Source organism: Malus sylvestris, chromosome 2 (genome assembly GCF_916048215.2).
Source record: "Malus sylvestris chromosome 2, drMalSylv7.2, whole genome shotgun sequence".
NCBI lineage: Eukaryota > Viridiplantae > Streptophyta > Magnoliopsida > Rosales > Rosaceae > Malus > Malus sylvestris.
Window position 1 is genome coordinate 28,675,331 of NC_062261.1, and position 70,667 is coordinate 28,745,997.

General features: G+C 40.8%; 6 protein-coding genes across 11 annotated transcripts; 2 read left to right on the forward strand and 4 right to left on the reverse strand.

Annotated features, from left to right (window-relative positions):
- Positions 1–3,313: 3,313 nt before the first annotated feature.
- LOC126602743 (uncharacterized) lies at positions 3,314–5,074 on the forward strand. The gene is made up of 2 exons (XM_050269628.1): positions 3,314–4,084; positions 4,277–5,074. Exons 1-2 carry the CDS (start codon positions 3,314–3,316, stop codon positions 5,072–5,074), a joined length of 1,569 nt encoding a protein of 522 aa, XP_050125585.1.
- Positions 5,075–24,532: 19,458 nt separating this feature from the next.
- Positions 24,533–31,202, forward strand: LOC126589879 (putative pentatricopeptide repeat-containing protein At5g37570). Of its 4 annotated transcripts, XM_050255334.1 has the most exons (8): positions 24,533–26,762; positions 27,314–27,419; positions 27,514–27,645; positions 27,730–27,802; positions 27,888–28,727; positions 28,894–29,010; positions 30,021–30,170; positions 30,804–31,202. In XM_050255334.1, the coding sequence occupies exon 1, from the start codon at positions 24,830–24,832 to the stop codon at positions 26,507–26,509; it is 1,680 nt and encodes a 559-aa protein (XP_050111291.1). In that variant the 5' UTR covers positions 24,533–24,829; the 3' UTR covers positions 26,510–26,762; positions 27,314–27,419; positions 27,514–27,645; positions 27,730–27,802; positions 27,888–28,727; positions 28,894–29,010; positions 30,021–30,170; positions 30,804–31,202. The 4 variants fall into 4 exon arrangements, with proteins under 4 accessions (XP_050111291.1, XP_050111279.1, XP_050111286.1 ...); XM_050255322.1 differs by having other exon boundaries at positions 27,730–28,727; XM_050255329.1 differs by lacking the exon at positions 27,888–28,727.
- Positions 31,203–31,809: 607 nt separating this feature from the next.
- LOC126589919 (probable pectinesterase/pectinesterase inhibitor 51) lies at positions 31,810–33,733 on the reverse strand. The gene is made up of 2 exons (XM_050255370.1): positions 32,573–33,733; positions 31,810–32,493 (listed from the first exon to the last, which is right to left on the reverse strand). The coding sequence occupies exons 1-2, from the start codon at positions 33,528–33,530 to the stop codon at positions 31,814–31,816; spliced, it is 1,638 nt and encodes a 545-aa protein (XP_050111327.1). The 5' UTR covers positions 33,531–33,733; the 3' UTR covers positions 31,810–31,813.
- A 731-nt stretch (positions 33,734–34,464) lies between these two features.
- LOC126589871 (probable pectinesterase/pectinesterase inhibitor 51) lies at positions 34,465–37,549 on the reverse strand. The gene is made up of 2 exons (XM_050255313.1): positions 36,242–37,549; positions 34,465–35,203 (listed from the first exon to the last, which is right to left on the reverse strand). Exons 1-2 carry the CDS (start codon positions 37,266–37,268, stop codon positions 34,524–34,526), a joined length of 1,707 nt encoding a protein of 568 aa, XP_050111270.1. The 5' UTR covers positions 37,269–37,549; the 3' UTR covers positions 34,465–34,523.
- A 2,633-nt stretch (positions 37,550–40,182) lies between these two features.
- LOC126590026 (HVA22-like protein a) lies at positions 40,183–40,862 on the reverse strand. Its single transcript, XM_050255503.1, has one exon. The coding sequence runs from the start codon at positions 40,853–40,855 to the stop codon at positions 40,376–40,378; it is 480 nt and encodes a 159-aa protein (XP_050111460.1). The 5' UTR covers positions 40,856–40,862; the 3' UTR covers positions 40,183–40,375.
- Positions 40,863–42,481: 1,619 nt separating this feature from the next.
- Positions 42,482–57,786, reverse strand: LOC126589856 (uncharacterized). 3 transcript variants are annotated; one of them, XM_050255301.1, is made up of 10 exons: positions 57,566–57,786; positions 57,087–57,480; positions 56,212–56,418; positions 55,450–55,671; positions 54,502–54,568; positions 54,235–54,378; positions 45,713–45,804; positions 44,982–45,161; positions 44,762–44,898; positions 42,482–42,928 (listed from the first exon to the last, which is right to left on the reverse strand). In XM_050255301.1, exons 1-10 carry the CDS (start codon positions 57,679–57,681, stop codon positions 42,691–42,693), a joined length of 1,797 nt encoding a protein of 598 aa, XP_050111258.1. In that variant the 5' UTR covers positions 57,682–57,786; the 3' UTR covers positions 42,482–42,690. The 3 variants fall into 3 exon arrangements, with proteins under 3 accessions (XP_050111258.1, XP_050111250.1, XP_050111248.1); XM_050255293.1 differs by having other exon boundaries at positions 54,235–54,381; XM_050255291.1 differs by having other exon boundaries at positions 54,235–54,402.
- Positions 57,787–70,667: the final 12,881 nt, after the last annotated feature.

Sequence of the window (70,667 nt, forward strand, 5' to 3'; positions counted from 1 at the left end):
GTGGGAAGTTGGGTCACCCAACTAGGATTTGCAAGGAAATTTTGGATGAAAGACCAAACCCAAGAGATTGTACCAAAAAGTGGAATGAGGCATTTGCGTTTCGTGGGTTAGCTTCGGTGTCGGACCTGAGAGGTAATCCTCTGGGAGCTGGACCCAGGAGCAGAACATCATCTGGGTCAAATGGTAGACGAAGTGGATCGGAGCGGTGGAACGAGGATCTGGGTGGTGAAAGACGCTCCGGGCGGTCATCGACGGCGTCAAGAATGGGATGTCAACCCCAAAATTTGGCTAGTAGATCTCTGAGTGGTAGTGAGTGCACTGCGCCTTTGGAGGAGGAGGTTATCGACACTGCAACATCACCAAGCAAGCCTAGGTGGTCGTCTACCAAAATGGGTCACAGTGATAATGTGCTTGCGGGGAAAATCCGACATCAACGGCTAGCTGAAGAAAAGGCGAGATCAGCGAGAGAACTGGCTTTCGATGCAGGTTTAATTGGGCCGGGGGGTACAGTGGCAGCGGGAGCGGAACACGTGGTACTCAATGATCATAACGAGCAGGAGGGACAGGTGGATTCGGTAAGCAGGACTCTGAATGGAGCTTCTACGTTTGATCTTAACCTTGTGCCTGGCATCGGTGAGGATGGGGACAGTGAGACTGCTAGACGGAGGGAAGCTAGCGATGATCGGGGGGGGGGGGGGGGGGCGGGAGTGGGTGTGACTCGGCTAAGGATGATGATCCCTTTGAGCTAGAAGCTATCATTGAAGCGGTGATGAACGAGAATAAAGGCAAAAAGAGAAGTGCCCGAGAGGTGGAGTTGGATGAGGGTAACCCCTGTGTGGAACCTAAAAAAACTAAGCTAAGCAGGAAGACATATGTTGAGGCGGAGGAGACCAGCCGTGAGGGGTCTCCCACGCCCAAATGAGACTACTTACCTGGAACTGTCAGGGTATCGGGGGTGACCTGACAGTTGACAACCTGCTGGAGCAGAACCGGCTCCACACCCCTGACATTGTGATTTTGCTAGAAACCAAGAATAAAAGCAGTAGATATGGGTATCTTAAGAAACGTTTGGATTTGGAGTACATGCACGCAGTAGAACCTAGGAGCATTGGGGGAGACCTCTGTGTTTTCTGGCGGGATGCTTCCCTGGTTACTCTGGTGAAGTCTGAGGACTTTGTTATTGAAGTTAAAATTTGGGATGAGCACAAGATGTGTCACTGGTATTTGTTTGCAATCTACGCAAGTACTGATGAGAAGAAACAGCGGGATTAATGGCGGTATCTGAGTAGGCGGTTTGGAAACAACAGAGGAAAACTCTTCTCATCGGGGACTTTAATGACATTCTGTGTAATGATGAGAAAGAGGGGGCAGTTACAGACCGACGTCTAGTATGCGTGACTTTAGAGAGTTTGTGGCTTAAAATGAGCTCATGGACCTGGTTTTGTCGGCTATCCGTTTACGTGGCGGAACAACCAGGAGGCGAAGCCTATTCAGCAACGCCTGGACAGGGGATTGGCTACTATGGATTGGCAGGACCTTTACCCAGAGAATACAATCAGGCACGTGGTACTGGAAGGGTCTGACCATGCTCTGTTATTTTTGTCCACGGAGAAAGTGAAAGCGTGGAAGGGGAGGAAATTCTCTTATGATGCACGATAGAGCACAACGGAGAAGTGTAGGCAACTGGTGGTAGAGGAATGGAGAGATAAACATGGGGGGTCACATGCCTTTCGATTTTGTGAAAAGTTGAAGGCCCTAAGGCACAGGCTTAAGGATTGGTATCGGGGGAGAGGAAGGAACTCAAAGAAAGTCATCGAGCAGCTGAAAGAGGAGATTAGAACGGCTTATATGTCTACTGATTTTGCATCGGAGGTGGTTAAGATGAAGGAGCGAGAGCTCAGGGCCGCCCATCGAAACGAAGAAGCTTACTAGAGGGTGAAGTCGCGTGCCCAATGGTTAAAGGAAGGTGATAAAAATTCTAAGTTCTTCCATGCTCAAACCCTCAAAAGAAGAAGGCTCAACCAAATCAAGGGGTTGGAGGATGTAAATTGAGTGTGGCAAGAGAACGAAGTAGCGATATCTTCAATTGCTACCTCCTATTTTGAGGCTTTATTTAAGTCGAGCAGCCCTGGGCAAATCGATGAGATTGGGGACTGCCTGGCACCACGTGTGTCTGCTGAGGACAACCTTGCCTTGACAGCAGCGGTGACTGAGGAGGAAATCAAAATGGCTGTCTTCCAAATTCTTCCGATTAGAGCCCCGGGCCCGGACGGGTACTCTGGATGCTTCTACCAAGATCATTGGGATACTGTGGGCAAGGATGTAATCAAGATAGTCAAAGCCTTCTGGCATTCTGGAACTATTATGAGGAAACTTAATCATACTAACCTTGTGCTTATCCCTAAGGTGAAGTGCCCAAAGAACATGACGCAATACCGGCCTATTGCACTATGTAATGTAATCTACAAAGTCATTGCCAAGGTCCTCACTAACCGACTAAAGACGGTGATGCCAAAGGTGATTAGTGATAACCAATCTGCCTTTGTGGCGGGGAAACAAATTCAGGACAACATTTTGGTGGTCCACGAGATCCTATACTCTCTGCTTCATCAAAAAAAAGGTGACCAGACTGGCATGGCTATTAAGCTCGACATGGCTAAGGCGTACGACCGCGTGGAGTGGGTTCCTCTTATCCATGATGGCGAAATTGGGGTTCACTCCCCTTTTTTGCAACTGGATCAAAGAATGCATTTCCACGGCCTCCTTCAGCATCCTAGTTAACGGGAACCCGATTGGGCTTGTTCTGCCGGAGCGAGGGTTGAGACAAGGAGATCCCCTATCTCCCTATCTTTTCCTGCTCTGTACGGAGGGTCTGTCCATGCTTATCAGGCGTGGGATTGAGCGGGGTGCCCTCCACGGGTTTAGTGTGTCGGCAAATGGAACCCCGATCTCGCACCTGTTTTTTGCGGATGACTTGGTGTTATTTGGGCATGCGAATGTGGAGGAGGCGAGAGGCATGGTAGAGGTGCTGCGAACATATGCCCATGGCTCTAGCCAAGCTGTTAATCTGTCCAAAAGCTCGATTTTCTTCGGCTCGAAGACCTCGAACAGGGTGAGGATGAAGATTGGCCGGACCATGGGAATCCAATGTAAGTCTGGTTTTGGTAGGTATCTTGGGCTGCAATCTGATTTTGGTCACTCTAAACGAGTGGTTTTTTAAGAGGTGCGGGACAGACTTGAATCTAGGCTGGCGGGTTGGGCTGAGCAATTTCTATTGCAAGCAGGAAAGGAAGTCCTAGTCAAGGCAGTGGCCATGGCTATGCCAAACTATGCCATGAGCTGTTTTAAACTACCCATTGGGGTATGTAGAGACCTGGAGAAAGCTATCCGGAATTTCTGGTGGAGGGGGAGCGAGCAGAGAAAGGGGGTCCATTGGATTTCATGGGAGCGGTTAATGAAGCAAAAACGAGTCGGTGGGCTGGGCTTTAGGGATATCCAGTGTTTTAACCTGGCGTTCCTTGCCAAGATTGGGTGGCGGCTCATACAGAACCCGGGGACTTTGCTCGCTACTGTTCTGCAAGAAAAATATTATCCTGGGAAGTGCTTTACTGAGGCGGGAAAGGGTAGGAATACGTCGTGGGGTTGGAAGGGTATTTTTTATGCCCGAAAGGTGCTCCTACACGGACTGCGGTGGCGGGTCGGGGACGGGGCAGGCATCAACATTAGGGAGGACCCGTGGTTTCCTAGGCCCTCTACGTTTAAAGTTAAGCCTTTAGTAAGCCTGCATGCTACTATGGTAAGCGAGTTAATTGACTTGGAGACCAGCTCTTGGAAACGAGATCTGATCCTGGAATGCTTTCACCAGGATGATGTGGGACCTATTTTAAGCATTCCCTTAAGCAAAACTGGGTGCCGGGATCGGATGGTGTGGCACCATAATGCGAATGGGGTATATTCGGTTCGATCGGGGTACGGAGTGGCTATGAACCTTATGGAAAATGGTGATATGGGAAAGAAAGGCCGTGGGTCTGCCAGCGACAAGCCAAAGAACTGCTATGCTTGGAATCTGATCTGGAAGTTAAAGGTACCTAACAAAATTAAAATATTTATCTGGTGCTGTTGTAACAATGCTCTGGCTGTTCGTCGTAACCTGAAGCGGAGACATATAAAGGTAGACAACGTCTGTGGAGTTTGTGGTGCCATGGATGAATCGGAAACTCATATTTTCTTCTAATGTCACCTTAGCCACCTATTCTGGTTCTCCTCTCCGCTTCAGTTGAATTCCTTTGCGCTGGCAGGGGCAGACTTCCTATCTAGCTGGGAGTTGTTCTGGACTCGGGTTAAGGGGAGGGACAACGCGGAAGAGATCATGCAGGAGTATGCCTTTGGGTTATGGAGACTGTGGAAAAACAGGAACGAGGTGGTTTTTAATGGGGTGCACCGGCAGCCCTCGGAGCTTTTGGAGGCTTGGAGCAGGAACATCTCTGAATTCATAGATGCTACACTCTGCGAGCCTGTGGGAAAGCAGCCTGGGAGCCAGTCGAAGATTGCTCCCCTGGACCGTGGGGCCTGTAGATGGAAGAAGCCGGCGTTTGGGATCCTCAAGGTCAATACGGATGCCTCGTGGTGCAAGACCACCCTCCGCACGGGGGTGGGCTGGGTTTGCCGCGACTTCGCTGGTTTGCTTCAAGGTGCAGGAGGCTCAGGGGCTGCACTGTGTCACTCTGCGGCTGTCGGGGAAGCTACTACGATCAGGACTGCCCTCTTGGCCTGCATTGACTACGGGTATGATAATGTTGTTATTGAATCTGATGCCAAAGTGATCATTCAGATGATCAAGCATGAAATTGATCTGGATTTCAGTATTGAATGTATTCTTGGTGATATTGAGGTGCTAGCGCGTAGGTTGAGGTCAGTTTCGTTCTCTTACGTGCCTAGGGAGGGCAATGCTGCTGCTCACTCGGTTGCTAAGTTTGTTTTCAATGAGGGTCGTGAATATGGGTGGGACTGTATTGGGCCTGAATTTTTGTTTAATATCCTAGCCCAGGATGTAAACCTTTCTATTCGTATCTAATATATTTCTATCTTCGGGAAAAAAAAAGGAAGAGAGATATTAAACGAAAAAGGCAGGGCAAAATCGAAAATTCAGTGTTTGGGCTATTTTAATTGGACTGATTTACTATTGAGTTTTATCCTAACTATTAAATAAAATTATTATCTGGTTTTTATTTAATATTTAAAATTTTTAAATCATTTTTATTAGTTTTCCTTATTCTTTAGGGGATGCATTGAAGTGAATTAGAACATGTTTAGTATTCTACTTAAATTCAACATTTAAACTTAAAAATAATTTTTCAGGTTTTACGTTTTGCATACTTGTTTGGTATGATTTTTTTTGTCAAAAATTAAACTCAAAACTAAAAAATTAGCCAACTTCTAAAAACATCATAAGCGAGTTTTTTTAAAGTTTTTAAATGCCAAACCTACTCCTTTCTCTCACCTCTCCGGATCTAACCTCTCTCCTCCCCTCCAAATCTCTCTCCTATTTCTCCCTCCTCTCTCTGCTCTCTCTCCATTTTCTGCCTCATGTCCCTCTCTTTGGATCACTATTTATGTCCAATTTAATTTAGTAGTAATTCATGAATCCACCTGGAGTTGTTGCAGGTTTGTTTTTTTCTTTTCTTTTTTAATTAATAAAATTTAAAAATAATTTTGAATCTCATACCACACAAGTTTTTGAATTTAAAAAAAAATATATATTCTTAAAAGATATCATGTTTTGAAAAATAATGAATAAAAAATAGTTATGCTACCAAACATGTCTGTATTGTTCTCGTTGTTTTAGGAGTACTTAAGTTATGGAGTCTGTTAATTAGTGGCTATTTAGTCATGGTGTAGTCGTTTCTATTGTTTTGCTCAGTTGGTTTTGATATTTTCTATTTAAATTGCAAGCAACACTTTGAATTTCAAGTTGAATGGAAGTTGAATTTTAGTTCCAAGTTTTCTATGTGCTTTCGGATTTGTTTCTGCTTAATTTCCATCATCTGGCATCTGGCATCAGAGGCCCCACTGGAGCTTGAGAAAAATTCTCCAAGTAGTAGCAGCTAACTTACTTATAGCAACAAGAACCAATGGTGTCTAATAGGACAGAATCTTTCGTCCATCCAGCCATTCCTCGCATTGATGGTCACTACGACCATTGGAGCATGTTGATGAGGAATTTTTTACGTTCCAAGGAATATTGGCACCTTGCCAAAACAGGTGTTAAATGCCCTTGACGTTCAAAATTCGTAAAAACTTCGTTTTAGCTTCGAATTCAAATCCGCTCGTGCCTACGTGTTCGTATCGATGAGTGCAACGTGAATATGTTAAAAGGAAAATTCCTACATGTCATTACACGAGAGTCAACGAAAGTCAACGTTTTCACAGGTATTTTCGTAAATTTATCGAATTAAAACATAATATTCGAGACAGATTGTTACACATGACCTCTAATAGTGGGTTTGCATGTTTGAAAGGAATTAGCGATCTTGCATAAAAGATGGTTGAAACAAAGAAAGATCATGCTTACCCATTATTGTACTTGCTTTTGACACTAGCACTCATCTTATCAGTTGCAACCGTAAGTGTAGAGCAAGTCTTTTCTGCTATAAACATTGTGAAGAACACCTTACACATTTGAATGGGTGATTTGTGGATGAATGATTGTTTGGTTGCTTATGTTGAGAATGATATTTTTAATAGTATAGAGGACGAGGCTATCATGCAACAGTTCAAAATATGAAAACTCATCGAGAATAATTATTATGATTATTAGGCATATGTAATATTATCGATGCTATGTTATTTTGAATTTTGGTTACTTTTCATATATATATTATGATGTTTTGGTTAGTAGTGTTGTAAATACTATCCATTTAATATATTTTTTTTAACATTTGTGATAGACTCCTAACCCAAAATCCTGACAGCGCCATTCAGAAACAACCAATTAAAATTGGGTAAAATTATGATTTTGGGTTGGGTGGAGGGTCGTCAGAATTTAGGCTCTATGGGCTGATGTTTCACAATATTTTTTGATTTAATTTGAAGATTGTATTTTACTTTCATAATTTATTATAATTTTAACTGGTTGTTTGTCCACATGGCACAAATTTGACATTATATCAGTAAAATGTACAGTTGACAGCCAAATTAACAGATTGACTAATGGAGTAACGAATGTATGACATTGAAACGAATTCGTAAATTGATATGTATAACATTGCAATATTCAAAAAACGATGCTTTGACGAAAAAAAAATGTATAAGTTTTGTTATGTCATCCAAACTTGAAAGTGATAATATAATTTAACCTTTTTGTTTTTACTGACCCTGACGGTATATACTTTGTGTTACTAATTCTTTCTGACACACCCCGATCCTAGAATCAAGGTGTGCTGGCCGTCACGTGAGCGTGACGTAACCAAAAGTGCGATGCGGAAGAAAAAGATAAAGGAAATCTGAAGGAATAAAAACCAACTACTAGCAATAATATCCAACTAACATGCTAGAGTGAGTTTAAGTGTGAAACACACATATTCAGAGCATAAGTACCAGGTGCAGTCAAGTAGGACTATAACTAAATTACAACACCCGCAGGTGAGTCCTACATTTATGTAGTCTGTCAGAACGTCGTGGGAATCCTCGTGGGCCACCAACGCTGCTAACTAGAACCTGAAGGGCTGCAAAACAAAATTGAGTGGGTCAGTAAAACAAAGCTTTTCGAAAACATTTCAATTAATAACATTTCTAACCCCTCGCTGTAAAACCTGTATACTTTCCCAAAAAATAACATAATATGCATATAAATCTTCATATATCTCAAATCACAAATCTTTATCAAAAACCAGAAAGTATGCCACGCTATAAACCTCAATAACAAAATAAGGATGCATCAATATAACAGGTGAAACAATGAATCAACCGGAGACCCTGCAGCTGGTCCTGTACGGTTAATTTTATAGCTCAATATCCAACCAACCGGAGTCACCACAATGACCTGTACGGCACTACTCTGCACATATATCGGAACTACCTAAAGTAGTCTGTACGACAAGAATTGTGTAATAATACGCTCTAGTGCTTCTCTCATCAACAGCTGTATAATAATCTAAAATCACCTACAAGTCGGAACCACCTCTAATGGTCTGTACGACATGTCAGAACCCTCTAATGGTCTGTACGACATGCACCTACTTTGGATCCAAGGTGAGCGTGTGGTGCAGGGTGAATAATATAAGTACTAACACCAGGGTGCAGGTTTGAGCTTTCAATACAATTCACATCACAATAAATCACATGATTAACATAAAACTCACCTGATACTCACATGTGCGTTCACAGCACCATTTAACATATTTATGCAACAATTATCAATTCATATAATGTATGCATGGCATTTTAAAACATACTTTCATTTAAATTCAATTTCTGGGAAAAATCAATAGTATATAGGTAAATACATAAAATACTGCCCACTCACTGGTAAGTTGAAGGGTCGTAACCCCCGTGACGTCCCCGTTTGGTACGCAGACGGGACGGAACGGAACGGGACGGGACGGGACGGAACGGAACGGGACGGGACGGGACGAAACGGGACGGGACGGGACGGAACGGAACGGGACGGAACGGATGATGTAAATATTGAAAAAGATAAGGAGAAATTTTGTCATAAAATGTTATAAATTTGTGTTCCACGGATGTGGAACGGGTCGTTCCAGGGGGAAGAGGTGGAACGAAAAATCAGCCAAATTTCGTCCCATGGGACAACCCGTTCCACAGTTTTTAGGCGCACCAAACGTGGGACGGAACGGCTCGTTCCGTTCCGTCCCGTCCTGTCCCACGTACCAAACGGTGAATGCGCTCGTCCTCGAGTAGGTATCACCTATATGCGAAACAACTATAAAAACGTTATTTTAAAGCACATAACCAACAATACGTAACAACTTCTCATACGATGCTCAATTTGGGTATATGAATATACCACAGTGACCTACTCGACGTCACGGACGTCGAGGTATTTTTAGAATAATTTTTGGACTTGCCATGCACCCCCACGCGTCGGGATAGGCATGGGTCCACGCGCCCCCACGCACGTCATCCCCTACCTCCAGTCGTCGGACTGGTTTCGCCGGCGCCGGAAAACTGGAGATTTTTCAATCTCCTTGTTCTCTGTCAATTCTCAACCATTTTCTACGCATTTTATACCAAAATGAAGCCCTAAACATGTAGAATCACGATGCACTACTTTAAGGCTAAAAAACACGAAATCTCACTGGAGAAAATCCAAGAAAACCGGCCAACTTCGAACACTACGATCCCGATGTCCAAAACCTTCAAACTAAGTACTTCGAGCTTCCTTGGGACCTCACTAAGCTCCATGTAAGCTTAGAATTCCCTGAAAATCCACATTTCACGTGTGCATGAACAATGATTTCAAAATGGGTTACGGGTTCGACGTGATTTCGAAGGTTTCCAGTTCTAAAATTGGTACCATTCAACTCAGGAGGTTGCAAGGATGAAGAAACTCACCTTTTTGGCGTCGATCCGTGAAGATTTGAGGGTTTGGTGCCTTGTCCGTACAATTCGAAGGGAGGAAGAGAGAGAGTGAACTACAAGGGAGGAGAGAGAGGGCACGTGATATGAGAGAGAGAGAGGTTTGTTTTGAGTGTGTCTGTCCTTCCCCTAACCACAAAAAATGCAAAACAATTTTTTTAATCCAACTCAATTTTTCCAACAACTTAGGAATGTATGAATTATTCGAATAAACAAGTCACACTTATCTTAGTAGCCTTTAAGGGCAAGTCCATCATTTCACATCCCCGACAAATAAATTTCAGGATGGGCTGTGACACTTTCTCCCTCCATAGAATCAAACATTGTGATCGCATCGCACCTAGGGATGGGCAACAGTTATGGCGGGCGGGTAATCGCGGTTATTTATCCATAATCGTTTATGTTTATACCCGCATAACTATTTACTCGTTGGGTAATTGCCTAAACCGTAATACCCACCATCATAATCGTTTATAAACAGTTAACCATACCCATAACTGCATACCTATTTAACAGTAACTGTTTAGTACCTGTTTACCCTTTTTTAGTTCCGTTTATCCTTTCTTTTTTACCGTTTACCTTTTTTTATCTGTCTACATGTTTTTTTAACAACTTAAAAATTAAAAAAGAAAAAGTTGTCATAATTTTCTTGTTATGACAATTAAACACCATTATAGGTATAGTCATCATACATTTCCGTATTTTAATTTTTTTAAAGTCCTTGTACCATAGCATAAATTCAGCATTAATGCTATCTTATAACGGTCTAGACTTTAGAGTAGGGATGGGTAATGGTTCTGGCAGGCGGGTAACCGCGGTTATTTACCCATAACCGTTTATACTCATACCCGTATAACCGTTTACTCGTTGGGTAATTGCCTAAACGGTTATACCCATACCCATAACCGTTTATAAACGGTTAACCATACCCATAACCGTATACCCATTTAACCATAACCGTTTAATACCCGTTTACTCATTTATCATTTTTAACTCGTTTATCTTTTTTTCTTTTTTTTTTACCATTACCCCTTTTTCACCCGTCTACATATTTGTTAACAACTTGAAAATTAAAAAAAAAATTGTCATAATTTTTTTTTGGACAATTAAACACCATTATAGGTACATTCATCATACATTTTCATATTTTAATTTTTTAAGTCCTTATACTATTCCAATAATTGAAATAATAGTTTACAGACGATATTTTTAACTGTTACCAATAAAGGTAAATATAATATTTGCTAGGTATTATTGGGTTGCAAAAATTGTTTAGAAGACATTTCTGTCAATTTCATGGTTACCCGCAAGGAATTTAAATTAATTTGGCCAATTCCTTGATGATGAGAATCATCATTCCTGTAGCAGTGTTTTTGAGAGAAAGACCGATGAATTCCTTGCTAATTTATTGGGTGCCAAGTATTATTGGATCAAGAATATGGTTTGTGTTAGTTTTACATATATAAAATAAATAGGTAAACGGTTACCCGTTTATAATGGCGGTTAATACTTGTTGATGCACATCAGTGAGGACTTTGGTACAACATAAAGTGTTAAGTTTGTGACCTTCGCTAGATTGCTCCGGTCACTAGTATGGATAAGTATGTAAATTGATAAAGATAGGGAAGCAGATACAAGATGTACGTGGTTCACCCAGATTGGCTACGTCCACGGAGTAGAGGAGTTCTCATTAATTGTGAAGGGTTTACACAAATACATAGGTTCAAGCTCTCATTTAGAGAGTACAAGTGAATGATTTAGTACAAATGACATTAGGAAATATTGTGAGATAATCATCTTTATTTATAGAAGAGAGTTTCTGGTTTCATTCTGACATTGACACGTGTCGTGTTGTGATTGGCTTCTGATGTTGACACGTGTCGCGCTATGATTGGCTTCTGATGTCGACACGTGTCGCGCTATGATTGGCCTCCTGGTTGGAGGGAAACTCTTCTGGGTTCTTGACGGTATAACGTTGATCGATGCTCAGTAGTTTCGGGATTGGTCAAGTATGGTACAAACAGTGCTCCCCTAAGTTCCCGAGTGAGGGAAGCTCCTCGGTTGGGGACTTGCAAGATCCAAGTCATTGAGTAATCACGAAACTTCTAAGTACCAAAGTGTGGTATCATTTTCACTTGCCTTATGTGTCTCATATGTAGATGTGGCATCTTCTCTGGAAGTACTTTTCCTCCATCCAGGGGTGGTATCTTTAACCGATAAAGATGCACAAGGTAATGTATCAATTTCACTTGAAGCTTACTTGTAGTTTCGGGCTTGGTCAAGTGCGATACAAAACCCTATAGTAGGAGTTTCCCAAGTCGCCGAGCTAGGAGATTTACCGAAAGATGTAACAAACAAGGTAAGCAATCAGACTTCCAAGCAAGCAACTTGGATCGGAGGTTCAACTTCGGCTTCCGGTTGATTGTTCTTTATCTCTTTATGTCATAAACAGCAATAAGGATAAGGAGAAGTAAATGGAGAAGAGATGATATGAGATACTTTTGCTTTTGAAGAAGTAACTTTTCATAGGCTTATTTTTGAACTGGGCTGCAGAGTTTTCTGGTTTCCTCCAGAGTATAAGGCCGACTCAAGAATTTGAGGGTAAAAAAAAGTCCATCAAATCAAGAGTGCGTTCGACCTTGATGATATGAGATATTTTTGCTGTTGACAAAGTAATAGATGAATCAGCATGTGTTCTGTTGCGCTTGTCTCCACATGCTTCCTTATATCCTTCTCACTTGCCCTATCTGTTCCTCAAGCAGATGTGGTATCTTTTCTGGAAGCATAAGATGTTGAAGATGAGTACTCGAGAGCAATGCCAGGTAAGTAATCAGGCAAGGGGTTCCAGGCAGTCAGTTCCTGACTGGAAGCTTAATTCTAAGTGCTGACTGATTGCTCTCTTTCTCCTTGTCTTGCAGGTAAGAACAAGGGCAAAGGAAAAGATAGGGAAAAAGCATGATATGGGATACTCTTGTTTTTGATCCTGATAATATGAGATACTTTTGCTCTGGTGTGGCTGGTTTGCATATGTATTATTGGGGGGGAAGAAAGCTGAGTATTTCGAGAGGCTTCGATGGGAGTGCCCTTTCAGATATGAGGAAGAGTTGAGCATTTTTGCAGGTCTGCCTGTCCGTGGAGGATGGAGGTCGACATATATAAAAGTCTCCCTAACAATAAGTAGTAATGATATTCCTTTACCCTTCTTGGTCGTAACAATGTAATGGGAGCTGCAAGCTTCACGTGTTTTAACTTTGTTAGAGCACTTTGGAAAAATGGTATGTGGTATCTAGAAAGCTGATGTTGCGTGTGAAGATTGCAGACAAGCTTTATCCAAGGAAATCTGGCTTTCGAAGTTCGGAGAGCAATGCCTCTTTGGTTTTCGAACAAGTAATCCTGTCGGGGATTTGGCTCTCGAGATTCGAAGAGCGGTGCCTCTTTGATTTTTGAGAAAACAATCCTGTTGGGAGTCTGGTTCTTGAGATTCGGAGAGCGGTGCCTTTTCAATTTTTGAGAAAGTAATCCTGTTAGAAGTCTGGCTTGCGAGATTTGGAGGGCGGTGCCTCTTCGATTTTTGAGCAAGTAATAATGCTATTCCTTTACCCTTCTTGGTCATAGTAATTTAGTGGGAGCTACAAGCTTCACATGTTTTAACTTTGTCAGAGCGCTTTGAAAAAGTGGTATGTGGTATCTGGAAAGCTGATGTTGTATGTGAAAATTGCAGACAAGCTTTATCCAAGGAAATCTGGCTCTCTAAGTTTGGAGAGCGGTGCCTCTTCGATTTTCGAACAAGCAATCCTGTCGGGGATCTAGCTCTCGAGATTTAGAGAACGGTGCCTCTTCAATTTTTGAGAAAGCAATCCTGTTAGGAGTCTGACTCTTGAGATTCGGAGAGCAATGTCTCTTCGATTTTTGATAAAGTAATCATGTTGGAAGTTTGGCTCTCAAGATTCGGAGAGTGGTTCCTCTTCGATTTTTGAGCAAGCAATCTTGTTGGGAGTGTTTTCTCGAATATGAGTAAAGGTTGGGCATTTTGGCCAGTCTGTCTTGACACGGAGCACGGAGGTTGACACACATTGGGACTTTCTAGTTATCAAGCAGTGGTGTTGTTCCTTTACCCTTGTGGGTAATAGTAGGGTACCTGGACCTTCAAAATTTATGTGTCTAAACTTTGTTAGAGATCTTTGACAAAGTTATCTGTGGTACCTGAGGAGTTGATGTTGCGTGTGGAAAGTGGTGTCTCTTCGAAATCCGGAGAATGGTGCCTTTTCAATTTTTGAACCAACGACCATGTTGCCCTTTCTTTTATAAGGGCACCAATTATGTGCAAGGAGTACATTCAGAGAGTTATTGCTTGTAGGAATTTCCCCCTTACTTCAGAGATTTATTGCACCTCATTTCTCCTTCATAATTTCTGAGAATGTCTGGCCCATCCGACCGTCGTTTTGACTTGAACTTTGGTGAAAAGGCAGCCATGCCTTCTCAAGACAACATATGGCGCCCATCCTTCTTATCCCCTACTGGTCCTCTTACCGTTGGGGACTCTGTGATGAAGAATGATATGACCGCTGCGGTGGTGGCCATGAACCTTCTCATTCCCAAAGATAACATACTACTTTCCAAACAGTCTGATGAGTTGGCTGTTAAGGATTCTCTGGCTCTCAGTGTTCAGTGTGCAGGTTCTGTGTCTAATGTGGCCCAACGCCTATTTGCTCGAACCTGCCAAGTTGAATCATTGGCGGCTGAAGTGATAAGTCTCAAACAGGAGATCAGAAGGCTCAAGCATGAGAATAAACAGTTGCACAGGCTCGCACATGACTATGCTACAAACATGAAGAGGAAGCTCGACCAGCTGCAGGAATCTGATGGTCAGATTTTGCTTGATTATCAGAGGTTTGTGGGTTTGTTCCAAAAGCATTTATTATGTTCGTCTTCTGGGGCTGTACCGCGTAATAAAGCTCTGAATGATCAACCTTCGGTGCCTCCTCCTTCTGGGGTTCTGCCCAGTACTGAGGCTCCGAATTATCACCTTCCGGTGCCTACTCTTTATGGGGCTCTGCCGACTGCTGAAACTTCTCATGAGCAACCTTTGTGAAGGCTCCCTCTTGTTTGTTTATTTTGATTCATGTATATGTACATATTTGTAACTTATCGGAGATATCAATAAACACGCTTTGCTTCATTTCAACGTATTGTGTTAAATACACCAAGGCCTTCTTCACTAAGTTATTTGAATTTTTTCTTTTGTTGAAGCTTGTATGTTGAAGTTTTGAGAGTGAAGCATGTATGTTGAGGTAGTGCTCCCTTAATTTCCCGAGTGAGGAAAACTTCTCGATTGGAGACTTGAAAAATCCAAGTCACTGAGTGGTCGTGAGACTTTTGAGTATCAAGGTACAGTAGCATATGGTAGGTGTCCCCTAAGTCTCCGGTCGAGGGAGTTGATGAATGAGGCATTTCCTTTCTAAGTGGTTGCCCAAAACTCCTCCTTTGTAGGTGAAGCTTTGGAGTTAAAGCTTTTGTTGGGTACCATGAATTGATTTTGCTTCACACTATTTTGATCAAGATAGTGTGAAGCTTTTGAGAATTTGTAGTTGTTCTCCAGTGATGAAGCTTTTGTGGGTGAAACTTTTGTGTTGAAGCTTTTGTAGGTGAAGCTTTGGAGTTGAAGCTTTGTACGTGAAGCTTTGGAGTTGAAGCTTTGGAGTTGAAGCTTTTGTTGGGTACCATCAATTGATTTTGCTGCACACTATATTGATCAAGATATTGTGAAGCTTTTGAGAATTTGTAGTTGTCCTCCATTGATGAAGCTTTTGTTGGTGAAGCTTTGGAGTTGAAGCTTTTGTTGAATTTCCTTTTTTTTATTTTTTTTGGGAAACTAGAAATTTGAAAATGTGGAAGAGACAACATATACAAATTTTGCTTCCACATTATTGAGCAAGAGATTGTGATGCAAGCCACACCATGTAGTAGTCGAAGGTTTGGATGAACCATATAAATTGAATTTGCTTCGAAGGTTTGAGAATTGTAGTTGCCCTCCATTGATGAAGTTTTTGTTGGCACCATAAATTGGTTTTGCTTCACACTGTCTTGATCAAGAATGTGTGAAGCTTTTGAGAATTGTGGTTGAACTTCTTTGATAAAGCTCTTGTTGGCACCATAAATTGGTTTTGCTTCACATTGTCTTGATCAAGAGTGTGAAAGTTTTGAGAATTGTGGTTGCCCTCCTTTGATGAAGCTCTTGTTGGCACCATAAATTGGTTTTGCTTCATATTGTCTTGATCAAGAGTGTGTGAAGCTTTTGAGAATTGTGGTTGCCCTCATTTGATGAAGCTCTTGTTGGCACCACACCGTCTTGATCAAGAGTGTGTGAAGTTTTTGAGAATTGTGGTTGCCCTCCATTAATGAAGCTCTTATTGACACCATAAATTGATTTTGCTTCACACTGTCTTGATCAAGAGTGTGTGAAGCTTTTGAGAATTATGGTTGCCCTCCTTTGATGAAGCTCTTGTTGGCACCATAAATTGGTTTTGCTTCACACTGTCTTGATCAAGAGTGTGTGAAGCTTTTGAGAATTGTGGTTGCCCTCCATTGATGAAGCTCTTGTTGGCACCATAAATTGATTTTGCTTCACACTGTCTTGATCAATATTGTGTGAAGCTTTCTACAAGTTGTAGTGTTTGCATTGTTACAGTGAGGAAATGTTTGAAGCAGATGCAAGAGGGCTGAATAGCTTAATCTTCGTATGCCATGCACTGAAGTTGTTATTGGCTTGCAATAAGGCTTTGTTGGTGACTATAACTCTTGTTGGGCATAAGTGCTTCCCTAGTTGAGTTGTCAAGCTTTAGGTTTTTTATTATTTGTAAATGCAAGGAGTTTATATGTACAAGTTGTACGACTCGTCTTCTGGTAGGTGGAATGAATGGTGAGTTGTTTTCATCACTTGGTTAGTGGTACGAAGGTGAGTTCCTTCATCACCTTTCATCACCTTTTATCACCTGGTCGGTGGCACGAAGATGAGTTCCTTCTTCCCTTGGTTGGTGGCATGAATGGAAAATTGCCAAATGATATTAGAGTACGGGTTGTACATTTCATCACCTGGTTGGTGGTATGAAGGAGAGTACGGGTTGTACATTTCATCACCTGGTTAGTGGCATAAGTGGCAAGTTGCCAAATGATATTAGAGTACGGGTTGTACATTTCATCACCTGGTTGGTGGCATGAATGGCAGGTTGCCAAATGATATTAGAGTACGGGTTGTACATTTCATCACTTGGTTGGTGGCATGAAGGAAAGTACGGGTTGTACATTTCATCACCTGGTTGGTGGCATGAGTGGCAAGTTGCCAAATGATATTAGAGTACGGGTTGTACATTTCATCACCTAGTTGGTGGTATGAAGAAGAGTACAGGTTATACATTTCATCACCTGGTTGGTGGCATGAAAATGAGTTCCTTCTTCGCATTTCATCACCTGATTGGTGAGAATAAGGGCAAGGTGTCTAGGTACATTGTAGCAAGTGTCGAATGACACAAAGTATGTTGAACCCTTTCAAAGCACAATTGGCTTATGTATGAATGTGTTGGAATGTATGATTGAACGAATATACTGTGAAGCTATTCGTTTGTTTGTATAGTCTTGTTGACATATACTTAGACCTTGTTTCATGTTGGAAGAATTCATATTGAAGCTTTGAACCCGAGTGTTTCATTGCTAGGAATGTAAGAGGATTAGGACCGAGTTGTCTAAATCACCTCTTTATTGAATTCATGCCAAATAGTCTTCGTTACATAGGATGCCGAACGGCTGAAGCTTAACACTTGTACAATGTAAGTTTACTTGTAATAGTACTTCAAGTGATCAGCGTTCCATGGATGGCCAAGAGTCTTGCCATCGGAGCTTCTAAGCTTGTAGGAGCTAAGGCGATTGATGCCAACAACTTCAAACGGTCAATCCCAGTTTGGACTAAGTGTTCCTTTACTCGGGACTCTGTCGTAGAGTAATCTTTTCTTCAATACCTAGTCCTCTACCTTGAAAGAACGAGGTTTGACCCTTGAGTCATAGTAGTTGGAGATGCGCTGCTTGTAGGCGACATTCCTCAAATGAGCTTGGTTTCTATGTTCGTCGACTAGATCTAAGTTGAAGGTAAGTTGTTTGTCATTTTAGCTTTGCACGTAGTTCTGGACTCGGAACGTTGCTTGCTCAAGCTCAACTGGGACAATTGCCTCTGTACCAAAGGCAAGTGAGAATGGGGTTTCTCCTGTTGATGTCCGATACGAAGTGCGGTATGACCAAAGAACTTGGGGTACAAATTCTGGCCAACAACCTTTAGCCTTGTCCAAACTGGTTTTCAAAGTTCGCTTGATTATTTTGTTGATAGCTTCAACTTGTCCATTAGACTGGGGATGAGCTGGGGAGGCAAAACATAAGTTGATGTTGAACTTAGAGCTGAACATCCTGAACTTATTGTTGTCGAATTGTCGCCCGTTGTTAGTGACTATCGCATTAGGAATGCCGAATCTGCAAAGGATGTTCTTCCATACGAAGTCTTCTATTTTTGCCTTAGTAATGGTTACCAATGGTTCTACTTTGGTCCATTTTGTGAAGTAGTCAACTGCAATGATTGAATAACGAACCTTGCCCTTCCCTGCAGGCATTGGGTCGATCAAATCAAGTCCCTATTGAGCGAAGGGCCAAGGGCTTATCATAGGAGTGAGCGGCTCGGGAGGGGAGTGAGGAATAGTTGCGTAGCGTTGACACTTATCACATGAGCGAGATATTCTGATGGCATGTTGGTGGAGTGTTGGCCAGTAATATCCTTAGTGAAAAGCCTTGTGTGCTAAGGATCGAGATCCAGCATGATCTCCGCAAACTCCTTCATGTATTTCCCGAATGACAGTTTCCGCCTCTGCGGACGTAAGGCGTCTTAGGTATGGTAGGTTAAAACCCCGCTTGTAGAGTTGGTCATTAATGATCAAGTAACGGGTAACCTTGTATCGAATCTGCTTAGCTTGGACTTTATCATTTGGAAGGGTGCCATGAGCAAGGAATCTATAAATCAGGGTAATCCAACTATCCCCCTGTTGTAAGTTGCACACTTCCGCAGCCATGGTGCTTGGTGCTGCCAACAATTCGACCTGAATTTTTCTCCCAATCTTGTCTTCCACCGCTGAGGCTAGGCGAGCCAAAGCATCTGCATGACTGTTTGCGGCTCGAGGAATTTGGGTGATCTAGTAGTGGAAGTGCTTGAGCAACAATTGTGTTTGTGCCAGATATGCTGCCATGGAGCTATCCTTAGCATCAAAGTTGTTGGTGACCTAGTTAACCACAAATTGGGAGTCACTGAAGATATCAATTCGTTTAACCCCAATGTGTTTAGCCAAACGTAAGCCTACTAGGAGGGCTTCATATTCGGCCTCATTGTTCGAAGAGCATACTCCATCACCACTTTGTTAGGGGTCGTAATGACTAGTCCTGCTCCACAACCCTATTGGTTGGACGAGCCATCAACATATAGACTCCATGTTGGGGTTGTTGGTTATATTTTCTAAGCTTCCGAAGGTAATGAAACCACTTCCTTAGGCGTAGAAACAATGTCAACATGATATGTGAAGTCGGCGATGAAGTCTGCCACTGCTTGGCCCTTCTCAGCTGGCTTTGGTTGGTAGGAGATTTCAAACTCACCCAATGCTATCGCCTATTTGATCATTCACCGGGAAGTGTCAGGACTTTGGAGTATCTATTGAAGAAGATGATTGGTAAGCACGATGATGGAGTGTGCTTGGAAGTAAGGGCGAAGTTTTCGAGCAGACATGACCAATGCTAGAGCCAATTTCTTAATGTTGGAGTATCGTGTCTTCGCATCTTGTAAGGCCTTGCTAGCGTAGTAAGTAGGTCGTTCGACATTACCATCATTTCGAATGAGAACAGAACTTACTGCTGAAGCCGATACCGACAGATAGATAATGAGAGTGTCACCAACCTCAACTTTTGAGAGCAGAAGGGCTTTACTCATGTAGTCTTTGAGGTTCTTGAATGCCTCAGCACATTCATCAGTCCATGTAATGTACTTATTACTTCCCTTAAGTGCTTTGAAGAAAGGAGCACATTTGTTTATGGTCTTAGAGATGAACCTAGTTAAGGCTGCCACCTTGCCAGTAAGGCTTTGGATGTCTTTTGAAGTTATCGGTTCCTTCATGTCGAAGATTGCTTTGATCTTCTCGGGATTAGCCTTAATGCCTCGTTGGCTTCTCATGAAGCCTAAGAATTTGCCAGAGCCTACACCGAAGGCACATTTGTTAGGGTTCAACCTCATTCGATACCTCTTTAGAATGGTGAAAGTTTCAGATAGGTTAGTGATGTGTTGGTCAGCATGTTTTCTCTTGACTAGCATATCATCAACATAAACTTCCATGCTCTTCCCAATCTGTTCGGCGAACATTGAATTGACCAGTCTCTGATAAGTCGCTCCTGCATTCATTAGGCCGAAGGGCATGACTTTGTAGCAATATAGTCCCCTGTCAGTAGTGAAGGTTGTGTGTTCTTGGTCCTGAGGGTTCATGAGGATTTGGTTGTAACTTGAGTAAGCATCCATGAAGCTCAGGAGTTCACACCCTGCTGTAGAGTCTATAAGTTTGTCTATGAGAGGAAGAGGAAAGCTATCATTCGGGCATCATTTGTTTAGGTCGGTGTAATCGACACACATTCTCCACAAGACCTTTTGGAGCAGGAGACTTTCCTTGGTCGGAATCTTCTTAACAAGGACAACATTTGCTACCCACGTTGGATAATTGACTTCGCAGACGAAGCCTATGCCTTTGAGTTTTTCAACTTCTGCCTTCATTGCCTTGTACCATTCAGCGTCATAGGATCTTTGCTTCTGTCTCACTGGCTTGGTCTTGGGGTCAATACTTAAGCGATGACAGATGATATCGGGAGAGATGCCTGGCATGTCCTCATATGACCAGACGAAGACCTCAGTGGTCTCTTGCAAAAAAGAGATCAATGTCAACCGAATGGGTGGTGACAAGGTGGTGCCAATCTTCACCATGCGATCCGAATAATCTTTTGAGATAGAGACCTTCTTTAACTCTTCAGCGGGTTGTGCTTACTGGGTGAAAGAGTCATCTCGAGGATTGTCGGGTTGACAGTTGCCACCGTGAAGATCCAAGTTGGCTTCGTTTGGGCTGTTCTTTATGACTTGGTCATGTATAGAAAGGGTTTCATTGGGCACAGGCAGGTGTTGTTGCTTGACCGAAATGTTGTAACATGATCGTACACTAAGTTGATCTCCTCTGATGTAACCATTGCCATAGGGGGTTGAGAATTTCATCAACAACATATGTGTGGATACCATGGCCTTGAGATCATTGATGCCTATGCGTCCCAAGATGACATTGTATGCCGTTAGACAATCAACAACTAGGAAGTTAGTGGTAATGGTAGCCGTGTAAAGGCCTGCACCAATGGTGAAAGGTAAGTGTATGCTCCCCAAAGGTTGCATGATATCACTGGAGAAGCTTATCAGAGGGGAAATCGAGCGATCGAGCAAGTGTTCAGCTACATTAAGTGCCCTGAAAGCTTCGGCAAACATGATATTGACCGAAGCCCCCGTGTCTACCAGGATTCGTCGTACTTCAAAGTTGGCTATGTGAGCTTCCACGATCAGTGGGTCGTTGTAAGGGTAGATGATACCTTTTTCTTCCTCAGGGTATAAACATATTGGATCCCAATTAGGCTTTTGATGTTTGCCTCCCTTGATGTTTTCCATGTGAAACACTTGGTGGTCAGACCTTAAAGCTTGTTCACTATTTTTCATGGCCCTGTTGGAAGATTTAGATATGGGTGTGCCACCACTTATGGAATATATCACATTCACCTGATGTTGGTTACGGTTACCCCTTGGAGGGTGAAGGAGGAATTGATCAATTTTTCCTTCATGTGTCAAAGTTTCAATATAATCATGAAGGGTGATACACTTCTCGCCGTCATGGCCGTTATACTCGTGGTAGCAGCAAAACGTGCTCGTGTTCTTCGTGGACTTGTAATCCGGGTACCTTGGCTTTGGCTTCGGTATCATGTGTGCTATGCTGGGGTAAATGGCCACTCATGTGGCGTTCAAAGGTGTGTATGCCTTATACCTTGGGGTAGGGGCTGTCCTGACATGTGCTTGACCCACTGTGTTGACTGCCTGGGGTCGGGGATTATCATGGTGATACCCTTGGTTATCGCAGTAGTGTCCCTTACTCTTTTTACTAAAATGAGATTGGTGAGGATGGAAATCTTTCCTTTTGCCCTGAGATTGATATGTCTGTTGAATTGGCAAAGTATTAAGTAAGGCAGGGGGAGGCACCGTTACCGTTTGGAAGGTCGAGGCCTTCTCATTTGGTTAGATATGGCTTCCACTCCCTACTTGCTGATAAGGGGTGGCTGGGGGGGTTTCCCTTAATATGTCCTTGCCTCGGCAAAGGCATGGTTGTAAGCATGTGCCATCACCTCAGAGTAAGTCTTCCAAGTGTTGGCATTGATCATGTACTTGAAGAAACAATCACGTAGGCCTGCTGTGAAGGCCTTGAGGGCGGTCTTGTCATCTGCCTCAGCGCAACGAGAATACTTATGACTGAAGCAACCGGCATACTCTCGTAGTGACTCGTCTAGCTTCTGGCCAATAGTGTACAAGTCATCTGCAGAATGCAAGCGATCGGTCTGGAAAATGTGTTGAGAAACAAACAATTTCCTCAATTCCTTAAATGAGTCTACCGTCTCAGGTGGAAGACGGCAATACCAGTTTAGAGCTCCGCCAGAGAGGGTGGAGGGGAAGAAAAGACATCGTTTTTCGTCGGTGTGCATCCGGTATGCCATGGTGGACTCAAAAAGGTTAAGATGTTCAATCGGGTCCTCCTTTCCAGTATAGAGTTGCAAGCCAAGCTTCTGCTTTGTCTTTGCTTGGAGGGGGTGTTGAGGATCCTCCTTCTAAGAGGGCCAGGCCTAGGTTGGTTCCAATCAGGTATCTCAGCTTGTCGTTCGGCCTTCAACTTGTTTACTTCCTTAAGAAGCTGTAGCACAAGAGCGTCCTGAGTGGAGTCATGTACCACTGGAGCTTTCTTTCGTATATCTCCATCTCCTCTTGGAAGTAAGAATGTTTGATCAATAGCATGTGATTTTTCTCTAGACTCGCCGTACTGACTTTCAAGGTATGTCTGTCGAAACATCTCTGAGTCCCATATACCTTCGTGTTTCTCTAGGACTTGTTGCCCATTCCCCAAATTGGTAACCGACCTGGGATGTGGGAGGGGACCAAGTCTTTCAGAAACCCCTTGGTCATTGATCTTCGAGTTTATGTGGAGGGGATTTTCTCGACGTTGCTTTAGGAAATCTCGGCAGTCAAGATAAACGGCTTTCAATCCTTCCAACCTTTCTGCAAGGATGTGTCTTCCTCCACTTCTCCTGCTTCGGGTCGAAGCAGCTGGGTTGAGAGAAGTCTTATGTTGATCAATGTTTTGATGATTAGCTCGCTCCTCATCAGAGATACCCATGTCGAAAGAAGGTGACCCTCCTTGTTGGGAGGCATCCAGATAATGGTTGATGTTCACAGGGGTAATGAGTTCGCATGTTTGAGTACGCCTAGTTTCGTGGAGCATCTCAAAGAGCTTCTTATACTGCTCCTGGAGGACCTCATTCTTCATTGCTATCTTGTTGTTTTGAGATTCTAGCTCATTGACTTTAGCTTGAAAAGCAACCCTCTTTCCTTCATTCTTTTATTGCTTCACACTAGGTGCAAGAGGGGTGTCATTCTGTGTGCTGTGGCTTCTTCGCTCCCCATGTTGGAGATGGATGCCTAATCAAAAGAGAGTGTACGAATGGTGGAAACCAGCTTAACAAAGCTGAAGAGAGTGAGAGTAAGTGTCATTCCCACAAACGGCGCCAAATGTTGATGCACAAAATCAGTGAGGACTTTGGTACAACAGAAAGTGTTAAGTTTGTGACCTTCGCTAGATTGCTCTGGTCACTAGTATGGATAAATATGTAAATTGATAGAGATAGGGAAGCAAACACAAGATGTACGTGGTTCACCCAGATTGGCTACGTCCACGAAGTAAAGGAGTTATCATTAATTGTGAAGGGTTTACACAAGTACATAGGTTCAAGCTCTCATTTAGTGAGTACAAGTGAATGATTTAGTACAAATGACATAAGGAAATATTGTGAGAGAATCATCTCTATTTATAGAAGAGAGTTTCTAGTTTCATTCTGACATTGACACGTGTTGTGTTGTGATTGACTTCTGATGTTGACACGTGTCGCGCTATGATTGGCTTCTGATGTCGACACGTGTCGCGTTGTGATTGACCTCTTGGTTGGAGGGATTGGTCAAGTATGGTACAAACAATACTCATAACCGCCCATTTAAATTTCGCGAGTAAGCAGTTATACCCATAACCGTAACCGTTTAATTTAAATGGACGGGTAACTGTAGTTATCCATAACCAATGAGTATTTGCCTATCCCTACTCTAGATAAGCATAAAGATTTCATGTTAGTGGTTTCTATATTGTGGTCGCAGCAAGCTTAAGCGGTAAACATTTTCATGTCATTTATCTCAGACATCCATGACAAAATAATCAATATCTTCCTCCAGCGCCTGTCCCAAGCAGTTTTTCTGCATTATGCAGGACCGTATCTTCAACCCTAAAAGTAGAAGGTCGACAACAAAGTTGATAAAATATTGATAGCAATTACATATATAAAATAAAAAGGTAAACGGTTACCTGTTTATAATCACGATTAATACTTATAACCATCAATTTAAATTTCACAAATAAACGATTATACCCATAATCGTTTATTTTTTTAAATAATTATCCATAACCGTGTAAAATTTAAATAGACAAATAAATGCGGTTACCTACAACCGATATATTTGCCATCCCTAATGCCCCCGCGCGGGGACGTCACCTTTTCCTTCTCTTTGTAGTTTGTACACGAACAACGCAGACAGGCGGCCCGCGCACGGTGAGACTGAGGCTTCCCCAGAAAATATTATCTGCCCTTGTCACCATTTTCCCTGTGTTTTCTCGGCAACCAAGCAAAGTTTTCCCTCCAATTTTTATCTCTCAGGTGTTACATGGCCATTAAATTGTACCATAACGTCTTTAGGAAACTGAGAATGTGTTCCTTGAAGCCGATTCCAGAAGTTGAAAGTTAACGGTGTAATTGGTCTCGAAACAGAGAGAGACCCATGCCTTCAATCCGCCTCTACTCATCGCTAGCTCCGCCCAACAGCCGCCGTCCCACTTTTCTGCTGCCGTCAATCGCAACGTTGCTCAAAGCCTGCAAAACCCAATCCCATCTCCAACAAATCCACGCCCACATTGTACACAAAGGTTTGGAGCAAGATTACTTCCTCATAACCCAGTTCATCTGCCTCTCCAACGCCCTCGCTTCCCTCTCTTACTCTGCCGCCGTCTTCGACCGCGTTCTCAGCCCCAACACCTTTCTCTGGAACTGTCTGATCAAAGGGTACTGCGAAAGGTCTGGTTTTTTGGGCATTGTTTCTCTGTTTGTTCGAATGAAGAGGGAGGAGGGCCTTCCGGATAGGTATACGTACCCGTCTCTCTTTAAGGCGTGTGCGAGTGAGGGGAGGGTCTGGGAAGGAAGGGCGATACATGGGTCGGCGGTGCGGTGTGGGGTTGATGGGGATGTGTTTGTAGGCACCAGTTTGATTGATTTGTACGGTAAGTGCAGGGAGATTGTTTGCGCTCGCAAGGTGTTTGATAGAATGCCTGAGAGAAGTGTGGTTTCTTGGACGACTATGGTTGTTGGGTATGCTAGTGTTGGGGATTTGGTGGAGGCCAACAAGTTGTTTGATCAGATGCCCCAGAAAAATGTGGTGTCGTGGAATGCGATTATTAGTGGGTTTGTGAAGATGGGGGATTTGGTTAATGCTAGGAGGATCTTTGATCATATGCCTGACAAGAATGTGGTTTCTTATACTACTATGATTGATGGATATGCCAAGTACGGAGATATGGCGTCTGCGAGATTTTTGTTTGAGCAAGCCCCGAATAAAGATATCGTTGCGTGGTCAGCATTGATATCAGGGTATGCTCAAAATGGTCAACCTAACGAGGCCGTAAAGATATTTCAAGAAATGAGTACGAAGAATGTTAAGCCTGATGAGTTTATAATGGTGAGCTTGATGTCAGCTTGTTCCCAAGTGGGCTGCTTGCAGGTGGCTAAGTGGGTTGATTCTTACCTGAGCCAGAGCTCCGTTGATGTTCGCCAGGCTCATGTTCTCGCAGCTCTGATTAACATGAATGCAATGTGTGGGAATATGGAAAGAGCAACACGTTTGTTTGAAGAGATGCCTAAGCGGGACTTGATTTCGTATTGTTCTATGATACAAGGGTTGTCGATTAATGGTCAAGGGGGTCAGGCTGTTGACCTCTTCAGACAGATGCTAAATGAAGGTTTGGCTCCAGATGAGGTTGCTTTTACAGTCATCCTGACAGTTTGTAGTCGGTCAGGGCTTGTTGAGGAGGGTTGGCACTTCTTTGACTTAATGAGACATAAGTACGGTTTAATACCCTCTCCTGATCATTATGCATGTATCATTAGTCTTCTTAGCCGGTCAGGACGGTTAAAAGCAGCTTATGATCTTCTACGATCAATGCCTGTGGAGTCTCATGCTGGTGCTTGGGGTGCACTACTTTCAGCCTGTAAGCTAAACTGCAATGCTGAGCTAGGAGAGTTAGTTGCTCATCGACTTTTTGAGCTTGAACCCCAAAATCCTGGTAATTATGTGCTCTTGTCCGATATCTATGCAGAAACAGGCCGCTGGTTTGATGTTTCTGCAGTGAGGACCAAAATGGAAGAGCGAGGGATTAAAAAGATACCCGGTATCAGTTATTTAGTTTAAAGCGTGAGCTTCTCGGTAACTCTCTTTATGCAGTGCCTGGAGTGTATACAGATGACACACCATCTTCACTAGCGTCTACATCGTGGAGTTGGAATTAATCAAAAAGATTTAGTTCTACTCCTAGCTTATTGGTGCTTGAGGAACCAAGTTGCCAAGGCTGCCTTCTACGACACTCCTTATTGCAAGCTTCAAGTGGGATTGCATCCTGAGAGGATGGTAGAGACAGAGACATAAATGTTTTCGTTCAAAGGAGGTATTGCACCACTTGTATTTCAAAACTTCTGAGTTCATGTGTGGAAGTTGACCAACTTGAAGCTTATAACATCAGTTTTGTAGTTAGTCTATTCAAACTCTGATTTCCTATATTGCCAGTGCTGCTAATAAGGATGTATTTTTAAACTTGGCTTTAAGTATTAGTAGTCTGTGTAATTAAGGACCGGTCGATTACTCACTTCCATAAAAATGGCATAATTTGATCCCTTTTATAGACAATTGTAATAAGGCGACCATAAAGTTTTAAATATCTGCTTCAACAACCTTATTTTATTTTTAAACTGTAAATTAAGTAATTTAATTTGTTAACATGAAAGTGGAAATGTGTGCTCTGCTTTGTTTTTCGGGATCTGAAATACTATTATGAGGGTTTTGAAATTTCATTTATGCATTTTTACTCGCACAAAGATTTCAAATGCAACTGGTGTGTGCTTTCTATCCACTTTGGTTGCTTATAGATTATATTAACTCTAAGATTTCTTTTTATATGGTTTATGACTTTCAATATGTTTAACTAATGCATTGATGCAGTTTATTAAGAGAATCTGCTTCCCTTGAGAGCTTAATCCGGGATTAACTATCAGCCAAGCAACCTGAAGCTTATGAGTGGTTTATCTCTAAGCAAGTTCCGTTGGTGGTAACATCCTCTGTTTTTGAACGCGACCCGTGCTTTACTGCTAAATGGATTTGAGGATTATATAGATTTAATGCTGCATTCAATCTGCTTCCAGGCCTAGTAAGGGAACGCACTTGGGGTCTAGCAACACAAATGACACATCTCTCCTCATGCTTACACTGATATGCAATGCTGCAATTACAAAACTTGGCCAAGCAAAAATTTCTTGCCCTCAATTCTTTGTTAGGTAGACCTGGAATTTTTTGACAGATGATACTTAAGTTTGACATTGTTGTTTTGGTTGTGGATTTAGTTGTTTCCATATGTGCAGGTTCCTGATTGGGGGCAGCATCTTAAACTATCCTCAGCTCTCATCAATAAGCTCTTATTGATTGTATGTAGAGGTAGCATGTAATTTCATAACCATCTTGTGGATAATACTTTGTGGTTCAAATATGATATCTAAAGATACATGAGTTCCACATGCAGACTGTGAATAGCTGCACTGGCTTCCATTTTATCCAGGCAATTCTGGCATCCCTAAACAGTCGCTTGGGCATCAAATTAAATGGGAAGGACCTCCCAATTATGAAACAATCCCATAAGTTTTAGAACTTTGTTTTCAATGGATGTAGAGTCTTATCAAATACAATAAATGGCTGGAGAGCCCTTCTAATGTTAAGGCAGTGAGATTCTTGTCTCATAGTCATAGCGCATAGTGATTGAACCATAAATAGCTCCAGTTCATAATTTAGACGAAATTCTTTTTATCATCATTTTTAAGTACAACAAATTAGTGGACATATGGAAGAACGGGGTATATTAAAGTAGGTTAATGACCAAAGTATCTCGTAGCTGTTTTTAAATAGTTTCTACTATAATAGTAAAGCTATTAGAATCAAAGATCCCCTCTTCCAAGTAGTTTTTTTATCTGGTTGGAACACTAATTTTGTCGCCTAATAGTTGGAGATTGTCATATAGCAGTTGGAGGATTGCACCTTTTAAACTGTGATGCAGGAATGAAGTGATGAAAACTATACCAATAACATTGTGCAGTATATTTAACGCATCTTTTGTTTGTTTTTATGGCATTATTTCTGCATATAACCTTTTGGACTAATCATGCATAAATGGTCACATGGGCTCTATATTTCGTTTTAATACTTACCGGCGCAAAAGAAAGCTATTTGTTCCTCCTTTTTTTTTTGTTGGGCAATATAAGGATAGTACGGGGGGCTGAACCAGGACAAGCTCTTGGAAGTGGGTGGATTTGTCACCATACTGTACAGATAGGAACAATTAGATTTATAACACTTTGAAGCATTTAAGGTGCCTTTATAAATGTGTTTTTTCTGTTGATTTATTGATATTATTAATTAGTTTATGTCGATCTTGGAATTAAAACAAATTTGCATGATGGTAAAGTTAACGGACACAGGAATTCTGAACCCCATCGTTGCAGTGTCTTACTTTAACTGATAAGCTACATGAACAGGTTCCACATTCCATTGTACTTGTGTGCTTGTCATCCAGGAAGGTAATCGCTCTTGGTCTTCTCCTCACGAGCAGCACAGTTCCTTAAAAGGGAAAACAGAAAGAATGAGGGCAACAGGTATGAAGCTTTAGGTCTTGTCCACGTAGGCGACCATTCTGATAACTTTAAGATTTTAGCGTTCCATGTAACCCAACTCTTTTTTTCTTTTTCCTTTTTCCTTTTGGGTTGGGTTCAATACATTTTTATGATAAGGACATCTCATTTCAAAAATTTATTTGGGAGCAGCCTCTCCATAAATGGGGGTAAGGCTAGCCGACATTCACCTCTCCCAGACCCTGCGTAAAGCGGGAGCCTTGTGCACTGGGTACGACCTTTTTTTTAGAGCTGCTCGCAGATTGTGGAGCTCCTTTATGCACCCTCCAACCGCAAAGCGCAACCTTGAGTTGATTGTGGATTAATATGTATTTTCACAATGATTTATACATTATATGCATTTGCTTTTTACCTATTGCACTATCCAATTGCCAAATGTATTAGCGTTTAACTGGAACTCTCGTTATCTAAACGAATATTGTGTATGCTGCTGGCTCAAATTTTGATCTTTTTTAACAACTCATATTGTTAGTCCTAGGTTTATTTCCGGTAAGGGCAACATTGTTTGTTACTAGAGCAATCAGGTAGAAGAGGCCACTGTGGTAGTGTTTGTTTGCATTCTCATGATATATATTTTCTTTTCCTAGGTGCTTCTCTTATTAACCCTCTGTTATATATTATCATGTTTTTTTTTTCTTTTCTTTTTGTTGTCCTTTTAAAAACGTTGTCGAGTAGACTAGTAGTTATTGACTTGTGTTGCCTAGTCTATCTTGTTGTCCCTTTATAGGAAGAATAGCCGCCTCTTTCACCTACTGTTCCTAGCTAAGCAACATGGCCTGCAAAAAAACCATAAAAGCATGTGCTGAGATCCTTTGTGACTGAGCTCTTGAATCTCTTATTTATGAGATTATTCCTTGTTGCTAATTGCTAATTGCCTACTCGATTCAGGAGCACATCTGTTTTGTTGTTGGAAATTGGAAATGTGCAATTAATCAAACCAAGTAGCTTGATTAATGTTTGCTTCCTTCATACAGGATAACGAACTTTGATGAGCTGACTGCTTCAAGTGTGAAATTTGAAGGCTCAGAATCAAATAAGATATAGTGTTTTGATATTTATGGAATGAGCTGACAGAACTCAAAAGACGGGTGATAAGGAGTGCTGATCAATCAGAAAATGAGGAGGTATATCTCAAAACTCTGTGCAACTTGATGCCATATCTTCTGATAAAATAAGAAATTTGACTTGTAAACAATTCTTACTTGTGAGAATTGTCATTTGAACTCTTACTGGTTCAAGATATTCTCATGTTGTTATGGATTTTTTTTAATCAGGATATTAACCCTGCTGATGATAGTTCTAAGTATGAGGATGATGTTGGAGTGCTTTAACTAGTATCATTGGTAAATTGATTGACAAACATAAAAGAAGCTAGCGCGGTATGAATTTTTTTCTGGCTTCAGTAGGCAAATAATTAAACACACCTCCTTATCAACTAGTTAGACACTGTCAGCCTCTACTTGGGCCTAGAAAATGAGGGGCAAACAGGAAAATTTAATTAATGTTGGTTTTGCTCTAATTTGTTTCATATTTTGACAATAAAAACATTTAGAACGAGTACCAAGCCTTCTTTAACCGTACCCATTTTAGTTGCCACCGCCACAAAACCAATTACGGTATAGGATATCTATCAATATATGTGGCTGTCTCCATGATTATTTGTACTTGATGATGAGCAGGATGTCGACTCCTAATTTTTTTAAATAGTTGTTCTAATTTCCTTTTCATTACTTTTCATTTTCTGTTTCTTCGAAAAGTTGATTGGCAGGATGTGTCGCAAGGAACTCAATTACTAACAATTGACGTTGGTGCCGTTATGGGGTCGCTTACAAGAGTGTTGATGGGAAATGAGCTCTGACCGACTTAGCTAGCATTGGTTGTTCTGATTCCGGCCAAAAAAACTTATGAAATGATCGGATTCTCATCTTCATGTTCATCCAGCTGACTTGGTTTATTACTGGAGGAGGTTTCTGGGCGGGCATATAACAAGGTCAAGGCGTGCTTCGGTTACTTTGTTTCTGTTGCATTATTTGCGTTCGTGCTAGTCAATAACCTGTATAAACCGTACCTTTGTAAGACGTATGCAATGAGTTATCTGAAATTCATATGTTTTAACTCTTTATAAATCAATCAAATTTTCGGTTATAGAGATGACAGTCAATGATTTCCCAGTTGTTTGGAAAGGGCGCTACAAGGAATCAAGGGATATCCAAGCCACACAAACCCTCATGGATACTTAATATTCATATTATCTTCCTCTTGATTACACTCACTACTTGCTACTTTTGGTTATAAGTTTGATCCTTATAAAATTAGAAATCAAAAACAATTTTTCGACCTACTATGAAATGTAACACATCAATGATTTTTGCCTTCTTTTTCTTTTCACCTACACAATGACCCCTGTTTTTACTTTTAGTTTTTAAATTAAACAAATTAAAAAGTAGACAAAAAGTGGTGTACGAAAATCCTTCTTTTCCTAAAGGGACTGTATGGTGTTTTCGTCACGGCAATTCACCCTTCTTGAGGTCATGAGGACTCACGAGGTATTTTAGCCTCTCCCTCGTCACCATTATGCTATTTACCGTTCTAGAAATCGAACTTAGAACGTGCCGTGTGAAATACAAGCTTAAAATTCGTCTCTAACCAATCGGTCATCCCGTATTTCTTATTAGTGATACGTAATTTGATTTGCAAATTTGGTTTACAACTACCTAGCATTACCCATTCATATATTCATTATTAAAAGGTGGCCTATAATAATTTGTCAAGTTGACATCCACTCATCTCCCTGAATAAAATTCTGCACAGAATACGTATTAACATGTTGAGATGGGATCTTGCTAGTCCAGTTCCATCTCTGGGACAAATCACAACCCGCCCCAGAATTCCCAAACTCCCCAAAATAAAGGGTGGTGAGAGCGAAATCCCCACTCCAAGGCATCCACCCTTGGGGTGTAATAAGAGCTTCCATACTGCAGTTTATAAAAACCGTCCTCGAATACTCCTTCCACGGCCTCCCCAAGTAGTTCTTGTGCACCTGCGGCTTGCTCCGGTACAACCTCATGTACTCTTCCGTGCCGTTGATCGAGCAGTTTCGAAACACGAAACCCGTTGCCAGCGCAGGGTCTGTTCTTCCGTGGGCTGTGACGACATTGTCTTCGCCTTTCTCGGGTAGGAGTTGCCGCGGACGGACAAGGATGGTGCAGTCTTGGAAGATGGAAGCTGACTTTCCGAAGATGAAATCGACGTTGCCATGGATGGTGCACGACTTATAGAACTGTCGGTTTCCTTGTGCGTAAAGAGTGTCCTGGTTGCCTATGAATTCGCAGTTTTCGATTACCGAGAGGTCGCTGTCGGATCTGAAAGCAACTGCTTGGCGGGCGTCGGGACCTGCTGTGTTCTGGATTGTGAGCCCGCTTGCCATGAACCCATCACCAAGAACCCCTGTCACATCACATACATCGACAAATTTACGGAAACTTCTGGAAAAATAAATAAAAATAAACTGAGGAGAAAATCTAACCGACGGTGGCGGTGTTGTAGGTGGAAATTCCGGGCTGGCCGACATTCAACGACCCGGTAATGATCGTTTTGCCGATCCCGTCACCCAAAAGCATCACGTTCCGCTTCTCTAAGGCCACCCTCACGGTCTCCTCGTACACCCCGCCTTTTATCCCAATCACGAACCTTTTGTTTCCCGCGTTATCTGGTGCGGCATTCACCGCCTCCTGCACCGTCCTGTAATTACACCATTCCTCCTTGCACACCGTCACGTTCGCCGTTGAACCCGACGGCACCCCACCTCGAAATCCCGGGTCCGGACCTCCGTGCTCCAGCCGCTCCCAGAACCCGTCTCGCTCCGTCTTCGGCGGGGCCCACATTTTTGTGTCGTTGCCGAAGTTGTCGTACGAGGCCATCATGCCGAGCGCGTTGCTGGATTTGCCGATCAAACTGTCGAGAAATGACATCGTCTCGTCGACCATGCTGGTGTCGTTGGCGTTCTTGAGGCCCGACCAGCACCCGTACTGGTAGAGCAATGCGGAGCTCATAGAAGCACGTGCATTTTTAATTTTACCACGTGAGAGACTGTCGGTCGCGAGAGAGATTCGGTACTGGGAGTTAGCGAGGATGTCGAGGCAGTTATTCGCGGCGGTCGTGCGGTTTTGGCTGGGCGGGGACGAGTCCAGGATAGTCTTGACCATTCCCTGCGCCGTCTTGACGCCGTCGCCGGAGAGTTGAACGGCGAATTGGATGGTTTGGAGTGGGGTGGTGTTGGGTTCAGTGACGAGGTTGGTCAAGGAGGCTTGACAGGCGTCGGGGAAGCGCGTGGCTTTGCAGGCTTGTTGGATGTGAGGTTGTGGGGAGGTGAGGAGGCGGTGACGGTGGTGGTGGTGGTGGTGGTGGGCGGAGGAGAGAGAGAGGAGAGAGAGGAAGAGGAGGGAAGCCATGAGGACAATGAGGAGGAAGAACAGCATTGCCATGGAGATGGAGGTCTAAATAAGGCGGGGCGGCATTGATGGGTGAAATATAGAATGGGATATGGAAAGTCATGTGATATGTGGGGATTTGATTTTTGTTGGTTTTATTTATTTTTGGGACGCATAAGAAAAGAACTTTCAGTAGCAGGGATTGCAGCTTCTTTGATTGGAGGGGGTAAGTGATGTATATATTTCAGTGTTAAGTCAACGGCCTTTGTTATATATGGTAATCTTTATATCCGACGGTCATATTTGTGAAAAACAGAGAAATGACACGTTTATAATATTACACTTTTTACGTTAGTAGATGCTTCAAAGCGATTTTATCAGGAATAAAACAACAAAAATGAATTCATGAGAGTTTGATGGATAGTCTTATTTCTCTAAGGTACTCCAATTTGATCTTGAATACCCTAAATTAGTATTTACATTATTTTTGTTAGTAGGGAATTAAGATGAAGTCTCTTGAAACTTATCACTAGAGCATCTCAAATGGAAAAACACAAATTTGATATGCGAAAATCATATTTACATCCTATTTTATATTTTCAGTAAATGTGAATGAAAAATTTACTTTAATGGGAGAGATGTAAATATGAAATCTCATTTACATCTTCCACCCAAGATGGATGGATAATTTACATTCTGCTATTAGAGGAATATTGTTGCATTGGTTCAAAGCTTTGTCCAACCGAAGTAGGTGTGAAGCAGAATACCCGCACCTTAGCTTAATTGTCTAGTTTACTTAACATGATAAGTATCAAGGAATTGGGGAACAAAAGAAAGGATACGGGATCAACTAGCTCCCTTGTCGATCTGGTACATGATTTTCATGTATTAAATTACGGAAATTCCACATTCTATATACGTAAGATAACATAGAAAAAGTTGGGGATTGAAACAACATGCTTCCACTGCTAATGTATTGCGTTCCTACTGCACTCACTAATTGGTATTTTGTTATTAAAAAGGGGAATTTAAAATCCCGTTAATATTTCATGTTTTAATCCACTCATCTCCCTGGATAAAATTCTGCAGAGAATACGTATTAACATGCTCGGGTGGGATCTTGCTGCTCCAGTTCACTCTCTGGGACAAATCAGAACCCGCACCCGAATTCCCGAATTCGCCATAGAAAAGGGTTTTCAAAGCAAAATCTCCACTCCAAGGCATCCACCCTTGTGGTGTTAGAAGAGCTTCCATATTACAGTTTATAAACACCGTCCTCGAGTACTCCTTCCACGGCCTCCCCAAGAAGTTTTTGTGCACTTTGGGCTTGCTCCAATATAACTTCATGTACTCTTCCGTGCCGTTGATCAAGCAGTTTTGAAATACAAAACCCGTTGACTGCGCAGGGTCTGTTCTTCCTTGGGCAGTGACTGCATTGTTTTCGCCTTTCTCGGGTTTGAGTTGTCTAGGACGGACAAGGATGGTGCAGTCTTGGAAGATGGAAGCTGAGTTACCAAAGATGAAATCAACATTACCGTGGATGGTGCACGACTTGTAGAATTGGCGGTTGCCGTGAGCATAGAGAGTGTCCTGATTGCCAATGAATTCGCAGTTCTCGATTACGGATAGATCACTGTCTGATCTGAAAGCAACCGCTTGGTGAGCATCGGGACCTGCGGTGTTCTGGATTGTGAGACCACTCGCCATGAACCCATCACCGTTAACTCCTGTGATATATGAGATAATCAAACAATCAGCATCTGAGTAAAGATGCAATCAAGGAGTCACAAGAAAACTGGACGAACAAATGATGCTTTCATAATATGTTGTTCCTCGCATTGTCATCCCAATATATGGCCGATTTGTTGAAAGTATAAAAGTAATGGCCGGATTTGTGGAAAATGTCAGCAACGATAGAAAGCATATGCAGCTGCGAAGGCTAATTGCAACTTAAACCGGAAGGATCCACGGTTGTGCAAACTAATGGTCAAGAAGATTCCATGAAGATAAAGACGTTCCTCGGCAATACCATCACAACTCCAGGAGTCGTGCAATAGTTACACAAAATACGACAAGTATTGTGGTCCTAAGCTAAATTCTGGAGATCTTCGTACCATAAACTATGCCTCTCAAATCATTCTAATTTCCTATGCCTCTCCACCCATCCTGATGAATAACGCTACACATATCACATTTACTAACAAATAATGCTTCCATGCATCACGTTTACTAACGACATTGCGTTATGCATCGGGTCTCACACGTTGAGTTCCATTTATGTGAGAAGGACACAAAAAATATGGTCGCAGTTGGACAACAAGCAACCCACTAGAACTAGGAAAAGCTACCACCTACGCCTACTTCCCCATACTCTACCAATACATTCCAATTGAGTGCAATCATGGACCGCACCAAAATAATGTGCTCCAGCATGTCACCACCCACCCACCCATCCTCTGCCATTACGTGGGTGCGGGGTCACACCATAAGAGTGTGATCCAGCACGTACTGCATTTTCAACGTCATATTTTAAAAATCTTAAAACTAGAACTGACCTAAAATTTTATTTTATTTTTTTAAACATACGATATTATTCATAGTGAAAGAAGATAATGGGGTTCAAACTCAAACTTAGTGAACTTAATGAAAATCGAACGTATGACATCTCATTTATAAATAGAAAAAGCTATCACTAGACTGTATTACTAGATAAGTGCAGATAAAAAAAATTAAAATCAAATTAAAATACAACGTAGTAAACATACCGACGGTGGCAGTGTTGTAGGTGGAAATTCCGGGCTGGCCTACATTTAATGAGCCGGTAATGACGGTTTTGCCTATCCCGTCACCCAAGAACACCACGTTCCGCTTCTCTAAGGGCACCCCTACGGTCTCCTCGTACACCCCCGCCTTTATCCCAATCACGAACCTCTTACCTCCCGCGTTATCCGGCGCGGCATTCACAGCCTCCTGCACCGTCTTGTAATCGCACGAATTCTCCTTGCACACCGTCACGTCCGCCTTTAAACCTGACGGAATCCCTCCCCGAAATCCCTGGTCGGACCCTCCGCCCGAGACCCGCTCCCAGAACCCGTCCCGCTCCGTTTTCGGCGGGCCCCAGGACTTTGTGTCGTTTCCGAAGTTGTCGTACGACGCGATCATGCTGAGCGCGTTGCTGGATTTGCGGATCAGCGAGTCGAGAAATGACATCGTCTCGTTGACCATGTGGGTGTCGTTTGCGTACTTGAGAGCCGACCAGCAGTCGTACTGGTAGAGCAACGCGGCGCTCATGGAGGCACGTGCGTTTTTAACGCGACCACGTGACAATCCATCGGTGGCGAGCGAAATTCGGTAGTGGGAGTTGCCAAGGACGTCGAGGCAGTTTTTCGCGGCGGTGGATCGGTTTATGTTCCCTGCGGACGAGTCCAGGATGGTGTGGACCATGCCCTGCGCCGTTTTGAGGCCGTCGTCAGCGACCTGGACGGCGAAATGGATGGTCTCGAGAGGGGTGGCATTTGGGTCAGTGACGACCTTGCCCAGGGAAGCTTGGCACGCTTCTGGGAAGCGCGTGGCCTTGCAGGCTAGCTGGATCTGGGGTTGAGGGGAGATGGAGTGACCGGGAGGACGGTGGCGGGAAGCGGAGGATAGAGAGAGGAAGAGAGTGAGGGAGAGGAGAGAAAGGAAGAGGAGGGAGGCCATGAGGAGAATGAGGATTAGGGATTTGGGTATGGAGGAGCAGCATGGTGGTGGCTTTATAAATTTGGTGGGTTTTCTGTGGAAATTGAAGGTCATTGAATGATTGGGGTGCGGAATTAATCGGTCATATTTGGAATTCGGAAAGTAATCCGATGTCGCGATTTGATTTTTGTGGATTCTAATTGGTTCGAATTTAGGAAATTAGGAGTCACGGGGGAAAGGGGAAAGTCACGGGCGGGTGGATATTTGAAGGAATTCAGACTGATGCCGTCTGTCTGTGTGTGTCACGGATTCACAGATGGTAGTGGTAGTGGGAGCAAAAACGAGAGCAGTAAAACCGTAAAGGATCCAGTAATTGCTGTGGAGTTATCCAAGTGAGATATCATCTGAGAGGGTGTCAGTGTAAAACTCTGTGTCTAACTGAAAAGTAAAGGGGGAAAACGACACACAGACTGATAGGCATATCCAGGAATGTCAGAGCTTGTTTGGTATGGTATTTGAAAATTTTTATAATTTCTCAAAACATTTCTTAAAATTTTTTTTTGAAAACAATTTTCTTTAAGTTTCAAAAACTTGTTTGGTATACGATTTAAAAGTTTTGAATCTTATAACTTATATTGGACAAAGAGAGGAGGTTAAGAGAGAAAGAGGAGAGAGGAGGAAAGAAAGTAAAATATGATTGGAGGAAAGAGAAATAAGTGAGAGAATCGGAGAAGATGAAGAGGAAGATGATTGAGAGAAAGAATCGAGAGAATGAAGAGAACAGATTGGAGGAGAGGCAAAAAAGGTAAAAATAAAAAAATAAAAAATAAAAAATAAAAGAGAGAACGGGGTAGAGAGAAAGAAGAAAAGAGATAGATTTGTAGTGAGAGGAAGAGGGAGAAAAAAGAAATAAATGAGTTTAAGTTTAAAAGCTTTAAAGACTCACTTTTTTTGTTTTTAGAGAATAGACTATAATTTTGAGTTAGTCTTGAGTTCAATTTTTGAAAATAGTCATAACAAACAAGTTTTTAAGGCTTAAAACTTGAAAATTATTTTTGAGTTTAAAAAGTTTGATTCAAGTAGAGTACCAAACAGGCTTTTAGTGACCATCTTACTTATTCTAATAAATTATGTTATTCAGTAAACACAAATTAAAGCTTAATAACCTCTTTTCCTAAACGACAAACGTGGCAAGTTAGTAGGTCATCACTAATAGATTAGACATTTTAGAGCATTTCCAAAGGAAATGTTAAATATCTTAGCCTTACAATAGGTTAGCAATAATGTGATTCAAATTTGCATTTGACGAAAATCGAATCTAAGACCTCTCACTTACAAGTAAAGAGGAATACCATTAGACTGTAGTACTAAGTGGTGATGCAAAATTGATTTTAATCCCACTTTTGTACATTGTTATTGTTTGCACTAAACCGATGACCCAAATCTTTGCGACTTCAGTAGTGGAGCTAAGAATAGCTAATAGCATGGGCTGAACTTTGACCACCAACTCCCGCGACCACCTGAGTTCTGACCACCCCATTATAGCGACCACTCAAATTCGACAATTCAAATTTTAAAGTTTTTACCCTAGCCCTCCATACCCTATCATTTGCTCCATCGTACTCTCCCAAAGCTGAAAAAAAAAAATACCTCCGATGAAGCAACGAAAACAATACCTCACTCCCAAAATTGAATGAGGATCAGTAAAACTAAATCAATGTGTTCATCTCATCATATTTTGCTACAATTTTCAATTACCCATAACTTAATCCCTGATTTTCTCTCTATAAGAGGGTAGTGGCCAATATACAATAATGTTTCATTAATCCACAAACATAATTGTTGACCCTAAAAACTACTTAGCCTACGTGGATCGCAAGCGGAATAGCTAATAAGCTAACTGTATCTTTTGGTTGAATGTGGGGTGTGCCAACTTGTTGGGTGAGCTCAGCCAGGGAGTGAAGGAATATTGATGTGGAGCTAGGCATGCTGATGACTTCTGTATATTGTGACTGCAGCCGAGAAAGGAACACGTCTCGACTTTTTGGTTCTATAGCCTGAAGACAAGGCTGCTAGTTTTGCGAAGGTCAATATCAAATTCGGCTTTCAGTGTGCCGAACATAGTAACCTGGCAACACCTTACTTCACCGAGAAGGCTGATGAGATGACCTCTTCCAACAAGGACTCATAAATCATTGCTAACCGAGACTTGGATAGATAACCAAATGGTCTCGAAGCAGTGTTGTTTATTCAAATTGAAGTTGCTTCTCGGTTGGTTGATTCTACGGCTCCAGTGCTGTTTATCCAAACTGAAGATGTTGCCAGTTACCACCACAGTATTGTTTATCCAAACTGAAGATAGGGAAAAAGGAAAATAAAAATCTCAAGACATTTGAGAGGGTTCGCATAAAGTGAGAGTTTGTGCATGGTAGTTTTGTGTGTTGATTTGGAGAGGCTTGAATGATGCACACCCATCTCTATTTATAGTAGTAATTTTCGTATGGCTGAAGTAGAGTTTCACTCGGACTAGAGCTCTTTAACTCAATCCGAATGGATCCCGGCCAATCCTGACTCTTGTAGGACTTTGAATCAAGCTCTTCTATCACCTACATTCAACCCTTGATTCTTGGTATGTTTTCTGATTCGAAGCATAACCAGCCTCTGAGGATTCCTTATTGTACTAGGATTCGGCCACTCACCCTCATCCAGATGAAAACCATTTTTTGATAGGACTCGGCCAAATTCCTTTGGGCCAGGCCCTTGGTGGGAATATTCATGATATCTCTTATTGGACAGAGGCCAAACATGGGCTCGCCCCAAAAACGTCATTTTGGGTCCAAACAACAACAAAGACACGTATAAAAAACTTAAAAGTATATTAGCAAAGAAGTCTCATGCATATGCGGTCCAATATCCTAATAGAAAGGGTGTCCTCCATGCGTCTTAGGTTTGAAACTTCCCCTCTCTCTGGCTAGTCAACATCTACAGGTACTTGATGAAAGTAACTAAGTAAAACGTTCTGATTAATTTGTACCAAAAATAAAAATACATTGATTATACGTATGTCTCAATAATATCGGTGCATGAACTACGGTTTTTTTGCAAACTTACTCCACACTATAAAAGAGAATGAAATACATAACTCTGAAAAAACAAGCATATGCCTAATTCCATCTAATGGATTGTTAATATTGCCATGTTTTTCTTCAATGTACAACTTCTCACCGGCGTTTCGAATGTGTTTTTCTTGCTTCTTCCCGATGTTCTTCTTCTCTCCGGGGTTTCAAATGTGTTCCTGCAGCTTTTTCCGATGCACTACCTGTCTCCGGCGTTTTGCATGTGACGTTGCTTCTTCCTTCCAACACAGGAATCTCTGTGACGTGGTTGAGATAGAAAGGTCTAACGTAGTTCTGGTAAATATATGTCGACCCGCTGAAGCGTGGGCAGACCAACCAAAAATACGTAATCAGCTTAGCATATGACCAGATTGGGATGAACTCAATGACTTTGGAAAAGGTGAGCTCAAACGTTGTGATCATAGAATACAGAATCCAGTAAGTAAGCCACTGTCGATCGTCGGCAATATTAGACATGGTCTCCAGTGCCCTAATTGACGCATATAGTGGATAAACAATAGAAACCACAGGCATTGCAAGAACGTCAAAGTTATGAACAAGCACCTTGATAATATCTACTACCATCTCCGATTTCTTTCGTCTCTCGCTAGTCGCTCCTCTATATATATAGTGTAGAGAGGTGGGACTTGTGAGCGTTTTCAGCTCCTTTATGCATCTAAGCAAAATCATCAGATTAGCCTTTCAAAAAGATATTCTACAGTCAAAGGGTGTCATTAATCCTGGTTTCCTGTTGTTTTAGATCGAATTCCTGTTTGCTTATTTCCCTTTTTCATTAGTTTTCTAAAAATCTATCGGAACTCCACTTTCCGTACAACATTTTACAGAGAGACAATTAATTTTTTCAATACCAAAAGTACCCTTGAGATAAACTCCAAGTAATTTGTAAAAATAGATTGTACAGATCGTTGAAGTTTGATGTGGGGTGGGTCACACAACTAATTCCCATTTTTTTCCTTTTAGATAAAGAGCCTGATGATAACTATACTCTCATTCACAATTTTTATTTTGGGAAAGTATTTGAAATGTCATATGAACTTATACATTTTTTTTTTAATTTGTCATATAAACTAAAAATTTAAGCGTTTTGTCATATCAATTTTATGAAATTATTAATCTGTCATTTCACTAACTCTGATAAGTTTTACATTCAAAATAAATAATGGGCAATGCACATGACTTATGTTCAAGGTTTATTTCGAACTTCTGAAACAGTTTTGCAAGTTTTTTTTTTTTATTGGGAATTTTAACGAAAAGCTTATGGTATTATTTACTTTAACGAAAAATCATATTTTTACACTAAAAAATCAAACTTGATACTATTCACTTTACCCTTTATTTTGTCCTTATCATTAAAACTCAAAGTTTTCAAGATCTTTTCATTAGTTTTCAATTTTTTTTATTCTTATACATAGATATATTATGTGGGGGAATACATAGGTTCATGACTTTTAACCTCTTTTTCACAAGTTCTCTACTTTTTCTTAGTACGGACCCAAAACTTTTGGTTGGTAAAAAAAACATGCGAGGTTTGTTTCAAAAACTTATTGTCAACAACTATAAAAGACAGTGGCTCACTAACATGAATTTTAACTGATTGTAAGCTTTGACAATTCAACGCAGTCATTCATATTTATTAAAAAAAGAGTTGAAATGTTCAAAATAACTTTGAAATTTTTAGAAAAATCTTGACGGCAAGCGGGGAATTGAAATGTCCAAATTAACCTTAAAAACAAGTCATGTGCAAGTCACATAACTTTTAGATAGAAAACTTAACAGAATTAGAGTAATGTGGCCAATTAGTGTTTTCAAAAAAATGATAGGAAAAATTACTTAAAATTTTAGTTCATATAACAAATTGAAAATAATGCATAAGTTCATACAACATTCAAAACATCCCTCTTTATTTTCTAGTTTTTGTGATTATGCAAATGGCAGAATGAGGATTTTATGCAGTGGGAGTCAATATACAAACCATATAATTAGTATTTTTATATAAAAGAATAAGAAACTCAGTCTTTCAACCACATATTCTATGAAGAAAGATAAATGACATGACATTTTGTGGCATGCAAGTTCGCGGATACAAATCCTACATCTAAAATTCCAAAGTTGGTTTGCAAAAACTGCGACTCAATTTTACTAATTAAAACTGAAAAACCGGGTCAACCCGAATCAACTAGGACGGGTACATACAAGGAAGAGCTTCTCATTTAAGCAGACATCAAATTTAAAGTCCAACTTATCTCACAAATATTACAAATTCAGGATGCCAAAAACAATTCTTATACAAAACCCACACAAGGTATCGGGAAAGTCTTGGCACCACGAGTCCAAATCACGAATAGAAATTCACCCACCAATAACTTGTCTAGCTATAATGCGCTTTACCCCCGTATGATTCATGAACATGACATTGATTCTGTATCGCCGTGTCTATTTTCGGGGAGTTCAAGTCCTTCTGAGAAGATGAACTTGCTGGTGGCTCCAAAGATGTTCGCTGTCTGTAAAATTACAGTTTGACAAGCTGTTGACATTGGCGAGACAGAAACCGGAAGACATGGCGTACACTTTGGAATAAATTCCTTCTTATTGAAGGTTGGAGCAAAGAGTGATAGCACAGCCTGACAAAATATGAACCTGAAGGAAGAAACAAAAATTATACACAGAAACATGTTTCACACACAACATATATAAACAAGGAACCGCTACCTGGAACATAACAATTCTAGAAAATTATCGGCAAATTAAAGGTCAACCCATTTGAGAGCATACAATAATATAAAGTGCTGACAATTGTTAATTTCAGCAACCTTTCAAAGACATGAACGCGCAAACGTCTGTGTATGGGTTGAAGAAATAAAACTAAGGGTTTATCACCTATGGTCCCTGAGCTATGTGAAACACATCAAATTGGTACCTGAACTTACAAAATCAATAAATATCATTCCTACACTTTGGTACACATATTGTGGTACTTCCATGAAATGTTCTTTTAAATTTATCACGTGCAGCGCACATGACCTCTGTTTAAGGGGTATATTTGGTATAATCAATTCTCTCCTACCACTGTCTGCCACCACCTTATCACTGTGTTTCCCTTCCACCCTATCTCTGTTCATGAAAACCTAAGTATTTCTTTATTTTCTCAAATAATTGCAGCCATAGAAAATTCAGGACTGTCCTTTGCATTAGAATTAACTGTAGGAGAGTTCTATTTTCACATACAAATACTATATATTACATTAAATTAACTAGCAAAGGAATTCGATGGTGTTCTGACTGGTGATAAGAATAACTGTAGAGTATTAGTTTCACCAAAATGCCCCTCAAACAGGAGAATGACTTACATGGAACACGTTCACTGCCACGGGTGTCCCTTGTCCAATAATGTATTGCCATGTGCAATTTTTCCTCCACATGGCAATGTATTACTGGATCAGGATGCCACGTGGAACTGAACCCATTCAATGTAAGTTGCTCTCCTCAAACAGAGGTCATGTGCGCTGCAAATGACTAGTATTTAACTGAAAATCTAATGGAAGGGATCACATTGATGTGTGGTAACGAAGTATAGGGATGATTGATTGATATTTAAGGTAAAGGAGCTAAATTGATGAGTTTTGCATGCTTTAGGGACCATTGATGATAAAAACCAAAAACAAAAGAATCAAGAATGTCCAGTTGCAAAATGGCAACTGCCCACCAGGACACCTTGCCAGAGAGATACTTGCAGACTTGTAGTTTAGTATCCACTCAGTGGAAAGTCCTTCAAATAAAAAGTCCATTAGACCAATGAGTTTTAGGCGTCCCACATATGTTAACTAAAACTAGCTCTATGAGCTATATTAACCGAAACCCTAAACACTAACATTCAAGATGGAGTCAGATTGGAACTTATGTACCCTCAACTTTTCAAATCTTATACTCAAATACATTTAAAGAAATGCTTATGCTGAAGTTGAAATTGAAATTTTTTGCAAGACAAACATGTTGCGGTGAGCTTAGAAAAGACCTTTCAGTCCTGCCTGAGCTCGAATAAGTCTACCCAGCCCAGTCGAACCTATTTGACACTTCACAGCAATTATCCGAACGCCCAAGGATAACAAATTTAAACCTTCCATGTAAACAGCTTAAGCATTTATGGCTCAAATACGCCTCTTTATGGGTGCCTTGACCAACAAAACTTGTGAGAGATTTTGAACATTAAATCCTCTAGCATTGTGCACATAGCAAGAAAGAACTTGTACCACAAAACATTTCTGTCAAAATTCGTGCCAGTTTCAAGTTTAATCAAAAGTGCATCCTCGTGCAGAAATCATGATGCATTTATTCACACTAAAATATTTCTTGTAAGAGCAGTCGAAGCTGACTATTGATAAAAATAATACTGAAATAAAAGAGAACACTAGAGACTGTAGGCCTACACATTGTAAACTACTCCATAAGAACAAAGGTTAAAAAGAGGAGTACCTCAAAAGGAGTCGCCTTAGGAAGGGGTCACTCAAAATCTGCGCCCAAACAGGATCAATAGTGTCCAATGTCACCAAAGTAGACCCCCAGTCACTTAACGAACTGGAAAGAAGCTTCTCGGCCTTGTCAAATGTTTCCTGAATTAGTTCCACAAAAGTTAGGAGAAAACTAAATAACCAATGCTTATTAAGAAGAGACCAAGTGGCAACATTATACGCACCATGTCAATGTCAGAACCTGAAATACCAAGCAGTAAACAGAAAGCCTGCACTGGAGCTGTGAGGAAAATAGTGAATAGGCTTCCGCTTGACTGACGAGAGGAACCAAGAGTAGTGTGATATGAGGAGCTAGAAGATAGGAGCATTGCAACTGTCTCTCCTTTTTGTACTCCGTTTATAGCCTGAGTACATTTAATCATTAATGAGATCTGTATTGATGAAATTTAAGGGAAAAGAGAAAGAGATGAACATAGGGCCCGCTCATTAAGCTACCATATAAATAATACTGCACAGTGGGGAGACAGATTGGGAGGGGGTTGAGGTTATTAAGTTTTGATAGTGACAACTATATCCTCCATTTTGCTTCAGGTTGGAAATCCGTTTATGAAGTAGCTACCAAAGACAGAGTACTCAAACTTCAATCGTTTCGTGAACTACAAGAACTGGCCACTTCTAGCCTCCAGGGATGATCAGTACATTCAATGAATCCATATGGAATATTCAAGAAGTAAATAAGCGGATAACTAGGAACTTGCATCAATGCAGTGTGATACGAATTATGAAGAGCTAGAAATATTTATATATTTGATAGTACAGATTAAATATATACTTTTTCAAATCCCTAAACTTCTTTACAGGCAAAAACGTTATTGGCAATGCATTCCAATTCTCATAAACACATCTAAAAATTTAGGAAAGATATCCCACAACAAAATAGAGTTAATATACTTGCCTCAAAAGCTTCACTGCTGTCACAGTCAATAACTAAAACAATCGGTCTTCTTGTAAATGGAACCAAGTCACTCGGATAAATGTTATTCACTCCTGAAATAGAGATTTTGTATGATGTCAGTTTATCATGGAAGTTATGCAAAAACAAAGAAATGAAATACAAAAATATGACCAGATCAAAGGTTTAAATACACCAGTCACATTGATCAAATCATCAAATAATACCCCGGAAATCTATTAATCAATTATATATCAGATAAGCATGGCATGTGAGTAACAACCAATGTATTAGAAGCGTGAGGCGTGGGTGAGGCGTCCAAGGCGAAGCCCGGCCTAGGTGTGAGGCATGAGGCGAAGCCTCACGGGATTTAAGTTTATATATATATATATATGTTTTATATATTATACATATAATTGAATAAAAATAATACTACGTAAAATCAATGGATTAAAAGCGTGAGGCGTGGGCTAGGCGTCCGAGGCGAAGCCCGGCCTAGGCGTGAGGCAAAGCCTCACGGGATTTAATTTTTTATATATATATATATATGTTTTATATATTATACATATAATTGTATAAAAATAATACTATGTAAAATAAACATCCATTCTCAATTTTTCATTCAAATCCATAGTCATTCGAAAGATAATATCATCTAAATTCATCATTCAAAGGTAATATCATCCAAATTCATCATTAAAAAGGTAATCCAAACAAAGAAAACAATAAACATTCGATGCATGCATACAATTAATGAACCAACAATTTATTAATTAATTTATATACCAACAATTTTCAACAATTTATTAATTAATTTATATACCCCTGTAGTCCTGACTACTTAGGCCTAACAATTTCCAACCTACTAGCACCTTCCACTAAATTTATAGCCTAACCTTCCCGAGAAAATGCAGAGGCAGATTAATAAATTTATAGCCTAAACAAGGCAGCACGCAGAGGCAGCACGTAGAGGCAGATTAATAACTTTTCTGTCTAACTATTAACCCCTCTATTATAACCTTCCCCAGAAAACTAAATCCCTAATTTCAGAATTTCAAAAACCCTAACCCTTGGGATCTTGCTGACGGCGCTGGGGCTGGGCTGACGGTGCTGGGGTGACGGCGGTGTGGCGACCGGACCCGTGTTCTGGGCTTCTGGGCTTTTGGCGCGCTGGAGAAGAAGAAGCAAGAAGGCAGAAGGCAGAAGGCAGACAAAGGCGATCGAATTCGAAGGTATGGTATGAAGACTGAAAATCCTTTACCCAAACGGCGTCGTTTTGGGTTTGGATGGTTTTCAACAACAACAACAACAACAACAACAAAGCCTTTTCCCACTAAGTGGGGTCGGCTATATGAATCCTAGAACGCCATTGCGCTCGGTTTTGTGTCATGTCCTCCGTTAGATCCAAGTACTCTAAGTCTTTTCTTAGAGTCTCTTCCAAAGTTTTCCTAGGTCTTCCTCTACCCCTTCGGCCCTGAACCTCTGTCCCGTAGTCACATCTTCGAACCGGAGCGTCAGTCGGCCTTCTTTGCACATGTCCAAATCACCAGAGCCGATTTTCTCTCATCTTTCCTACAATTTCGGCTACTCCTACTGTACCTCGGATATCCTCATTCCCAATCTTATCCTTTCTCGTGTGCCCACACATCCCACGAAGCATCCTCATCTCCGCTACACCCATTTTGTGTACGTGTTGATGCTTCACCACCCAACATTCTCTGCCATACAACATCGCTGGCCTTATTGCCGTCCTATAAAATTTTCCCTTGAGCTTCAGTGGCCTACGACGGTCACACAACACGCCGGATGCACTCTTTCCATCCAGCTCGTATTCTATGGTTGAGATCTCCATCTAATTCTCCGTTCTCTTGCAAGATAGATCATAGGTAACGAAAACGGTCGCTTTTTGTGATCTTCGCTAGATTGCTCCGGTCATTAGTGTGGATAAGTATATAAATGGATAGAGATAGGAAAGCAAACACAAGATGTACGTGGTTCACCCAGATTGGCTACGTCCACGGAATAGAAGAGTTCTCATTAATTGTGAAGGGTTTACACAAGTACATAGGTTCAAGCTCTCCTTTAGTGAGTACGAGTGAATGATTTAGTACAAATGACATTAGGAAATATTGTGGGAGAATGATCTCGTAATCACGAAACTTCTAAGTATCGGAGTGTGGTGTCGTCTTGACTTGCCTTATCTGTCTCATAGGTAGATGTGGCATCTTCTCTGGAAGTACTCTTCCTCCATCCAAGGGTGGTATCTTTAACTGGTGGAGATGCACAAGGTAATGTATCAATTTCACTTGAAGCTTACTTGTAGTTTCAGGCTTGGTCAAGCGCGATACAAACCATGTAGTAGGAGTCCCCCAAGTCGCCGAGCTAGGGGGTCTGCTGAAAGAGGTGACAGACAAGGTAAGCAATCAGAGCTCCGACTGATTGTTCACCTTCTCCCCATCTTGCAGCAGCATGAAGGATAAAGAGAAGAAAAATGAGAAGAGATGATATGAGATACTTTTGCTTTTGAAGAAGTAACTTTCCACAGGCTTATTCTTGAACTGAGCTGGAGGGTTTTCTGGTTTCCTCCAGAGTATAAGGCCGACTGAAGAATTTGAGGGTCAAAACAAGTCCATCAAATCTAGAGTACGTTCCACCCTGCTGATATGGGATACTTTTGCTTTTGACAGAGTAATGGATGTATCGGCACGTGTGCTGTTACGCTTGTCTCCACATGCTTCCTTGTATCCTTCGCACTTGCCCTATCTGTTCCTCAAGCAGATGCGGAATCTTCCCTGGAAACATAAGATGTTGAAGATGAGTACTCGAGAGCAATGCCAGGTAAGTAATCAGGTAAGGGGTTCCAGGCAGTCAGTTCCTGGCTGGAAGCTTGATTCCAAGTGCTGACTGATTGCTCTCTTTCTCCTTGTCTTGCAGGTAAAAACAAGGCCAAAAGAAAAAACAGGGAAAAAGCATGATATGGGATACTCTTGCTTTTAACCCTGATGATATGAGATATTCTTGCTCTAGTATAGCTTGTTTGCAGAGGTATTATCGGGGGGAAAGAAAGCTGAATATTTCGAAAGGCTTTGTTGGGAGTGCCCTCTCAGATATGATGAAGGGTTGAGCATTTTTGCAGGTCTGCCTTTCCGTTGGGGATGGAGGTCGACATATATAGGAGTCTCCCTAACAACAAGTAGTAATGCTATTCCTTTACCCTGCTTGGTCATAGCACGGTAGTGGGAGCTGCCAGTTTCACATGTTTTAACTCTGTCAGAGCACTTTGAAAAAGTGGTCTGTGGTATCTGGCTCTCGAGATTCGGAGAACGATGCCTCTTTGATTTTTGAGAAAGCAATCATGTTGGGGGTCTGACTCTCGAGATTCGGAGAGCAGTGTCTCTTCGATTTTTGAGGAAGTAATCATGTTGGGAGTCTGGCTCTCGAGATTCGGAGGGCGGTGCCTCTTCGATTTTGGAGCAAGCAATCTTGTTGGGAGTGTTGTCTCGAATGTGAGTAAAGGTTGGACATGTTTGCTAGTCTACCTTGCCACGAAGCACAAAGGTTGACACATAGGGACTTTCCAATTATCCAGCAATGGTACTGTTCCTTTACCCTCTCTTCGATTTTGAGAAAGTAGTCATGTTGGGAGTCTGGCTCTCGAGATTCGGAGGACGGTGCCTCTTCGATTTTGGAGCAAGCAATCTTGTTGGGACTGTTTTCTCGAATGTGAGTAAAGGTTGGGCATGTTTGCTAGTCTACCTTGCCACGAAGCACAGAGGTTGACACACAGGGACTTTCCAATTATCCAGCAGTGGTACTGTTCCTTTACCCTTGTGGGTAATAATATGGTAGCTAGACCTTCAAAATTTATGTGTCTAAACTTTGTTAGTGTTGTTTCTTTGCTATTCTTTTACCTTTCTTGGTCAGAGCGATGTAGTGGGAGCTGCAAGCTTCACGTGCTCAACTTTGGCAGAGAACTTTGGCAAAGTGATCTGTGGTACCCATGAGTTATTGTTGCGTGTGGGAAGTGGGTGATTGAACAGTAAGATTCATGTGCTTTCTACTTCACCAGAAGTCTTCGACAGAATGCCCATAATTTCTGCAAAGCTGAGTGTGCGTGTGACAGGTGCTGACAAGGCTAGAAAAGTAGGTGCCTCTTTGATTTCTGAGATCGGCCCTCGTGGTCTCTGAGCAGCCCAGCTTTTGAGAAAGCGAGCGCCTCTTCGATTGATTCGGAGAACGGTGCCTCACCGATTTTTGAGAAAGCAATCATGCTGGGGGTCTGGCTCTCGAGATTCGGAGAGCAGTGTCTCTTCGATTTTTGAGAAAGTAATCATGTTGGGAGAGTGGCTCTCGAGATTCGGAGGGCGGTGCCTCTTCGATTTTGGAGCAAGCAATCTTGTTGGGAGTGTTTTCTCGAATGTGAGTAAAGGTTGGGCATGTTTGCTAGTCTACCTTGCCACGAAGCACAGAGGTTGACACACAGGGACTTTCCAATTATCCAGCAATGGTACTGTTCCTTTACCCTCTCTTCGATTTTTAAGAAAGTAGTCATGTTGGGAGTCTGGCTCTTTAGATTCGGAGGACGGTACCTCTTCGATTTTGGAGCAAGCAATCTTATTGGGAGTGTTTTCTCGAATGTGAGTAAAGGTTGGGCATGTTTGCTAGTCTACCTTGCCACGAAGCACAGAGGTTGACATACATGGACTTTCCAATTATCCAACAGTGGTACTGTTCCTTTACCCTTGTGGGTAATAATATGGTAGCTAGACCTTCAAAATTTATGGGTCTAAACTTTGTTAGTGCTGTTTCTTTGCTATTCTTTTACCCTTCTTGGTCAGAGCGATGTAGTGGGAGCTGCAAGCTTCACGTGCTCAACTTTGGCAGAGAACTTTGGCAAAGTTATCTGTGGTACCCATGAGCTATTGTTGCGTGTGGGAAGTGGGTGATTGAACAGTAAGATTCATGTGTTTTCTACTTCCCCAGAAGTCTTTGACAGAATGCCCATAATTTCCGCAAAGCTGAGTGTGCGTGTGACAGGTGCTGACAAGGCTGGAAAAGTAGGTGCCTCTTCGATTTCTGAGATCGGCCCTCGTGGTCTCTAGGGAGCCCAGCTTTTGAGAAAGCGAGCGCCTCTTCGATTTCTGAGATCGGCCTTCGTGGTCTTTGAGCAGCCCAACTTTTGAGAAAGCAAACGGCTCTTAGATTTCTGAGATCAACCCTCGTGATCTCTAAGCAGCCCAACTTTTGAGAAAGCAAACGCCTCTTCAATTTCTGAGCAGGCGCCTCTTTGATTTCTGAAGCTCCGTCGAGTGCAGATTTTTATAGGGGCTGGCATTAAGTTCCAAAGCACACTTGAATCTCCACTAGTAGAAGCTTCATTCTTGCACTTCTAAGATCTTGATTTGTCCGACCTCTTCTCTCTTCAACACCTTTGAAAATGTCTGGCCCCTCCGACCGTCGTTTTGACTTGAACCTTGTTGAAGAGGCAGCCCCGCCTTCTCCAGACAACATATGGCGCCCATCCTTCGTCTCCCCAACTGGTCATCTTACCGTTGGGGATTCCGTGATGAAGAATGATATGACCGCTGCGGTGGTGGCCAGGAACCTTCTCACTCCCAAAGATAACAGACTACTTTCCAAACGGTCTGATGAGTTAGCTGTTAAGGATTCGCTGGCTCTCAGTGTTCAGTGTGCAGGTTCTGTGTCTAATATGGCACAACGCCTATTTGCTCGAACCCGCCAAGTTGAATCATTGGCGGCTGAAGTGATGAGTCTCAAACAGGAGATTAGAGGGCTCAAGCATGAGAATAAACAGTTGCACCGGCTCGCACATGACTATGCTACAAACATGAAGAGGAAGCTTGACCAGATGAAGGAAACTGATGGTCAGGTTTTACTTGATCATCAGAGATTTGTGGGTTTGTTCCAAAGGCATTTATTGCCTTCGTCTTCTGGGGCTGTACCGCGTAATGAAGCTCCAAATGATCAACCTCTGATGCCTCCTCCTTCTAGGGTTCTGTCCAGTACTGAGGCTCCAAATGATCCCCCTCCGGTGCCTTCTCTTTCTGGGGCTCTACCGACTGCTGAGACTTCTCCTAAGCAACCTTTGTGAAGGCTCCCTCTTGTGTGTTTATTTTGACTCATGTATATGTACATATTTGTAGCTTATCGGGGATATCAATAAATAAGCTTTCCTTCATTTCAACGTATTGTGTTAAATACACCAAAGCCTTCTTCGCTAAGTTCTTTGAATTTTCTTTTGTTGAAGCTTGTATGTTGAAGCTTTCTGAGTGGAGCATGTAGGTTGGGGTAGTGTTCCCTTAATTTCCCGAGTGAGGAAAACTTCTTGGTTGGAGACTTGGAAAATCCAAGTCACTGAGTGGGATCGGCTATATGAATCTTAGAACGCCATTGTGCTCGATCCTGTGTCATGTCCTTCGTTAGATCCAAGTACTCTAAGTCTTTTCTTAGAGTCTCTTCCAAAGTTTTCCTAGGTCTTCCTCTACCCCTTCGGCCCTGAACCTCTGTCCCATAGTCGCATCTTCTAATCGGAGCGTCAGTAGGCCTTCTTTGCACATGTCCAAACCACCGTAACCGATTTTCTCTCATCTTTCCTTCAATTTCGGCTACTCCTACTTTACCCCGGATATCCTCATTCCTAATCTTATCCTTTCTCGTGTGCCCACACATCCAACGAAGCATCCTCATCTCCGCTACACCCATTTTGTGTACGTGTTGATGTTTCACCGCCCAACATTCTGTGCCATACAGCATTGCCGGCCTTATTGCCGTCCTATAAAATTTTCCCTTGAGCTTCAGTGGCATACGGCGGTCACACAACACGCCGGATGCACTCTTCCACTTCATCCATCCAGCTTGTATTCTATGGTTGAGATCTCCATCTAATTCTCCGTTCTTTTGCAAGATAGATCCTAGGTAACGAAAACGGTCGCTCTTTGGTATTTCTTGATCTCCGATCCTCACCCCTAACTCGTTTTGGCCTCTATTTGCACTGAACTTGCACTCCATATATTCTGTCTTTGATCGGCTGAGGCGAAGACCTTTAGATTCCAACACTTCTCTCCAAAGGTTAAGCTTTGCATTTACCCCTTCCTGAGATTCATCTATCAACACTATATCGTCTGCGAAAAGCATACACCAAGGAATATCATCTTGAATATGTCCTGTTAACTCATCCATTACCAACGCAAAAAGGTAAGGACTTAAGGATGAGCCTTGATGTAATCCTACAGTTATGGGAAAGCTTTCGGTTTGTCCTTCATGAGTTCTTACGGCGGTCTTTGCTCCTTCATACATATCCTTTATAGCTTGGATATATGCTACTCGTACTCCTTTCTTCTCTAAAATCCTCCAAAGAATGTCTCTTGGGACCCTATCATACGCTTTTTCCAAATCTATAAAGACCATGTGTAAATCCTTTTTCCCATCTCTATATCTTTCCATCAATCTTCGTAAGAGATAGATTGCCTCCATGGTTGAGCGCCCTGGCATGAACCCGAATTGGTTGTCCGAAACCCGTGTCTCTTGCCTCAATCTATGCTCAATGACTCTCTCCCAGAGCTTCATTGTATGACTCATTAGCTTAATACCCCTATAGTTCATGCAATTTTGTACGTTGCCCTTATTCTTGTAGATAGGCACCAAAGTGCTCGTTCGCCACTCATTTGGCATCTTCTTCGTTTTCAAAATCCTATTGAAAAGGTCAGTGAGCCATGTTATACCTGTCTCTCCCAAAACTTTCCACACTTCGATTGGTATATCGTCTGGGCCTATTGCTTTTCTATGCTTCATCTTCTTCAAAGCTACAACCACTTCTTCCTTCCGGATTCGACGATAAAAGGAGTAGTTTCTACACTCTTCTGAGTTACTCAACTCTCCTAAAGAAGCACTCCTTTCATGTCCTTCATTGAAAAGATTATGAAAATAACCTCTCCATCTGTCTTTAACGCGCCTCCGCCGCCTCGGCGTCTCCGGCGAAGCATTTCACCTACTCCAGCAAAACTGAGGCGTTTGCCTCACCGCCCAGCCTAGTTGTAGACCTTCTAGGCTTCTACAGTGCATAATTACAAATCCAATTCAAGTGTAAACTTATTAAACTTCTTACTCAACCTGTCCTAGACCCCTTAAACCACAGTATACTCGGAATAGATATAACCTTATACTTTATTATTGTTTCTGGTACTGGAGATAATATTCCAAGTACATGGCCACGTAATTTGGACCAAGGCACCTCCTAAACAAGAATGAATCATTAGCTTTTGATGCCCCACTACAACCCCGTCCTGCAAGAACTCGCACAAAGAGAAGAAAGAATGACAAACCACAGATTTTGCCAAAAACACTTTCCAAAAATTTCTTCAGTTATTTTAGTTTTTTTTTTTGTTTTTTTCCTGCTAGGTCAACTTTTGAGGGCAAAAATCCAAATCTGAGCCCAAAACTTATAATTGGGAGTAAACAAACAAGCTAAACCTTAATATTTGTTCCTCATTTGTTTAAGAACTTACCTCCGTTTCTATGGCTACCAAACTGTAAACAGCCCACCTGAGAACTTGAACCATCTCCTTTACCTTGACCACGAGAAGGGTTTATCCTATCAGACGAATAGGCCAAGGTAGAAGGGGACATCACATCAGAGTACATTCCAGCACCTGCTGGGGACAAAATATTATGTCCTTTAAATGAACCAATTTAATGATGTCAAAGGAATGTTGATTTTACACAACACAAACAAAAAAACCCAAGGGCTAAGATTTAAAACTAAATTTTCACACCTGAAGCTGACAGATATATCAAAATAACTCCATCAGGGGGAAGCTCCTCACAAACTGTGGCCAAAACCTGACAGTCATGCAAACAATATAGGAATTTTATTACAAAGGAAGTTCCTTACGAAAATAATAGTGTTGAAGCAGTCTTGCAGAGAGGATGGCAGGATTCAGATACAAGGAGCATTAACTATTGCAAAAAGGAAAAGATGATGGTAAGATTTCATATTTCATCCAAACCATTCCCTATGTGTTTACTGAACAAAATCATATGCTTAATCGAAATCGCTCATGGTTCTAGAAACTGATATGTGGTACTGGTAACTGATAACTATACGTGGTAATTATTAGCTTGCTCAACTATAGGTGCTATGATCCATAGACATATATCCTAGGTGGAGTGTCACAGCACTTGCTAAGTGTATGAAAAAAAAAGGGTTAAAAGCTCTGACACAACTTTGACACAATCAAACAAATCTGTGTCCTATACAAGCATGGGTTCATGCTGATGTAACATAATCAAGAAAGAGATGATACATCACAGATGCATACCAGGATGATAGCTGCTCAAATCTAGGATAAAACAAGCACATACTTTTCTGTAATTTGCACGGGCAAGAAGGTTCAACCTCCCAATGTTTACAAGAGCATGATTGTGTGGTCACTAGTCTTTGAATTAATTCTAATAGTTAAGGAAAACAAGGATTTTGCTTGGGTTTCCATATAAACTGGTTCCCTGTGTTTAAACTTAAAGAGATACTATCTTTAAGCATTTCAGTAGTCGATAATTGAACATAAATGTGCACAACAAAACAATATTTCAACCTCATCATCGATCTATACTATTGTGATATCAATAAATCCAAAATGTACTACAGCCTAGAAGCCAATATAACAAAACACTGAATAGAGAAACAGGCAACAGATCAGTAAATTATTACCCATTATACTCACTGCTAGAAAATGTGTAACAGACGGACGGTATAAGACAGCCTTTCTTGGATTAGGTGGCAGAGTAGGATCGGCAATATCTTGAGAGTAATTAATGCGGCTGGACGCCGGTGCCCCATTCTGACCATTTTTAGCCCCACTAGACTGGTAAAATGAGCCACTAGGTTCCCACTCCAGACACTGAAGCATCCTAAAAGTGTCAAGAGTAAGCTCTGAAAACTTTACCTGATTGAGATTTTAACATAGAGAAAACAGAAAATGTCAGAAATGATTCTAGTTATCATATTCATAAAGCATAAAAAAAAATGTAATTGAGCCTTGACAACATTTGCGCATCAGAAATTGAACAAAAGTGAGAACCTATTCCAGTAAACATAATTGCAGTTTCAGGAAATCTCAGATTTCACACATTGGAAAGCTGTTCTTATCTGCATTTCATGGTTATTATTTTTTTCAGAAATACAATTTTCTTCAAATTTAAGATGAAAGTTACAACACATAAGACAAGGTATCCCCTTAGAGATCATTCATCTCAACTACATCTAAAACTGAAACTCAATAAAAAAAAATCAAAATAGCTAAAAAAGAATTACATTGTCCACACAGAATGGCATTTTTTTGTTGTTAGCTAGAGCTTTTTGTACACTGGCTTTGTTTATTTAGTGACACAACTGTCTACAAGCATTGTGATTGTTTTGAATTATACACATATGGTTTCATATTCCAAGCGAAAAAAGAAGTGATGGTAAAACCTCAACACCTAACCTCATTATGATGGTAGCTGCTCAGTATAGCATCTCGTAGTCTCAAGGACCTCTTTGCAACTGCTGTGGAAACATGTGGTAAGGAATCAGGATGACAGTCTAGAATAATACTGTATCTCAAAGGCCTGATATTCATAAAAGCTGTGTCAGCTTTCAAAAATCTAACTATTTCCTGAATCACCAGCTTCCATTCTTTAAAATCAGTTTCCTGGAAACAAAGATCATTGAAATATCACTATTATTAAACCTATCTGCAAGAAAAAAGATGCTTAAACTTTCTACTTCTATACATGAATTTAAGGAGGAGAAAAAACAGAGTTATGCATTAATATATTAAATGGAAACGAAACAGAGAGTGACTGACAGTCTTAGACCTCAGTTAACAGCGCAAATCTTCCAAGAGAAATAAAGCATTACCCAAAAAACTCTTATGATTCTACAACCAAAGCTACAGAGCATGGGGACTTCATAAAACCACACCTAGTCAATGTCATTCCATCATACTTAACTACTGCACAGCCTTTTAAAACTTTGCCTTTGTCCATGTTCGTATTCTCAATCACTGCATAGTTGTTATACATATCATATATACATTATACATATACACACACACACTAAGTTATTATGTATTACATTGTAATTTTTCTTTACTCTCATTTTTGCTCTATTTCTTTCGTTGTGTAAACTTATGCTAATTCTCGATAATTTCTAGTCATTTCCACTGCAATTAAAATAAGTATATAGTATAAACACACACACACCTTCTATTTTCCTTTCTAAAAATGAAACGAAAGCACATATGTCAAGTGAATGTTGTTCACAAGTAAATCAAGAAATCAAACCACCCTAATAACAAAACAATGGAAAATCACAAACCTGGAAGGTCCTCTTGCACTCATCAACCAAGACTCTGAGCTGATTGAGCAGCTGCTGCACCATCTCTCGCCGATTCAAGAGCAAGCACACCATTAAAAACCTCGAAACAAACCGGAGCTGCTTGTTGGCCAAGCTCAGGTCCTGAAACATGCCCTCCTTGAAGTATTCTCTGCTGAGAATCGCCTCGTAGAATATGTACGCCTCGGATAGGTAGCTTGCCTCGCTGATCCTCATGTACTGCCCCAAGTAGAGCTGCGCAATTCGCGAGGCGATCTCGCCAATCTCCGATCGCCGGAGACCGGACTCCACGAGTTTCTGGCGATTTTCTTGCTGAAATTTCCATAGCTGCGTGTACACCTTGAAGACCTTGTAGAAATACGCGTCGTACTCGTGCCTGAACAGAATTCAAAAAACAATATTAAAGAATAATTGTTGGGAAATTAGGGTTTAGGATGAAGAAATGGGGGAGATTGAAGGACCTGTTGCGGTGGTAATAGGGGAGCTCTCTGATTTTGGAGAATTTCTTGTCGGCTTTGTGGAGGAGAGACCAGTAGATTTCGCTAACTGGGATGTTAGGGTTTTGCTGTGCTTGCATTGTCGTTTTGGGTTGAGGTTGGTGTCGTTTTGGGTTGGTGGTGGTGGACTGCAAGTGTGAGTCGGCTGAGGGGGGCGGGGGAGGGAGGAGGGAATAATAGAAAGATTTTGTTTGTTGTTTTTGGTCGGAGAGTAGTAGAAAGATTGGAGCTGGGCTTTATGTTTTTGGACTTGGCTACTAATTTGGGCCAGGAAACTGTCAGTCACACTCTGTTTGAGTGAAATTCAGGATCAATTTTAAACTTTACTCCAGGAACTTATGTATATCATGGAATGGAATGCATGATTGGATTGGACGGAGCTAGAAATTTCTTCTATTGGGGGCAATTTTGAAAAATAATTAACAAAACCTTATTAAGGTTTGACTTTATACTAATATGGTAATGGGGATGGTTTCAAATCACAATTTCAATATTACAAAATTTCAATGTCGTTAATACATGAGAGGCAAGAGAGGGGTTTTTCTGTTTGAATGATGGAACAAGAGCACATGTGATCATATTATTTTTTTTATGGAAAAGAAGCAATAGGAACGATGCTTGATATTAAGTGCAGATATTTTCTTCAAATATAATAAGTATAGGGGTGTGATATCCACACACCCCTTTTTACTTCCATACACCCTTCTAATTTTCGGCCGTCAGATCGGATGAAATGAAGAAGAACAACGGACATAAATTAACAAGGGGTGTGTGAGAAGTAAAAATGGGTGTATGGATAGCACACCCCTAAGTATATATATATACATACACACGCATACATACCTACAATATGTAGCTTAACAACGAATTACTTGAGTGTTGAGTGGGGGCATCAATATCCAGTTGGCCTTTATTGGCTCCGTCCATGGTTGGATATTCATATTTTCTAAATATAGACATCTATAATTTATTGGTTGCAGATCAAAGTTCCTTGTGGCTTCTCGACATAATTTGTGTGTGACATACGGTGTTTGGTAATACATCTTTTATCTTTTATATTAAAATAGAAAATGTTGATAATGACTTTGTGTTATTTTGTTGTTTTGCCTTCTTTATTCTGTCAAGGATATCTCATCAAAAGAGGCTGAAATATTTTTGTGAGTCTTCCCGCCTTTTGAAATGGGTGGATAACCGTAACTTGCCACTCGTTATCTCTCTTTTAAAAGAAAAAATATGATATAATTCAATTTCATTTGTAGGAATTAGGATGCGTGACTACGATACAAGTGCTTAATTGATTCCTTCTAGTCATCTTTTATTCATTCATGTATACTTTTTGCATAAGGATTATGACTTACTAGTCAAACTATCTCATATTTGGGAATCCTTTCTCTCCCGCCCAAACCCCATTTGGTGCTAGAGAGAGACAGAGAGAGATGTAAAGAGGCAACCCGGGGAGAGAGAAAAGTCTCCGATCTTGATACGACACCAAGAGAGACTGGAAAATAGAGAAGATGGGAGGCTTGGCTAGAGCCTAGAGGTGAAGACTGGTGAATTTTCCATAGTTTGATTTTTGTCTCCTTTAGTATCGTTGTAATAACAAGAACATGCTATTATCTTGTTAATCCATTATTAGTCTAATGCGACAAGGCCAAAACAGAAACTGATGAAACCTTATGACATCTGTTCGGATTTAGAAAGTTGGGATGAAGGTGAGGCCGTCTCCAGTCAAGGGCATTTGGTCAATATTAGCCCTAAAATTAAACAAAACCGTCTCCAACCGAAGATATTTGTAAATTTGTGTGTTTTGGGGGCTCAAATCGGCCCCTAAAAGGGTTAAAAAATGTCGGCCCTAGACACAAGCATTTCTTTTTTGTAGAGCCCATCATTTGATTGTATAGTGAAGAATTATTTGAGCATACTAAAATGTAATAAAAATATAAAGGGTCTAATATTTAGTCTTCCATGATTAGAGACGGAAAAAATTAACATGATAAATTAGGCCATGTTTGGTAGTGTACTTGAATTCAACTTTTTAAACTCAAAAACAATTTTCAAGTTTTAGGCCTTAAAAACTTGTTTAGTAGGACTATTTTAAAAAACTGAACTCAAGACTAACTCAAAAATATAGTCTATTATCTAAAAACAAAAAAAGTGAGTTTTTAGAGTTTTTAAACTTAAACTCACTTCTTTCTTTTTTCTTCCTCCTCCATTCTCACTCCAAATCTCTCTCTTTCTTCTTTTTCTATCCTCTTTTTTTTTTCTTTCGTCTCTCCTCCAATCGCTCTCTTTATTCTTTAGGTTCTTTTTCTCACTCATTTTCCTCTTTATCTCGTCTGATTCTGTCTCTTCTTTCTTTTTCTTTAAATCATCTCTTATTTTCTTTCCTCCTCTCTCCTCTTTCTACCTCTCTTGTGACCCCCTCTTTTTAGATCTCTTTGTTATAGTTTAAGTCGTAAGATTTAAAAATTTTAAATTAGAAACCAATCAAGTTTTTGAGTCTTCAAAAAAACTGTTTTCAAGAAATGTTCTTAAAAAATGTTTTGAGAAATGATAAAATTTTTCAAATAGGATACCAAACAGGCCCTTATATTTTTTACGGCTGAAATTGTGGCCAGGATTTTTCCTTCATGGTTGAAGAGGGCCTGAGACCCCTAATACTATCCATATTATTAACTATTTGGAATTTTAAATTAGAGCTGCATCTTTACTTCTTTTTTTTTTTGGGTCAAGAGTTGCATGAGCCTATTCTTTATTTATTTGGGCCGGGAAGGATTTTAAGCCTATTTAGATGGCACAAAATTGGAAGGGCACACCATTGGGTGATGTTGCATTCATGTAGATTTTCTATGCTACTTTGGGGATTGCAAAAGGGAAAGATAAGGGTAAAGTTCCTATCTCAATGCACGAAAATCTTTATCTTTCGTTTTTCTGCTTTAGGTCAGAATTCAAAAGCAATATACATGCAACAGTTTCATTCTCACTCTCACGTAACGTCTTTATAGATGAACCCAATGAAGGTTCATTAAGTACATATGTCCTCATTCAAGCAATTTATTGTTAAGCTACATATTGCAGATAAATACAATTGTTATATCTAAAGAAAATATATGTACTTAATATCAAGCATACGTTCATATTACTTCATTTAAAAAATTGTATGATCACAAGTACTCTTGTTCCATCATTCAACCAGAAAAATCTCTCTCCTGCCTCTCATGTATTAACTACACTGAAATTTTGTAACATTGAAAGTGTGACACATCATCATTTGAAGTCATCCCTGTTATCATATTGGTATAAGTCAAACCATAGTAAGGTTTTGTTAGTTGTTTTTTAGGGTTGCCCCACTAGAAGAAACTTTTAGCTCCATTCCTGGACGTTTCAATCTAATAATATAATTGCCACTTAATATCACGTCTAGTGGTATTCCCCTTCATTCATAGTGAGACGTTTTAGGTTCGATTTTCACCAAAGGTGAATTTGAACCGCATTATTGCTAGCCCATTGTGAGTCTTTTCCAAAGTCTTTCTAGGTCTTTTTCTACCCTTTCAGCCCTGAACCTCTGTCCCGTAATCGCATCTTCTAACCGGAGCGTCAGTAGGCCTTCGTTTCATATGTCTAAACCATCGTAATCGATTTTCTCTCATCTTTCCTTCAATTTCAGCTACTCTTACTTTACCTCAGATATCCTCATTTCAAATCTTATCCTTTCTCATGTGCCCACACATCCAACGAAGCATTCTCATCTCCGCTACACCCATAATTTAAAAAAGTATTTACATATGACATTATATTATCAAATAGAAATATTCAAATAGCCTTGAACTCGTTTCATATCAATCAAATATCTTACGTAGTTCCCTTGAGCCAACAAATTAGATGTAGGCAGTGCATGGGACTCACATGGTTACACGTAGGGATGGGCAACGATTATGGTGGGTGGATATTTGCAGGTATTTACCCATAACCGTTTAAGTCCTTACCTGCATAACCGTTTATCCATTGGGTATTTGCATAAATAGTTATAACCATACGCATAACCGTTTATAAACGGTTAACCATAACTGCATACCATTTAACCATAACCACATACCCGTCTTTAACCCGTTTACCCTTTTTTTACCCGTCTACATGTTTTTTTAACAACTTGAAAATTTAAAAAAAATTGTCATAATTTTTTCTTTCTGACAATTAAACATTGTTATAGGTACATTTAACATGCATTTTCATATTAATGGCAATATTATGTATGAATGTTTGTCATGTCTCCCAATTATTTGATGCTCAATTTATTACAAGAATCATGCATGTTATAGGTTAATTAATATTCTTCTATACTTCTATACTTCTATACTTATATATATATATATATATATATATATATATATATATATATAGAGAGAGAGAGAGAGAGAGAGAGAGAGAGAGAGAGATAGAGAGAGAGAGAGAGGTACGCATTAGTCCACTAATAATCAGCTAACTTGAAAAATATTTGGATTTTTATTTAGAAACATATGTTCATCAATCCAGGCCATTTAATCGATTTTGTTGTAGTCATATTTAGAATAGGAATGTGATTGTGTAAATTCTAGTGTATCTAAGGACATCTTGGAATATTCTCTTTAGTAGATATTATCCTATTAGAGTTGTAATTCTATTAGGGTAAGGATTTAACCTATCTCACTACTATAAATAAAGGCACAATGGGGTGAAATACTACACACCTCACAATTAAATATCTCTCTTCTCTCTCTCTTGTCGCCAGCGTCCCCCTCTCTATTCCCTTAGAATGGTTCAGTCAGTTAAGCCTACAACATGTTATTAGCAAGCTCTTGCCAGAAGCTAAAGAACTGAATGATCGTAGGATGAGGCTTTCTTTTACAAATTCAAGGGCTTCTATTTGTTGTTTTCCAATCAGGTACGTTTAAAATAAAATAAGATATTTGAAACGTCCACGAAGCATGAAAACATTCCCCATAATGCATGAACCCCCTATATTTATATTTTCCTTCTGATATATACACGTTTCATGCATTACACAATTATTATTTTGCTATGTGGAATTTTGAGTCAAAACATATAAATAACTTAGAAGTAATTTAGGGTTTTTCAAACCTAGTGATGTCGGAAAAAAAAAGAAGGGAAATGTGTGGCATGGTTACAGTTCGCTGCCGCTGGCACCATTGTCGACCACCACAGCTGGCCTGTAGCCCAGCCTCGTGGAGTACGCCGTCAGAACGATGTCGTTGTGACGTCTGGACTATTGCAGTAGCCCTTTGGGTTTTGCTATGCCTACACAGACACCAAGCTTTGGCCTGGTAAGGGTTACTGTAGTTATGTAACCCCTTCAAGCCCAAAACCAGCAACTTTTGAGTTGTTGGGCTTTGTCTTAAGTCCCTGGCCCAAACCTGCAGTAAGCCCATAGCTTGCTAGGTCCACCCCGTGCCCCGGGCTCCCCTACAGCAAGCCCATATCGCTTGTTGGGCTTTGCCCAAGTCTAGGCCTACTTGCCCGCAGCTTATGTTGCTAGGCTTGACTTGTCTCGACCCAAAAACTGGGGAGCCAGCCTCGACTGGGCCTTCCCACACTAACTCGCAAGCCAGCTTTAGGCTGGGTTTGCCTTGTGCCTTGTTTTTGGCCCAAACTAGCAACTTTTGTTGTTGGACTTACCTATACCACACGGCCCGGAGGGCTGAGGGGCCTGCAACCCTCTCATGGCCCAATGGCCTGCAGCTGTGTTACAGGGCCCGTCCCCACATTGCAGCCAGCCCACTTTTGGCTGGGCCGCATTATTTTTTCGACCTAATGGTAATTTTTTGGCATCCTTGCGTTATATAACATGCCTAAATATTTTTTTAGGGTACTTTGATTTACACTGATTAATTCTAATTTAATGATTACTTGGTTTATCACCAACCGAAGCTAATATGACATGTCTATCATTATATTTGCTTCCACAATCGACCCCGTTTGGTCCCGATCTATTGAATTAATTAAAAGTGACTAGCAGTCCATTAATCTGATAATTAGTCCATAATTATTGACCTGAAGATCACTTTTGGACATTAACGATTCAATAATTTATTTTTATACTTATCCTTTCATTATCTTGAAGCTCTCACACTTGAGTTCCCAAAGCAACTCAAATCCACTACACTTCAATCAGCATATTGCATTCTGTGTTCTTCCAGGAACATCTCCTTTATGAACTAATCGTTCATAAAACTAAATTGAACCTGTTTTCATATTTAGTGCCTTTGAAACCCAAAGTTTTCATTCAAAACTTACCACTTGAAACCTGTAGCTTTCATGCTTAAATTATACCTATACATGTCTATAAAACCCGAATGTTATACGACGAATGTCTATGGCTTTCCATATGATTAACCACGTTTTTATACCCTTTGTTTTAGGGATATATCAATCTTAAACAAGCTCGATTTCACTGCTTTAGAAGTATATGGAAGAAACTGCTTGAAGTGGGTTCAAGACGTGAAGCTCTATCTCACCGCAAATGGGTATTAAACCCATCATTGGGGAACCTATCGACAATGAACCCATTGATGAAGCTGAGAAAACTATTGCTATGATCTTCATTTGAAGACACATCTATGATGCACTATAGACCGAGTACCTCACTGAGGAGGATCCACGCACTCTCTGGCTTGCTCTGGCCGATCGTTTCGATCACCAAAAAGACATTTACTTGCCTGAAATAAGACACGACTAACAGCATTTACGTTTCCTAGATTTTAAGTCTATGAATGAATACAACTCCGAAGTTTGTAGAATTCAATCACTGCTTAAGTTTTGTAAAGTGGACTTAACAGACGAGGATTTCTTGGAGAATACTTATTCAACCTTCAATGCCACAAGTATTCTCTCACAACAACAATATAAGGCACATAAGTTCACCAAATTTTTGAATTTGATCTTTATTTTACTTCTCATTGAAAAGAAAAACCAGCTTTTGATGAAGAATTATCAAGCCCGACCTACGAGCCGAACATTCTGCCTGAAGCGCATGCGACTAATTCTAACAACCACAAACAATGAAAGCATCATCATGGCCATGGTAATGGGCGGCAAGCCCACCCCGGGTCCAAGGTACATAAAGCCAAGGCCCACCCAAGGGAGAAAATTTGACCCATAAATGCCAAACCCTTGCCCCTAAGGTCCCAAACTTCAAGAATAGAGAAAAAGCTACCGTTCAATTGGCTTCTACTGAACTGGGCATGTGTTACCGTTGTGGATAAAAGGATCATTGGTCACACGTATGCCAAGCTACTCCTAAGGCCATTGCCAAGTATCATTCCCATTGTGAGTTTAACTTTGCCCATGTGGAACATCCCAAAGATGCTACTACATCTATGAAAATATCAAATTTTCAGGAGGCATCCGCTCCTAAGGAAGAATAAAGTTTTATTTTTCTAGACATGGTTTTAGGGTGTTTTTACCCCTAGTGGCCGAACCCCCCCTATTTTTTTAGGTTTATGGTTTAATTTTTGAACAATTTTTCTAAGTGTTTGGAATAATTTGTTTGGTTTTGGTTTCTTTTGAATTATGATTAATTATTTTATAGATATTATTTCTCAATTGATTAATTGAATGAATGGAATTGTATTTATGCATGTGACCAATTCAATTTATTTATTCCTAGGTATGACTAGTGGGGAAGTTAGTTGTCTGACTGATAGTGTTACCATGCACACTATATTGCGTGAGCGACAATATTTTACTAACTTCGTACCTAAAAATGCACCTATGACAAACCTCTCAGGCCCATCCAACCTGATAGAAGGATACAGAAATGCCTGTATAATGTTGTCCACTGGTACTATCTTAACCATTAAAGAGGTTCTCTATTCTCCATGTTTCGGAATAACGTTGCTGAACTTTAAAGATATTTGAGATAATCAATATCATGTTGAAACCACTGACGAGAATGGTTCAGAATTTCTTTGTATCACTTCTTACGAGTATGGCCAGAAGTGTATTCACAAGAAGCTAGAACGTCTCTCGAGTGGGTTGTACATTACAACCATTCACTACATAAAGGCCTACCATGTGGCTAGCCCTATGCTAGGGTTCCAGAACACTCTACTGCTTTGGCATGACCATATAAGATATCTCGGACGTGACATGATGCGTTGTATCCTTAAATCATCACATGGGCATCATTTACCTCCACACGTTAGATTCTCGCCTTGCAAAGCATGTTCTTTGGGGAAGTTGAATACTCAACCCTCAATTACATAGATTGTTCATACCCCTCTTAAGTTTCTTCAGAGGATTTAAGGGGATATTTATGGACCTATCCAACCAACATGCGGACCATTTAGATACTTTATGGTGTTGGTTAATGCATTGACACGTTGGTCTCATGTCTGTTTATTGTCCACAAGCAACGCTGCATTTGCGAAACTCTTAGCATAAATTATTAAGCTTAAGGCTCATCACCCTAATTATTTGATTAAGTCGATTCGATTGGACAATGATGGAGAGTTTACGTCACAAACTTTTGACAATTATTGCATGTTTGTTGGGATTGATGTTGAACATTATGTACCCTATGTTCACACCTAAAACAGCTTGGCAGAAGCTTTCATAAAGTGCCGTCAATTGATAGCTCAGACTTTGGTTATGCAAACCAAATTGCCGGTATCTGCCTGGGTTTATGCAATATTGCACATAGCCATGATGGTTCGCCCGAGGCCTACCGCTACCCAACTTCATTCACCATTTTAGTTGGTTATTGGATACCAGCCTGACGTCTCACATTTATGTGTGTTTGGGTGCGCAGTTTATGTGCCAATAGTACCAACACGACGTACCAAAATGGGTCCTCAGAGGAGAATGAGAATCAATGTCGGTTATGATTCACCATCAATGATTTGCTACTTAGAGCCTTTGATAGGAGATCTCTTTACTGCACGTTTTACAGATTGCCACTTCGATGAGACAGTTTTCTCGTTGTTAAGGGGAGATAAGAACGTTAATGTTCCTATAGAACACCACAAATTGTTGTGGTATACTCCCACTATGTCTCATTTAGATCTCCACACCACTCAGTTTGAAACTGAAGTGCGTCGTATTCTAGATCTTTAGAGCATTGCACAAAGCATACTAGATGATTTTACTGATCTAGCAAAGGTTACGAAAACACATATATACCCGCAGTAAACGCACCTACAAGGATCGACGTACCAAGAATACGCCGTAACACCGTCTTGGATGGCCAAACTGTCCCCGAAGGTGGGGGCAGCGGTACCTTCCACATAGCATGGTACATTGGCGGCTAACCAATCATCTTCTCCTACCCTGAAGCGTGGCAAACCTTTTAGTTCAAAGGATTCACAACACTAGAAGAGGAAAACGGCACAAACTAGTAACCCTAGTCTGAATCCGACAATCGTTTACTTATCTGTTCCAACGCATGAGGTATTCTATATTACAGTGATGTCTTAGATGAACAAACTGGCCTATTGAGAATCATGAGATTTTGGTCCACTACGCAGTATTGGATGAGGTTTGGAATCAGAATAAGATGATCGTCGACAATGCATTCGCGTACACAGTAGCTACTGACATCATGCTTAGCGATGACATTGAACCATATTCTGTTGATGAATGTCGACGAAGAACGAATTGGTCAAATTGGAAACAAGCAATCCAGGTCGAACTTGATTCACTTGCGATGTTTTAATAAGGATAAAGCAAAGCCTTCGAGTACTCCTATGGTCGTTCGAACTCTAGATGCTAAACGAGATCTCTTTCATCCCAAGTAGGATAAGGAATAGATTTTTGAGCCTGAAGTTTTATACCTAAGTGCAATTGGTGCTTTATTATACTTAACTCAATGCACTAGACCCGACATTTGTTTCGCTGTTAATCTTTTGACTAGATACAGCAATGCGCCAACACGCAGACACTGAAATGGTGTTAAAGACCTTTTCCAGCTACCTCAAGGGTACAATGGATTTGGGCTTGTTCTACACCCATGAAACCTCGAGAGAAGCAGCCACCCATCGGTCCTTGGGTTGATTCCTGCCTTGTTGGATGCGCAAATGCTGGATATTTTTCTAATCCACAAAAGGTACATTTTCAAATGTGCTATGTCTTTACCGTTGGAGACACTACTATATCTTGGAGGTCTACCAAGCAAATGCTAGTTGTGACTTCTTCGAACCATGCTGAGATTCTCGCCTTGCATTAAGCCTCGCAAGAGTGTTTTTGGTTGAGAGCAGTCATGGAACATAGTCGAAGCACTAGTGGTCTTACTTCCGTCGTTAACCTTCCTACAACGATCTTTGAAGATAATGCAGCATGTATTAAGCAGTTAAAAAGAGATGCATCAAGGGAGAGAACACCAAGCACATAACGCCAAAGTTATTTTACTCTCACTAGCAATAACAACATCAGAACATTTAAGTCAAGCAAATATGTTACGAGGACAACCTGGCCGATCTCTTCACCAAGTCATTGCCCAAGTCTACATTTCAGAAGCTCATCCAAGGAATCGATATGTGTAAATTATCTGAGTTGAATTGCTTATAGTTCTCTTATTTGGAAGTTATGTCTAGCTCAGGGGGAGTATCCAGAAACATGCTCACTTGATCTTAATGTATTCTTTTTCCTACAATTGAGAGCATTTTTTCCACTAGGTTTTTGCTACCTAACAAGGTTTTGATGAGGCACCCATTACGGGATGATCATACTCTGTTGAGTTCACTACTTTCGTCCTGTATGACTTTTGTTTTAGACATTATGCATACTTTTCACTTTTCTCTTGAGTCTACGGGTTTTTACCTGCATTAAATTTTACCATAGTGAAGTTTTGTGAGTTTTACTACCAATGCATACTTTCTTTAAATTTGAGACTCGCATTCACCCGTTGTGCTGATGACTTCATCAATTGTTCTACATCAATTGCTAAAAGATCTGATGCAAAGTTTTGTTTAAGTACACACTCAATGAGGAGTGTTGCAGTCATAATTAGAATAAGAATATGATTGTGTAAATCCTAGTGTATCTAGGGATATCTTGGAATATTCTCTTTAGTAGATATTATCATATTAGAGTTGTATTCATATTAGGGTAAGGATTTAACCTATCATACTATTATAAATAAAGGCACAATGGGCTGAAATACTGCACACCTCACAAATAAATCTTCCTCTTCTCTCTGTTGCCACCGGCCTCCCCCAAAAATAATATTAGAAAGCCAGAAAGAGAGTTTGGTGTCTCAAAGCTTCACCAAAAATAATTGGACTATAAAGCCCCTCAAACAAAAAAATCCACAAACAAAATAGCAGGGATAATTTTGTCATAAAAACAACTAAAAAAAATTAAATTAACAAAAATAGTAGAAGCAATTTTCTTCCCACAATCTTGCGAGATGAGAAGAACTTGTGTAATGGAAGGAAAAGAAACTGTCGTCGTCCCGCACAATTGAAAATCAATTGACAGTTTTACATTCATTCATTCCTACTATATTGTGAGAAGAACCTATCGTTGTCCCACTCAAATGAAAATTAGTCAACAGTATACTCTTTCTTTTGGAATCTTATCACGCAATATACTCTCTAATAGATTTTCCGCACTTTGCTGTTCGGGTCACAAGTCAATGCTTTACTTCTTTTTTTCCTTCAATATTTTATGGCAATATGTAATTGATTTTATGCAAATTAATTGTTGTTGGATCTTTGTGGATATTTGATTGGTGATTCTTTTTCTTGTTTTTTTCAATTGAAGGAATTGAAATAGTTTTGTTGTGGGAAAATTGCAGAAGCTCAAAGAATTGAGAAGGTCGACTATCACTTCTTCTCTACTCATGTATATTATCCTCCATTGCAAATAATCTCTTTTATAATTGTATGTTGTGTTTTCACACTAATTGCTTACTCTGTCGCACTGCAACCACACTATTCCAGATAAATCCTTCTACGCTGCATCTTCTATCCCTCCTCCAAGTTTGCAATCCTCTGCATCTTCTCTCTCCTCCACCTACTCTGTCGCCGCCTTCATTGCCATATTCTCCAGGTACCCAACTTCCCAATTTATAAAACTAGGGTTTTTTTTTCTATCATTAATTTGGGAATGGTGACTATCTTACGCAATGGGTGAGATTGTGTGTGCTAAAAGAGATTGGGCATCTACAGAGCCACGGAAAATTCCCAAGACCAATTCTGATTTTTCACTCTTTTCATTTTCTTAGTTCCTTGCATATTCGTGAAAAGCATTGAGACTACAAAGTCGAAGCTCTGAAAATTTCCGTGGATCACAAAAATAGAGCAGCAGAGTATTAATCATGGTCTTTTTCCTTCTTCATTTACATGGTTGCACTGCTAAAAAAATTTCTCATTTGTTGCTTGGACTTTTGATCATCATCTATTTTTTTATGAATATTTTGTAATGGGTAGTTGGTGGAGGGACGTTGGTCTCTCCTTTGTTTATCTGAGTATTACATTGGATTGTATTGCACTTGGTTTGATGTTGTTTAGGTCAGGAATGCAAGGATAAAAGAAACAAAGAGGTCTAGACACACGGAAAAGAAGAAACAGCCATTCTTCTTCAAATTTGGATCACAAGAAGGGAGCAGCAGAGTAATTGATCATGGTCTTTTTTCTTCTTCATTTACATGGTTGAACTGCTCCAAAATTTTCTCTCATTTGTTGGTTGGACTTTTTATCAGCATCTATTTTTTTATGCATATTTTGTAAAGGGTAGTTGGTGGAGGGATGTTTTGAGTATGTGCTTTATTTTATGAGCATGATTGTTATTCAATTTTCTCATACTATTTTTAATATTTTTCCAAAATTCAATTCACACTCTTCTCTTTCTCACTATTCACTGTCGAGCCATTGTCAGGTACGACGATGATTTGTGCTTTATTTAATGACCATGATTGTTATTCAATTTTCCCATTTTATTTTTAATATTTTCAATTCACACTATTCTCTTTCTCACTCTTCACTTGTACAGCCGTCCTATGTGTATAAGTGGTTGAATACATTAAACGTGTAGAGCTGGTGTGCTGGGAGATGGTACTTCAAAAGTATTT

Bases quoted from the DNA above. Each gene is read 5' to 3' on its own strand.
- LOC126602743 (XM_050269628.1), top strand. From the start codon at position 3,314: ATGGCTATGCCAAACTATGCCATGAGCTGTTTTAAACTACCCATTGGG. The intron at 4,085-4,276 runs GTACCTAACAAA...TCTCCGCTTCAG, and splicing joins ATCTGATCTGGAAGTTAAAG to TTGAATTCCTTTGCGCTGGC.
- LOC126589879 (XM_050255322.1), top strand. From the start codon at position 24,830: ATGCCTTCAATCCGCCTCTACTCATCGCTAGCTCCGCCCAACAGCCGC.
- LOC126589919 (XM_050255370.1), bottom strand. From the start codon at position 33,530: ATGGCAATGCTGTTCTTCCTCCTCATTGTCCTCATGGCTTCCCTCCTC. The intron at 32,494-32,572 runs GTTAGATTTTCT...GTGATGTGACAG, and splicing joins CTACAACACCGCCACCGTCG to GGGTTCTTGGTGATGGGTTC.
- LOC126589871 (XM_050255313.1), bottom strand. From the start codon at position 37,268: ATGACCTTCAATTTCCACAGAAAACCCACCAAATTTATAAAGCCACCA. The intron at 35,204-36,241 runs GTATGTTTACTA...CATATATCACAG, and splicing joins CTACAACACTGCCACCGTCG to GAGTTAACGGTGATGGGTTC.
- LOC126590026 (XM_050255503.1), bottom strand. From the start codon at position 40,855: ATGGTAGTAGATATTATCAAGGTGCTTGTTCATAACTTTGACGTTCTT.
- LOC126589856 (XM_050255291.1), bottom strand. From the start codon at position 57,681: ATGCAAGCACAGCAAAACCCTAACATCCCAGTTAGCGAAATCTACTGG. The intron at 56,419-57,086 runs GTTTGTGATTTT...CTTTGTTTCCAG, and splicing joins AGTGCAAGAGGACCTTCCAG to GAAACTGATTTTAAAGAATG. The intron at 54,569-55,449 runs GTGAGTATAATG...CATGACTGTCAG, and splicing joins CTGTTACACATTTTCTAGCA to GTTTTGGCCACAGTTTGTGA.